The following is a 71,932-nucleotide window of genomic DNA, read 5'->3' on the forward strand; positions in this document are numbered from 1 at the left end:
GATTCAGCTTTATCACTGGTTTAGCTCATAGGTCACAGAAAGTGATGATCAGAGATATTCATTTTTTTCCCCAATATAGTTTTTATGGTTAGTTTACTTCATAGAATCATACATAAGAACATAAGAAATAGGAGCAGAAGTAGATCATATGGCCCCTCAAGTCTGCTCTGCCATTTAATATGATCATGGCTGATCCGATCATGGACTCAGGTCCACTTCCATGCCCATTCCCCATAACTCCTTATTCCCTTATCGGTTAAAAAACTGTCCATCTCTGTCTTAAATTTATTCAATTTCCCAGCTTCCACAGCTCTCTGAGGCAGTGAATTCCACGGATTTACAACCCTCTGAGGGAAGAAATTCCAGCACAGAAGGAGGCCATTCAGTCCATCGTATCTGTGCCGGTTCTCTGAAAGAGCTACCCAATTAGTCCCTCACCCCTGCTCTTTCCCCATAGCCTTGCCTTGCATTTTTTTTCCTTCTTAAGTAGAGATCCAATTTCCTTTTGAAAGTTACTATTGAATCTGCTTCCACCGCCCTCCCAGATCATAACTTGCTGAGTAAAACATTTTCACATCTCCCATCTGGCTTTGTTGCCAATTATTTTGAATCTGTTGCTGACCCTCCTGCCAGTGAAAATAGTCTCTCCTCATCTATTCTATCTAAACCCCTCATAATCTTGAATACTTCTATTAAATCTCCCCTTAACCTCTGTTCTAAGGAGAACAATCTCAGCTTCTCTAGTCTCTCCAGATAACTGAAACCCCTCTTCCCTGGTACCATTCTAGTAAATCTCCTCCGCACACACTCCAAGGCCTTGATGTCTTTTCTAAAATGTGGTGCCCAGAATTGGACGCAGTTCCTCAGCTGAGGTCTAACCAGTGATTTGTAAAGGTTTAGCATAACCTTGCTTTTCTACTCTATACCTCCATTTGTAAAGCCAATGATCCCGCATGCTTTTTGAACAGCTTTTATCAACTTGTCCTGTCGCCTTCATCAAGTTATCAAGGTCAGGAAATTTGTCAAAAGTGCTAAAATGGTTAAGCTTTATACAAAGAAACGACTCAGTAAATTAGCCGCAACACGAAGCACAGTACCAGCAGCAGCAACAAACAGAACTCAATAGAATTACACAGAAAATACAACACAGAAACAAGCTGTTTGACACCACCAGTTTGTGTTGGCACTAACATAGCATTTCAGTAAAATATCCCAAAGCGTCTCACATCGATGAAAATAACCGGACACTGTGAAGTGGAGGGAGATGAATTAAATGTAGCAGTCAAAATCAATTATCAGAGAGGTAGGTTTGGAAGGGGCGGGCGGGCGGGCGGAGGGGGTGGGGGGGGAGAGATATAGCAAGGCCACAGGGGTTTATAGAGCTCTTTCCAAAGTGGGCCCGAGAGAGCTAAAGGCTGTGCAGTCAAGAGTGAAGCCTTGAGCCCACGTTAAATCAATATTGCGGTTAATTTGCACATGTCTCAGGTTGCAGATAATTACAGATCCGGAATGAGGATTTATTCCACCAACGGGGCAGCACCATGAAGAACAGCCTTTTCTAAACCTCCGGGCACTCAATTAAAACTGGACAAATCCTGCAAATAAGAAATAAGTGCAAATAAAGCCGAGTTGCCTCTGCCTTATGGCCCAGATTGCCAAGGCTGGAGGGATGAAAACGCATGGCAGACTGCACTTTGCACACCCCCACACGAAATGAAACACCAGTTTTCTTAAAAGTTAGAGTTCACCATTAGGCTTTTCCAGTGTCCACATGAACCATATGTCCAGAAGGACCAGAATTACAACAACAACAACTGGTATTTAAATAACGCCTTTAACATAGTGAAATGTCCCAAGGCGCTTCACAGGAGTGTTATGAGATAAGAAATTTGACACCGAGCCACATAAGTAGAAATTCACACTTGGTCACAGAGGTATGTTTTAAGAAGCGTCTTGAAGGAGGAAAGAGAGGTAGAGAGGTTTAGATAGGGAGTTCCAGAGCTTGGGGCCAAGGCAGCTGAAGGCACGGCCACCAATGGTTGTGCGATTATAATCAGGGATGCTTAAGAGGCCAGAATTAGAGGAGTGCAGACAGCGCGGGGGGGTTGTGGGGCTGGAGGACATTACAGATATAGGGAGGGGCGAGGCCATGGAGGGATTTGAAAACAAGGATGAGAATTTTGAAAACAAGAAGTTGCTTAACCGGAAGCCAATGTAGGTCAGCGAGCACAGGAGTGATGGGTGAGCGGGACTTGGTGCGAGTTAGGACACAGGCAGCCGAGTTTTGGATCACCTCAAGTTTAAGTGGGTAAAATGTGGGAGACCAGCCAGGAGTGTGTTGGAATAGTCAAGTCTAGAGGTAACAAAGGCATGGATGAGGGTCAGAGTTTGAGATTAGTCAGAGATTGAGATTTATTGTCAAAATATGATGATCTGTTGACTCAAAGCATCAACGACATGTAAACAGGCTAGAATTTCTCTTTATCATATTTATTGCTCAGATTAAATGTAAGTTGACAAAGAAACTGGCTCAATTGATTTAATTTAAATAGAGCCATTGATGCTTATCAGAACTAGAGACTGGGGTTTGCACTGCCTCTTTGTACAATGAATTCTGGGAAGACAGACATCTTAAATCATCATAGCTGTCAGCTGTAACAATTTTTCTTTAATTTTAAAATTTAACACAAAACATACATGAAAGTAAGTTCGAGATAAGAATTTAACAAGCAATACAAATACAGCCTCAACTGTAACCAGTTGTACAAACAAGGAAGTAAGCTGAACCATGGTGGTCCTTGTCTAAAGAAAACAGCGAACGGGATGTACCAAAGAAAGACTTGCATTTCTATAGCGCCTTTCACGACCACCGGACGTCCCAAAGCGCTTTACAGCTAACAAAGTACTTTTTGGAGTGTAGTCACTGTTGTAATATGGGAAACGTGGCAGCCGATTTGCGCACAACAAGCTCCCACAAATAGCAATGTGATAAAGACCAGAAAAACTATTTTTGTTATGTTGATTGAGGAGATAAATATTGGCCAGAACACCAACTTGAACAGTTATGCCAGCCAATCTCCCTGAAATCTATTCTCCTATGCTGTAGTATATATATATATATTTTATTCAACTAAAACTTAATATATTTTTGGACCATAATGTTTTTTTTCCCCCCCCAAGCCATAGTTCTCTGGAAAGGTTTTATAATCACGGCTACAGAGTACCAGCTGATGCGGGTGATGCCAATCTCCCCCTTGGAAAGATGCTTTAAAACAAAAAGTGATATCTGCAAAGTCCAGATGATTATCAGGAATGTGGGTGATGCAGCCAAGGCCACTTCCCTGGCTGCACTGAGAAGGTGGCGATGGCCAATTGGTTTTGAACCACTGAATGGCTTGCTCGGCCATTTCAAAGGACATTAAGTGTCAACCACATAGTGTGGGACTGGAGTCCAGTGTAGAGGTGGCAGGTTCCCTTCCCTGAAGGATATTAGTGAACCGGTTGGATTTTTGGCACTTCCAACAGTTTTCACGGCTATTTTCCTGGTGCTAGCCCATAACTCACCAGTTTTATTGAATCAAATTGAATTTCACCACTTGCCTTTGAGGCATTTGACTTTATGACCTAATCTAGCATCCTTGTCACCACACAACCGTACCCATCTTCATAAGATGGTCAGATATCACTGAAGAAGATTTGAAGCAATTGTAGGTCTACTAAAAAGGCATAGAAAGTCCACAAACTAAAAATATCAACAACCCATTGTAAGCAGTATAATACAGAAGGAATATACTTCAATACATCACATACCCTGTCCAAAACAAACTTATTTTCCAGTTTAACTTTTACTTAATTGCTCCAAACATTTGCCCAGATATTCGATAAACTTGCAGGGACATGGTTGCATGATCGCTGGTAGCCCATTCAGTACCTCACCCAAGTGGACATGCTTCATCTGTGAGTCGACGCGGTGACCGGCAGCAAGCTGTTCAACTGTGGAGAGCATCGCAAGAAAGCTCTTTCCTTTCCTCATCTGACAGCCACATGCACACTCTTCAATAGGAGTCACTGCACAGCAATCAGAAGCAAGAACCCTGGTCGTTTATTACCCCCACTAGCTAAGGAGTGCTGAGGCCAGTTGTAGCAGCTAAACTGCTCCCCCAGCTGAGATCAGATAACTTGATACAAACTGAGAATCGAACCTGGAAGCCCCTGGTCTGTATGGCTTAGCACGACAGCAGGCTGTGCTTTTAACTATATGTCCAGAATAAAAATATATAAGATTCTGAGGGGGGGGGGGGGCTGACAGGGAAGATGCTGAGAAGCTGTTTCCCCTGGCTGGAGAGTCAAGAACTAGGGAGCATAGACTTCAGGATAAGGGATCGGCCAGTTAAGGCTGAGATGAGGAGGAATTTCTTCACTCCGAGGGTTGTGAGTCTTTGGAATTCTCTACCCCAGAGGGCTGTGGATGCTGAGTCGTTGAGTATATTCAAGGCTGAGATAGATAGATTTTGGGACGCTAGGGGAATCAAAGGATATGGAGATCTGGCGAGAAATTGGAATTGAGGTCGAAGATCAGCTATGATCCTATTGATTGGTAGAGCAGGCTCAAGGGGCCGAATGGCCTACTCCTTTTTCTAATTCTTATGTTCTATGTTCTTATGTTAAAAGTCAAGGGCAAGACGAGGACATTCAGCCCATCAAAGCTCATTACTCCACTACCCCAGTTGTCTCATCATAATATCTAACTATCTTCAACAATCTCAATTTACTTTTACTAGGCTGTTTGACAGATCCTTCCAAAGAGTTATCACTTCTTGAGTAGTAAGAAAGAGCTTGCATTTAGACAGCAACTTGCACGACCTCAGAATGTCCCAAGGCACTTCACAGCCAATTAAGTCATTTTGAAGTGTAGACACTGTTGTAATTTGGGGAAACACCACAGTAGTAAGATAAATGACCAGATCATTTGTTTTAGTGAGGTCGGTTGAGGGATAGGTGTTGGCCAGAACACCAGGAGGACTGCCTTGCCCTTCTTCAGGTAGTGCAACGGAATCTTTTACGTCCACCCGAGAGGTTAAATATCTTATCAGAAACACCGACAGTGCAGCACTCCCTCAGCACTGCACTGGAGTGTCAGCCTAGATTATGTGCTCAAGTCTCTGGAGTGGGACTCAAGCTTGACCTTTTGACTCAGCAGCAAGAATACTACCACCGAGCCATGGCTGACACAAAAATAAAGAAATCCTTTCGAATATCTTTTACATTTATTTTTCATTAATTTCTATTTATGTCTTCTGGTCCTACTCTCCCAGTTTACTTTGAAGTAATAACCTGTGTTTATTTTCTGCATACCATTTTATATGCTTAAATTAAATCCATTCTTAACCACCTACCTTCCAGACTGTGAAACTTAAGCTCTTCTAATCTTTTCTCACAGCTCATCCCCTTTGGGATACATTTCCCTCTTGAGTTGCTGCATAAGCAGTCTTGCTTCAGACCATCACTAAATTTGTAATGTAAATGTGGAGTCAGGCTCGTTCTGGCCCCTAAGTCAAGACAAACTCCTGGAGTGAGTCTGGTTGGGCTCTGACTCTGGATTTGCATGACAACTGCTTAGTGCTGGTCCAAACCGAAATTATTTCGCACCAAATGCAGCTTGAAACTTGGGATTGGTCGTGTGGCTCTCTTGTTCAATTTTTCCTATAAATTTATCCTTTTTTGGGATATAGTTTAAAAAAAAATCTGAACACAGTAAAAAAAAAGACTTACATTTATATAGCGCCTTTCAGGACCACCGGATGTCTCAAAGCGCTTTACAGCCAATGAAGTACTTTTGGAGTGTAGTCACTGTTGTAATGTAGGAAACACGGCAGCCAATTTGCACACAGCAAGCTCCCACAAACAGCATATGATAATGACCAGATAATCTGTTGATTAAGGGATAAATATTGGCCAGGACACCGGGGAAAACTCCCCTGCTCTCCTTCGAAATAGTGCCATGGGATCTTTTACGTCCACCTGAGAGGGCAGACGTGGCCTCGGTTTAGTGTCTCATCTGAAAGACGGCACCTCTGACAGTGCAGCACTCCCTCAGCACTGCACTGGAATGTCAGCCTAGATTTATGTGCTCAAGTCCCTGGATTGGGACTTGAACCCACAACCTTCTGATTCAGAGGCGAGAGATGGTGCTGCCCACTGAGCCACAGCTGACATGCTACAGTACCATACGTCTGGCCTGATCAGTGCTTTGCCAAATTAGCACAGTTTCTCTAACCTTGTATTCTACTGCTCTGACGATATATCTTAGCAATTTGTTAGCTTTTTAAATTATTTCGCCATTGTCTAGACATAGTGACATGTCTATTACCTCCATGCCCTTTTCTAAGCCTCCTGTAACCCAAGTTATTTGTATTCTGTGTGCCCAAATGCATAGCCAATTTACATCCCGTTGCAGATCTTTAGCTGCGTTCTTTGTCTCTACGGCCCTCCCTATTTGGTGTCATCAGTCAAATTTCACGAGCTAACTCTTCCAGCTTTTGATAAGCATCCATTCAGCCCTTCTGCAAAATGCCTTGCGACCTTTTTTGCTACATTAAAGGCAGAATTTCCATTTCCACTAAAATCTGAGTTATAACTGCATTTGATCCACCTGTGAGCTTCATGCTGGTTGGCAGAACAGGAACATGTTTAATAAAGTTGCACCTTTATGGCTTGAAGTCTATAGCCTGTATCAAGGTACAACAGCTACACAGCAGACTTTGCAGTAATTATGTCCTTTTTTTGGATGGACCGACTGATACGAAAGGCAGATCATTGCTCGCCTTTCAGCATTCATTAATTACACAGGAACAGGAGTAGGCCATTCAACCCTTTGAGCCTTTTTTCCCCCATACGTTCATGGGATGTGGGCGTCGCCAACAAGGCCAGCGTTTATTGCCCATCCCTAATTGCCCTTGAGACGGTGGTGGTGAGCTGCCTTATACAAATAACTGAGTGGCTTGCTAGGCCATTTCAGAGGGCAGTTAAGCGTCAACCACTTTGCTGTGGGTCTGGAGTCACCAACAGGCCAGACCAGGTAAGGACAGCAGATTTCTTTCCCTAAAGGACATTAATGAACCAGATGGGTTTTTACCACAATCCGGTAGTTTCATAGTCACCATTACTCATACTAGCTTTTATACCACCAAGCACAGGCAGAGGAAGGAGTGTGCGGCAAACCAGTCCCACCCACCCCTTCCCTCGACGAATGTCTGTCCCACCTGTGACAGGGTCTGTAGCTCTCGTATTGGACTGTTCAGCCACCAAAGAGCTCACTTCAGGAGTGGAAGCAAGTCTTCCTCGATTCCAATGGACTGCCTATGATGATGATGATGACTAACTTTTTATTCCAGATTTACCTGCCTTCGTTCTGTAACCCTTAATACCCCTTGCCTAACAAAAATCCATCAATCTGAGTTATGAAATTTTCAATTGACCCCCAGCCTCAATTGCATTTTGGGAGACAATGTTCCAAATTTCCATTAATTATTAAGTATATGAATTTTAATGTTAATACTTAATATAAATCCCCTAACACAGATTAAAAATAATTATTAAATTTGACTTTTTAATTTGGGCGGCTGTAATGTATGCATTTGTGAGTATGCTCACAGGTTTGTAGAGCTGTTCCATTGTGAGTGGCTTAGCCAGTCACGTGATGTTCACAAGACTCAATAAAACCCCAGTCAGTTGACTCTAGGTCATCCACAATGAGGTATGCAGTTGTGGATGAACTGGTAATGTGTACTGTTAATAAACCAACTAGTTCTTAAGAATTCATAGCAACACATTGCTATTAAGCAAAGAACCCACGAACCAAATACATTACAGTGGCCAAATGGTGGAACATGTTGGCAGCCCGTCCGTTCTGGCAGCGAACAGGCCATTTTAAGACCCAGGGCTTCTTTGAAATAAATATGGTGAGCTGCGTGCGCCGAAGGGGCATGGTGAGAGATTCAGGCCGTGCGGCAGCAAGATAAATCCCAGAGAAGAGGGGGCGCGGAGGTGGGGGAGACCTGGGCAGCATTATCTCAGATTATTTCTGTGGGGCCTGGAAGGGATACCCTTCCTTCTCGGGTCCCACAAACGTAATGTAAGTTTGCCTCCATGGGGCCTCTTCTGGTCTACCGCCAGAGAAACTGGTCGCAGGGAGCACAGCGCAGGCTGCGATCAGTCCTGGCCTAAAATGCCATTCGATTTGCATGTTAAAAAGGGCCTACTGCCCGAAACGGGCAAGAACTTCAGCCACTAAGCGGTAGGCCCGTGTTAAAGTGGCTGCGGGTCAATTGATGACTTTAACTGATGGTAAGTCTACTGACATAACTTTGAGACTGTTTACACCCCTGGCTAAGGCTGTTTCCAGCAGGTTAAAATCAATTCAATTAATAGGAAGACTGTCTTTTCAGTGCTCAGAGAATCTCACATAATTTGCCATGTATTGAACCATACTGTATTCATCAGGTTCAACGGGATTAATATAATAGCAAGTGCAATAAAAGTCTCCTTTAATTTGCTTTTGGGCTAGAGGAATACAAATGAGTAAATAAAAATGCAGCGATTGTAAAACACAGCATAGAGTCCTGAAAAGGATGTAATGTGGAATAACTATTGAACATCAGATCCTTTTTATCCTCCCTATCTCGGTCACCTGCTACAACCCTCAGAGATCTCTACGCTCCTCCAATGCTGGCCTCTTGCACACTCCACCATTGGCGGCTGTGCCTTTAGCTGCCTGCGCCCTAAGCTCTGGATCTCCCTCCCTAAGCCTCTCTACCTTTCTCCCTCCTTTAAGACGTTCCTTAAAACCTATTTCTGTGACCAAGGGTCACCTGTCCTAATTGCTCCTTCTGTGGCTCGGTGTCAATTTTTGTTTGATAATCGCTCCTGCGAAGCGCCCTGGGTCGTTTTACTACGTGAAAGGTGCTTTGTAAATGCCAGTTGTTGTATGCCCACTCTAGTGATCTGTACGATGTATTCTGATGTCCACTTCTTTCACAGTCCACTCCTGTTAATTAAAAGTTGTCTGTTGCTTCAAACAAAAGGGGAATTATCCAGTAGTTCAAAATAAGCAATTTTAATAAAACAGCATACAGGGGTTTGTTTGCAGTGATTTCAATTCAAATTAACTGATAATTTGAGTTAAGCAACTTTGAATTTCGAGGAGTGGACTCTTTATTTCTTCCTACTTTAACAATTTTATTTCTCATTTTCCTCCATTAAGAAGACGGGTAGCTAAAGTCAAAATCCGAGCTTGGCCTCAACTAACCATCACTTCCTGGTCTGCCACACAAGATGCTGGGCACTTTGGGACCTCTTTGTTCCTCTCTCTCTTTGAAATATCACACGAGATTGGGGCATACTCCATTTAAAAGGCCGCTTCTTTCGATGTCCAAATTAAGAGACCGATTGAGTAGAAAAATGGACAATAACGGGATCCCAAGCAATTGCGATACCTTGTGCATCACAATATATATGCACTGCCCACCCCACCAGAAACCATGTGATCTCCTGGGAGAGGCGGGGAAAAAAACTAAATCTGCAAAGTGAAAAAAAAATGTTGAATTATATTTGGAAACATTCAAATGCATATGCATACATGCACAGTGCGATTAGGAGCACTGGGAAGTATGATTAAGTACCTGCATTGTCCTGTACAGCAGTGCTAGCATGCAGGTTTGGTCCCCCCACCCCCTGACATTGAGTTTCCAATCTCAACCATTCCGTTGTAACAATGGCCTTTTAAGGTTTGGAAAATAAGAAGCTTCAGCAACGCAGCGACCCAGACAGTACAATCTGTTGTGAATGGGCATTAAGAATGGACAATGAAAAGTGAACAATTACATTGTGTGGTGGCTAGTTTAGGAATTCGCTGGGCTTTGCATTTAACATAGTGTGCCTTCACCTCTGCTAGGATTTACGTAACCACGTCTATTGCCCTCTCTCTATTGGTTTAAAGGATTCATCACCCGGCCCATGAAGAGCAGCGACTGGGTGTGATGCTCCAAGATGAGGAACAGGAATGGGCGATCGGCCATAAATTTGGACTGTGAAGAAAGAGGCATGAACCCAGAAAGAGAGACGACGGCAACTTCACTTCCTTCTTCATCCACCTTCAGTGCCACGTGTTGCTTCAGCTGTGGGAAGGAAGGGAAAAAAAAGAACATTATGAATACATCATGTGGGCGAGGATGAAGTCAGCAAGTATTCGACCTGTATTATCATCATCATCATTGTAGGCAGTCCCTCGAAATCGAGGAAGACTTGCTTCCACTCCAAAAGTGAGTTCTCAGGTGACTGAACAGTCCAATACGGGAATTACAGTCTCTGTCACAGGTGGGAAGCCTGATTCCCACCCACGCTCTTTCCGCTGCCTGCACTTGCTTTCTGCATGCTCTCGGTGATGAGACTAGAGGTGCTCAGCGCCCTCCCAGATGCTCTTCCTGTACTTAGGGCGTTTTTTGGCCAGGGATTCCCAGGTGTCGATGGGGATGTTGCAAATAATCAAGGAGGCTTTGAGGGTGTCCTTGAAACATTTCCTCGGCCTATCTGGGGCTCGCTTGCCGTGTAGGAGTTCCGAGTAGAGCACTTGCTTTGGGAGTCTTATGTCCTGCATGCAGACAATGAGGCCCACCCAACGGAGCTGGTCGAGTGTGGTCAGTGCTTCGATGCTGGCCTGATCGAGAACACTGACATTGGTGCATCTGTCCTCCCAACTCAACTCACTGGGTAGCTCAGTTGGTGCATGCCACTAACCAGTGAGCAACTGAGCTATCTGGATCAGGGAGGTCCCAGGTTCCTGAATTAGTCCTTCTGAATTAACTAAACTCAGCTGGGACAGTGGTGGAACCCCTGGGCTAGGGACGAGAAAAATTAACCAGGGTTCATCTTCATCGTCACAGAATTATACAGCATAGCAGCGGCTATTCGGCCCCTCGTGCCTGTGCCAGCTCTCTGAAAGAACTACCAACTAGTCCCACTTGTACTGTATGCACCAGTGAGCATTGTGAGTCACTCACGTGATGTTCACAAGACTCAATAAAACCCCAGTCAATTGGGTCGAGGTCATCCATGATGAGATATGCAGTTGAGAGCCTAGTGGATGAACTGGTAATGTGTGGTGTAATTGTTAAACCTTTGTTAATAAACCAACTGGTTCTTAATAGTAATGTGTTGCTATGAATTCTTAAGCAAGAACCCATGAAGCAAATACATTACACCACTCCGCTGCTCTTGCCCCATAGCCCTGAAAATGTTTCCTTTTTAAGTATATAATTGATAGATTTTTGGATATTAAGGGAATCAAGGGATATGGGAATAGTGCAGGCAAATGGAGTTGAGGTAGAAGATCAGCCACAATCTTATTGAATGATGGAGCAGGCTCGAGGAGCCAAATGGGCCTACTTCTGCTCCTATTTCTTATGTTCTTACACTTAAAAGCCTTCCCTTATTGCAGGACAAACTTACCCCTCAGTGAAATGAAGCCCCGACGATGAATACTTTGTTAGCCCCAGGGTATGACTATCAGTCGGATTCTTAAGTTGACAAATCCCCTCCCCTACTTGGTGGAATTTGCGTGCAGCGATTGTATTGTCAGAACATATGGTGAGAGCACGACTGAAATACTCACTGAACTAACGCGCAGGTTTCCCTGTTCACAAATACCAGACAAATCTGCTTCGTTGTGGAAGAGATCCATCACGCCCAGGTCTTGAAACATTTCAATTAAGTCATAGTTGCCGTGTAGAGTGAACTTTGGAATATAGACCTCTCTTGTCCTGTGAAATAGCAGACATAAATCACTCAGTCATCAAACGCTCAACTGGAATTTATGCTTTTGGGTAAAATATTTAATTTAACGAGAAAGATATGCCATAAAGTTTTAATTTGTTCCTGAACTCTCACTCATCGCACCATCTCGTTGTTTTTTAATTACTTTTTTTGGTTCTTCCATTGTTCTTTATTGTCAGTGTTCTCTGCCTCCTCCCCCATTCCAAAGGAACTGACTCCTTACAGTGGATAAACTCCATAAGCACAGGTCCCTGCCAAACCACTCCAAAAGAGGCTGATATTGATGTCTGTGTCTTGGCAAGGAGTGAGGCCGTCTATATAACCCATTCACCCATCATCCTTGTGCTCGCTGACCTACATTGGCTCCCAGTTAAGCAACACCTCGATTTTAAAATTCCCATCCTTGTTTTCAAATCCCTCCATGGCCTCGCCTCTCCCAGTCTCTGAAATCATCTCCAGCCGCACAACCCCCCGAGATCTCTGTGCTCCTCCAATTCTGGCCTCTTGAGCATCCCCGATTTTAATCGCCCCACCATTGGTGGTCGTGCCTTCAGCTGCCTGGGCCCTAAGCTCTGGAACTCCCTGCCTAAACTTCTCTGCCTCGCTTCCTCTCGTTCCTCCTTTAAGATGCTCCTTAATACCTACCTCTTTGACCAAGCTTTTGGTCATCTGCTCCAATATCTCCTTATGTGGCTCAGTGTCAAATTTTATTTGATAACGCTCCTGTGAAGTTTTACTATGATAAAGGCGCTATATACATTCAGGTTGTTGTTGTAATCTAGTCTCCACCAGACATATACACTTTCCAAGAGGGGTTGTTGGCTAGCAATTAAAAGCCGGAACCCCTGCTGATTCCCCCGCACCCCCTCCCTAACCCAGGTCAGTTGTTGCACTTCTACTGTCTGAAATCAGCTAACTCAGCACAGAACTGGAACTGAAAAACTGTTAACTAATTCTTGTTAACAAACTCCCTCAGGGATTTCTTCCTCTAATCTATAAGGGGTTGAACCCCCCAAGCACAGCATCACCCAAACAATTACATCCCGCTTTACCTCATCTTCCTTTCAACCTTGCTCGTGTTCTACATTATGGAGCTTGGGACTTCACCTAGGTTTTCCATTTTTTTTCCAAATCAGTGTATATTGTGTATAATGCCATATCTAACTACCTGTCATGGAAGCATTGGCAGAGATCGGAGAGAAGGTCAACTAACTGGTTTCTCAACCTGGAATGAGCAAGTTGCACAGGAACATCTACTGATTAGTAAAAAGCCATGGATCAGAAATGCAGTGTGTGTTAATGTCTCCACGTATTACATAGAAACATAGAAAATAGGTGCAGGAGTAGGCCATTCGGCCCTTCGAGCCTGCACCGCCATTCAATGAGTTCATGGCTGAACATGCAACTTCAGTACCCCATTCCTGCTTTCTCGCCATACCCCTTGATCTCCCTAGTAGTAAGGACTACATCTAACTCCTTTTTGAATATATTTAGTGAATTGGCCTCAACAACTTTCGATGGTAGAGAATTCCACAGGGGTTCACCATTCTCTGGGTGAAGAAGTTTCTCGGTCCTAAATGTACCCCTTATCCTTAGGCTGTGACCACTGGTTCTGGACTTCCCCAACATTGGGAACATTCTTCCTGCATCTAACCTGTCTAAACCCATCATAATTTTAAACGTTTCTATGAGATCTCCTCTCATTCATCTGAACTCCAGTGAATACAAGCCCAGTTGATCCAGTCTTTCTTGATATGTCAGTCCCGCCATCCCGGGAATCAGTCTGGTGAACCTTCGCTGCACTCCCTCACTAGCAAGAACATCCTTCCTCAAGTTATATTGTATATTTGAAACCAGGGACATTAGCAGTGGGCACAGGATCCCATGGAACCTACTCAGTTGAGCCGCTTATTTAAAAACATCTTTTAAAATAAATGTGTTCCTGGGCTGTGGGAGTCGCTGGCAAGGCCGGCATTTATTGCCCTTCCCTAGTTGCCCTTGAGAAAGTGGTGGTGAGCCGCCTTCTCCTTGTATCGCTGTAGTCCGTGTGGTGATGGTGCCCCCACGATGGTGTTGGGCAGTTCCAAGATGTTGACCCAGCGACGATGAAGGAACGGTGATATATATGTCCAAGTCAGGACTGGAGACACGGAGGTGGTTGGTCTTTCCTTTTGACCTCTGGCAAAGAAGCTTCCATGACACTGTTGCTCTTGTCTTGCTCGGTTTATCGAGGTCACGGGAAGGGTAGTGCTGTCGAAGTAACCTTGTTGAGTTGCTGTGGTGCACCCTGCACACACCACAGCCACAGTGCGGGGGCAATGGAGGGAATTCAGTGGCAGGGGCACCGATCAAGTCACAGAACCATAAAAATTTACAGCACGGAAGGAGGCCATATCAGCACTATCGTATCTGCACCGGCCGACAAAGAGCTATCCAGCCTAATCCCATTTTCCAGCTCTAGGTCCGTAGCCCTGTAGGTTATGGCACTTCAAGTGCACATCCAAGTACTTTTTAAATGTGCTGAGGGTTTCTGCCTCTACCACCCTTTCAGGCAGTGAGTTCCAGACCCCCACCACCCTCTGGGTGAAAACATTTCCCCTCAAATCCCCTCTAAACCTCCTACCAATTACTTTAAATCTCTGCCCCCCCCCCCCTCGTTGTTGACCCCTCTGCGAAGGAAAATAGGTCCATCCTAGCCACTCTATCTAAGCCCCTCTAACTTTGCAGACTTTTCAAAAGAAAATTCCCACATGTCAGCTAATCCAAAACCATTGAGACATTAGTCTCATTTGATGTCAGCAGTAGACCTGACTCCACGAGTTTTGTTGCCCAATTTGGACTGAAAGTCAGATGTGTCCAATAAATAAATCTGAGCCTTATATAGGAAATTCAAAATCATGTAGTTCAAAAATACTATTTTCAGTCTTCTATTGCGACTCGGTTTTGTATTCCTCTTTTCAGTCTCTAATTTTAATGAGATGGTGCCTACATTTCAGTTTCTTGACAGAGTCTAGCTGGTGAGTAATCCAGTCTTTGATGTTGCATGAGAAGATTTCATGAACCAGGCAGCAGAATTCAGCTATAAATAAACTAAAAGAAAAGAAAGATTTGCATTTACATAGCACCTTACTGTGTCTCTCAGAGATAGCTCAAAGTGCTTCACATCAGGAGTTACTTTGACGTGTTGTGACTGTTATATAGGCAAACGCGTCACTGGACTAATCTGTCAGCCTCTGGTGACTCCTTATTGAGAAGCAATTATGACAGGCTTAACTATTCCAGAAGTTGTTGGTTGGTTACAGAGTAAAATATCAGCACTGAAGGAATGTTGCACCAGTAGTGTAATAAGAAAATGAACATTCGTTATCATGAATGCATTTGGGGAGGGCTAACAAGGCAAGGGAATATGCAATAAATGATAGGACACTGAGAAGTGTAGAGGAACAAAGGGACCTTAGGGTGCATGTCCATAGATCCCTGAAGGTAGCTGGCCAAGTAGATAAGGTGGTTAAGAAGGCATATAGAATACTTGCCTTTATTAGCCAAGGCATAGAATACAAGAGCAGGGAGGTTATGCTTGAACTGTATAAAACACTAGTTAGGCCACAGCTAGAATACCGCGTGCAGTTCTGGTCACCATATTACAGGAAAGATGTGATTGCACTTGAGAGGGACAGAGGAGATTTACGAGGATGTTGCCAGGACTGGAGAATTTTAGCTATGAGGAAAGATTGAATAGGCTTGGGTTGTTTTCTTTGGAACAATGGAGGCTGAGGGGAGACCTAATTGAGGTGTATAAAATCATGAGGGGCCTAGATAGAGTGGATAGGATGGACCTATTTCCCTTAGCAGAGGGGTCAACAACCAGGGGGCATAGATTTAAAGTAATTGGAAGGAGGTTTAGAGGCGAATTGACGAGAATTTTTTTTTCACCCAGGGGTTAATGGCGGTCTGGAACTCACTGCCTGAAAGTGTGGTAGAGACAGAAACCCTCAGCACATTTAAGAAGCACTTGGGTGTGCACTTGAAGTGCCGTAACCTACAGGGTTACGGACCAAGAGCTGGAAAGTGGGATTAGGCTGGATAGCTCTTTGTTGGCCGGCACGGACACAATGGGCCGAATGGCCTCCTTCTGTGCTGTAAGTTTCTATGATTCTACGACCAGGTGTTTGCATTTCCTGAGGGAGTTGCATGTTCGGTCAGTAACTCACCCAATAGGTCACAAGAACCTAAATTTCTCAATGAGCATGTGATGCCCATCAAAGATTCAAAAATGTGGAGGCTACCTTTCTGCTGGGAAAGCAAGAGAATCAGTCAATTTCTGCAGCCTTAGAGAGGATGCAGAGGAGGTTTACTAGAATGGTACCAACAGCAACTTGCATTTATATAGCACCTTTAACATAGCAAAACGCCCCAAAACGTTTCACTGGAGCGTTATCAAACAAAATTTGACACCGAGACACATAAGGAGATATTAGGACAGATGACCAAAAGCTTGGTCAAAGAGGTAGGTTTTAAGGGTTGTCTTAAAGGAGGAGAGCGAGGCGGGAGGGAATTTGAGAGCTTAGGGCCTAGGCAGCTGAAGGCATGGCCGCCAATAGTGGAGTGATTGAAATCAGTGATGCACAAGAGGCGATAATTGGAGGAGCGCAGAGATCTCGGAGGGTTGCAGGGCTGGAGGAGGTTACAGAGATGGGGATGTGGGACTTTAGTTACATGGAGAGACTAGATCAACTAGGGTTGTTCTCCTTGGAGCAGAGAAGGTAATGGGGAGATTTAATAGAGGTGTTCAAAATCATGAATGGTTTTGATAGAGTAAATAAGTATAAACGGCTTCCAGTGACAGAAGGGTCGGTAACCAGAGGAGACAGATTTAAGACGATGAGCAAAAGAACTAGCGGCGAGATAAGGAGACTTTTTTTAGCGCAGTGATTTTTATGATCTGGAACGCGCTGCCTGAAAGAGAGGTGGAAGCAGATCCAATAGTAACTTTCAAAGGGGAATTGGATAAATACTTGATGGGGAAAACATTGCAGGACTATGGGTGAGGGCAGGGCAATGGGATTAATTGGGTAGCTCTTTCAAAGAGCCGGCACAGGCACGATGGACCGATCAACCCCCTGTGCTGTATCATTCTATGATTCTATTATAGGGTTCAGAGTGTCAGAAGTTCGTGGTGATCGAGTCAGATGTTTGTTGTGATGGAGCATTCCCAGCTGTTTCTAATTCACTGTGGTCTCCATAAACCTTTGCACAATTGGCAGCAAGGACACTACAGCTAATAGGAATTATCCTGGTTTTCAAATCCCTCCATGGCCCTCCCTACCTCTAATCTCCTCCAACCCTACAAACCCCTCCCCCCTCCCCCCCCCCCCCCCGCCCCCCGAGATATCTGCGCTCCTCTAATTCTGCCTTCTTGAGCATCACCAATTATAATCGCTCAACCATTGGTGGCCTAGGTCCCAAGCTCTGGAACTCCCTGCCTAAACCTCTCTGCCACTCTACCTCTCTCTCCTCCTTCAAGATGCTCCTTAAAACCTACCTTTTTGACCAAGCTTTTGGTCACCTGCGCTAATTTCTACTTATGTGACTCGTTGTCAAATTAATTATTTTTTTAATCTCATAACACGCTGTGAAGCGCCTTGGGACGTTTTACTACGTTAAAGGCGCTATACAGATACAAGTTGTCGTTGTTGTCAGACTTTAATCCCTTTTCAATGGCAGTCATGTGAAAGCGGAGGTCCGTTGGTATTATGACTTTTTCCGATGGAACTTAAGGCAGGGCGGAATACTGAGAGTGCAAGAAGTGTCTTCAGGACATGGTATTTTTTTTAAATAATTCTTTGTCTTGTACCTTGGGAAACAAGACGCTAAAGTGGAGGTGTAATATCGCCAAATCATTTAAGTTAGCCAGTTCCCCACAGTGCTGTACATCGCCTATATTTGTATGTTAATAGTTTCAGCATTTCCCTCATGTTCTTAGTATGTTAATGCATGCAAGATTTCAAACTTATTATCTCTACTCTACTCACTGCTTGATTGAGGACAGTGAAACTATTTGATCTGAACGGTGTCAGAAGCAGAGATATGCTGGAAATTTGTGGATTGCTCTATCTGACTGAAAGGTCAATTTGATTAATAACATCCCTACTGTGAAAGGGCCGGTTTGGTCTATATATATATATTTAAAAAAAAGACTTGCATTTATATAGCAACTTTTACGACCACCGGATGTCTCAAAGCGCTTTACAGCCAATGAAGTACTTTTGGAGTGTAGTCACTGTTGTAATGTGGGAAACGCGGCAGCCAATTTGCGCACAGCAAGCTCCCGCAAATAGCAATGTAATAATGACCCAGATAATCTGGTTTTAATGATGTTGAGGAATAAATATTGGCCAGGACACCTGCTCTTCTTCGAAATAGTGCCATGGGATCTTTTACGTCCACCTGAGAGGGCCTTGGTTTTAATGTCTCATCCGAAAGACGGCACCTCTTGACAGTGCAGCACTCCCTCAGCACTGCACTGGGAGTGCCAGCCTAGATTTATGTGCTCAAGTACCCACCACCTTCTGTCTCAGAGGCGAGAGTGCTGCCTACTGAGCCACAACTGACAACTATACAACGTTTCCAGGTGAAAAGGAAAACTAGATAACCTATTCCCATACTAAGGAATACTCAGAATAACTTTGTCCTTTGACTTTATTTATTTCACTCATCTCCTTGATTAATCCAATCAGATATTGTCATGTTGCAGGATGTACTGACTTTTTTTTTACACAGAAAAGTTTTGAAAATATAGTGATATTTAAAAAATTTTTAAGTAAAAGTGTATTCAAATGCTAAGTGGGAGTTGTTTTTCCCAAGGAACTAAATCAATAAGCAATTATTTAGCTCATCCAGATTATCGTAAGAAAAAGAACACTTTGTGTGCTGGAAAACCCCTTTAATCACTGTGGAAAATGGAGTGAGAGAGAGGTTTTAACTACACAGTCAGACAGCAAAAGGCAGGCATAGGGAAATGCAGGGCAGTGATCCCAAGTTAAGAAAGATGAACCAGTGATGTGAGGGAATTGTGGTACATTTGTTACTTTATGGAAAAAACAAGTTGTATTGATTGAAATAAATGAACTGTTGCTCTATGTGTTCACAGGATGTGAAATGAAGCAGTTTACCGACGCCTATCAAGCCACGTCTCACCAAGTGTTCACTTTGGAGTGATTGAAAAAATGCACATGTAATAAATACATATCCAGGCCAGATCACAAGGGGATGCTAATGTTACATCCCTGGCATAAGAACATAAGAATTAGCAGCAGAAGTAGACTGTGCAGCTCCTCGAGCCTGCTCCATCATTCAATAAAATCATGGCTGATCTTCGACCTCAACTCCACTTTCCCGCATGATCCCCATATCGCTCGACAGGATAGATGCTGAGAGATTGTTTCCTCCTGGCTGGAGAATCTAGAACTAGAGGGCACAGTCTCAGGATAAGGGGAAGGCAATTTAAGACAGAGATGGAGGAGGAATTTCTTCACTCAGGGGGTTGTGAATCTTTGGAATTCTCGGCTCCAGAGGGCTGCGGATGCTGAGTCTGCGAATATATTCAAGGCTGAGATAGATAGATTTTTGGAGTCATGGGGAATCAAGGGATACGGAGATCGGGTGGGAAAGTGGAGTTGAGGTCGATGATCAGCCATGATCTTATTGAATGGCGGAGCAGGCTCGAAGGGCCACACGGCCTACTTCTGTCCTATTTCTTATGTTCTTAAAATCAGCACAGAGTGCTGGTAAATTTCCTGCTGTCAAGCTAGGGCCACCCCATCAGTTCGGGAATTGAAAGAAATCTAGAGAAGAATGGGAAGAATCCCAACCCCCAGTGAGTGGTCTACCTTTCCAGACTCCATCAGTGAGCCAGACTGGCTGGTCAATTAACAACAGCCTTTTGGAGCACGATGAACCTGCTTGGCACAGAAATCAGATTACCAACCCTTCCACAGCGCGGTCGACTTGGTTCTGAACATCCATTGTCAGTCTTTTTATGTTGGAGACACCTGGACTCCAAAGAAACCCGCTTACATGAGGGCAGAATATCATAAATTGCTATAAAGGGTAAAAGCTATGGTTCCCCAGTGGCCCATTGTGTAGCCACACTGCATAGTAGAGTATTGAGCCATACAGAAAAGGGAGGTCCCAGGTTCAATAATACCACGTTTCATTCGTTATCTTGTCTCACAGGTAAAGATTAACCGCTTGAGCGAGGTATCAGAGGGCTGCCACGCCCCAAAGAATTAAGTGTCAGCTTGGCTCAGTAATCGTACCCTGGCCTCTTGAGGCAGAAAGGTCAAGACCCACTCAGGACTAGAGCCGATAATCTAGGGCAACACTTGAGTGCCGTACTGAGGAAGTACTTGCACCAAGTCTCGCTCACCCATCACCTCTGTGCTCGCCGACCTAAATTGGCTCCCGGTTAAGCAACGCCTTGATTTTAAAATTCTCATCCTGGTTTCCAAATCCCTCCACAACCTCACCCCTCCCTATCTCTCTAACCTCCTCCAGACCCACAACCCTAACCCCCCCCCCCGAGATATCTACGTTCCTCCAATTCTGGCCTTTTGAGCATCCCTGATTTTTTTCACTGAACCATTGGTGGCCGTGCCTTCAGTTGCCTAGGCCCTGAGCTCTGGAATTCCCTCCCTAAACCTCTCCGCCTCTCTACCTCCTGACTCCCCAAAGCCTTGCCATCATTTACAAGGCACAAGTCAGGAGTGTGATGGAATTCATTCCACTTGCATGGATCAGTGCAGCTCCAACAGCAATCAAGAAGCTTGACACCATCCAGAACAAAGTAGGCCACTCGATTGGCACCCCATCCACCACCTTAAACATTCACTCCCACCACCACCGGCGCACCGTGGCTACAGTGTGTACCATCTACAAAATGCACTGCAGCAACTCGCCAAGGCTTCTTCGGCAGCACCTCCCAAACCCGCAACCTCTACCACCTAGAAGGACAAAGGCAGCAGACGCATGGGAACACCACCACCTCCAAGTTACCCTCCAAGTCACACATCATCTTGCCTCCTACTTCGACCAAGCTTTTTGGTTACCTGTCCTAACGTTTCCTTATGTAGCTTGGTGTCAAATTTTGTTTTGTGACACTCCCGAGAAGCACCTTGGGACGTTTTACTACGTTGAAGGCACTATATAAAAACAAGCTGTTGTGGGGTATGCTGCATTTGTTGAAGTGCCATCTTTCAGATGAGACATTAAACCGAGGTCCTATCTGCGAGGAGTTCTTCCAGTGCGTAGATCAGCATGTATCCCTCAATCAATGCCACTAAGATAAGCCGTCCAATCATTTAATTTGCTGTTGATAGGGCCTCATGTTTCCGACGTAACAACAGTGACTACACTTCAGAAGTAATTCATTGGTTGTGAAGGACATCCTGAGGATAAGTAAAGCGCTATATAAATGCATGTTCACTCTTTGTCCAGGCCAATATTTATCCCTCAATCAACATAACAAAAAAACAGATTATCTGGTGATTATCACATTGCTGTGTGTGGGAGCTTGCTGTGCGCAAATTGGCCCACATTACAACAGTGACTACACTTCCAAAAGTAGTTCATTGGCTGTAAAGCACTTTGAGATGTCCAGTGGTCGTGAAAGGCGCTATATAAATCCAAGTCTTTCTTTCTTTATACTTCCACATCAGTTGCTGTCTTGGGGGAAGGGGTAAAGAAACACAGGAAGACCTATTGGGTCAATCACGTGACTGATTTTAATAGCCGAAGTGTTTCCTTCTTAGTTCAGGGAACTGAAGTAAAGAATGAAATTGCCTGTAACCATAAGATGAATTATCTCTCTCTATTGCTCATCCTTTTAAAAAAAATGTTTAATAAAATACCTGCTCCGAGCAGCTTGATGTTAGCCTATTAGATTGAGTCCTACATTAGTATCTGTACCAATTTAAAGTAGGTTGTAAATGTTAATTGGGTTTTAAATTTCAATTGACTACTCTAAATTTTAAATGGTAAAATTATAATTTTTTTATTTATACCCTGCGGGGACCTGCTGCAAACTCCTTGCGTATGAACAGTCAGGGAATTCCAGTCCCATCTTCTTGGTCCAGAAGATGCTGAGGTCAACTGCAGTGACCTTGGCTGAATTAAGCTATGGGTGTTATAGTATAGTGCAATCTTGGAGCATAGGAACAGGAGGAGGCCATTCAGCCCCTCGAGCTTGTTCCGCCATTCAATGAGATCATGGCTGATCTGTATCTTAACTCCATCGACCCCCTTGGTTCCGTAACCCCCAATAACCTTGTCTAACAAAAATCTATCAATCCCAATTTTGATATTTTCAATTGACTCCCAGCCTCAACAGCTTTTTCGGGGGGGGAAGGGAGTTCCAGATTTCCATTAACCGGTGTGTGAAGAAGTGCTTCCTGACATCACCCCTGAACGGCCTGGCTCTAATTTTAAGGTTACACCCCCTTGTTCTGGACTCCTCCCCACCAGAGGATATAGTTTCTCTCTATCCCACCCGATCAAATCCTTTAATCATCTGAAACACCTACTGCTTGAACCACATACTAACGCAATGGATAAAAGGCTTGATTCAGCTACAGTATAGTGTTCCCCACAGGGATAGACAGGATCTAATAACTAGAGGTGGAAATTTACCTCGGCAGAGGAGGTGTGGGGAAGGGAAGATCATACCAATTAAGGGTACCAATTTCCAGACAAGTCACTAAGATTGGCTGCAAAATTTAACCCAGGTATCTCACATTCCCAAATATGGACATTGTGTTCCTCCAACCCTGCTCTGGTCACCATAAACTTCCCAAACTGGAACTTTAACTTGATTATCAGAACTGCTTAATAGCTCAGTTTCCCCATCATTTGATCATCTCCGTCCTTGTGTCTCTGGGTAGGACAATCTAATTATAAATCATAAGTGTGCAGCACTGAACCTCAAGTATCACTGAGAGATTGTGAGGATAATGAGTGTGGCGATTGGAAAGCTGACAGCATCACAGTTCGCAGTGCCCTTTAAAGGTTAGGAGTGAGGCGTACAGGGGTGGATTTGTACTGCTGGCGATAACTGGAAACGTGTTGGCAGCAGCAGGTTTAGTGCTTTCAATCTGTAACTGGCGCAAGCGTAAATCCTTCCGCTGCTGGGAACTGGGTTCAAGTTGAGCTCAGACGGATGAGGTGCAAATCACTCATTGAAAGCTGCAAAACTCGGCTGCCTGTGTCCTAACTCGCACCAGGTCCCGTTCGCCCAGCACCCCCTGTGCTCGCTGACCTACAATGGCTCCTGGTTAAGCAATGCCTCAATTTCATAATTCTCCTGCTTGTTTTCAAATCTCTCCATGGCCTCGCCCCTCCCTATCTCTGTAATCCCCTCCAGCCCCACAACCCCTCCCGAGATGCCTGTGCTCCTCTAATTCTGCCCTCTTGAGCATCCCTGATTATAATTGCTCAACCATTGGTGGCCGTGCCTTCAGCTGCCTGGCCCCCAAGCTCTGGAACTCCCTGCCTAAACCTCTCCGCCTCTCTCTCCTCCTTCAAGACACTCCTTGAAACATACCTCTTTGACCAAGCTTTTGGTCACTGTGCCCTAATTTCTCCTTATGCGGCTCGGAGTCATTTTTAAAAATCTCATAATACTCCTGTGAAGCACCTTGGGACGTTGCACTACGTTGTTGTTGTTGTTGTTGCTGCAAGATGCCCAAGTGCCTGAAAATGGCCAGTTCCTAGGTGCTGTGATTTTTGATCATCAACATAGGCGGTCCCTCAAACGAGGATGACTTGCTTCCACACGAGTTCACAGATGTTTCAATGAAGGACCCAATATTCCAGTCCTGAACTCCAGTTGAAGGGATGGAAGATGCCTGTGCGTGGATTGTTTTAACGTGTGGTGACCGTTGCACACCAGCCACCACACGGGCTCGACAGAGCTCGGCCTTTATCCAGTGGCAAGGATTAACCAGGACGACTGGAGACCAGATTTAAAACGAATTTAAAACGAATCATGAATGGCTGGTAGAGACCATGAGGGTGGCTGGGTGAGAGATCCAGAAATAGAGCGGGATGGGGAAAGAGAGTGAGGTGAGGCTGGGCATGAAGTACAACAGTAAAGGGAGCTTCAACCCATATCCAGCCTATCATGTGGATAACCTAGCAAAGAAAGAAAGAACTTGCATTCATATAGCACCTTTCACAACCTAAAGAGTTTACAGCCAATGAAGTACTTCTTGAAGTGTAGTCACTGTTGTAATGTAGGAAACGCGGCAGCCAATTTTCACACAGCAAGCTCCCACAAACAGCAAATGATAATGACCAGATAATGTTATTTTTTTAAGTGACATTGGTCAAGACACCGGGGAGAACTCCCTCGCTGTTCTTCAAAATAGTGGCCGTGCGATCTTTTACGTCCACCTGAGAGAGCAGATAGGGTCTCGGTTTAAGTGCACGAAGGATGCAAAAAGTGAAATATATTCCATTCCCCGGCACTGGCATCACTTACAAGGGGGAAAAAAGGTCCCTGGAATCATCTGGAAAGCACAAGCTTGCAGATTCTCGCATGGGCACACAGATATGAAAGGCAGACTTGGATTTATATAGCGCCTTTCACGACCACCAGACGTCCCAAAGCGCTTTACAGCCAATGAAGTACTTTTGGAGTGTAGTCACTGTTGTAATGTGGGAAACGCGGCAGCCAATTTGCGCACAGCAAGCTCCCACAAACAGCAATGATCAGATAACCTGTTTTTTTTGTTATGTTGATTGAGGAAAAAATATTGGCCAGGAGACCGGGGAGAACTCCTCTGCTCTTCTTCAAAATAGTGCCATGGGATCTTTTACGTCCACCTGAGAGAGCAGCCGGGGCCTCGGTTTAACACCTCATCCAAAAGACGGCACCTTCGAGAGTGCAGCACTCCTTCAGCACTGCACTGGAGTGTCAGCCTAGATTTTTTTTTTTTAAGGGCTCAGGTCCCTGGAGTGGGACTTGAACCCACAACCTTCTGACTCAGAGGCAAGAGTGCTGAACCACTGGTTTGACAGCGATACACGAACATCCTATTTTCTCAGCTATTAACTAAATCATTTCAGAGCAACAGACAATTGATGAGATCATTTAAAGAGGGTGCACCTCGAATGCATCCCTAACGCTGCCACGCTACCTGTTGGTCATATCCTTGAACCAGTTGTCAACCATTTCCCAGCTGAGTGCCCTCTCAATGTGCCTCAGGCCAGAGGTTTTGTAGGGCACCACGACCAGCATGCTAGCGTTGGCACTGTAGGGGAGGCTGATGACGTCACACTCGTGGGCGTGGTCCGTGGTGGCAAGCATGGTCGCTCTGACGTACATCATCGGCACGTTCACCACCGCTGTCTTGCCAGTGTGGAAATGGAGCATGGCAGTCTTGCTTTTGATAAATTTATGCTCCCACGAGCCTGCAAACAGAAAGGATTTGCAGAGTAATAACAGAGTCTTGTACCATTGCACTGCGAGCTAAGATTGATGACAGCAGCAGGGATGATAGCGCTGTGGAAAATGATCGCATTAGTTACTGCAATGATCCAAATGATAGTAGAGACGTCTCCCAGCGCTTGTATTGTTCAAAAGAAATGGCTCGAGTTGACCTGACAATCACAGCAGCCTGTAAACGTTTTTGAATTGTTTTGTGATACAAAAAACCTCCCCACAATACTTGCACCTTCAGAAGTACAGTTCTTGCCTGGCTGGTGTTTCTTTTTTAAAAGAAAGGCCTGTGTGGAAAAAACATGGGCAGGGCGACCAATTGGGCAGTTCTTTCAAAAGGCTGGCACGGGCACGATGGGCCGAAAGGCCTCCTTCTGCGCTGTATCATTCTAATTTTTGCTACATTTTCTCCGATACTCTCCTGAAAGCTGGCAGCTCCCACAATGTCTCGGGGCACTAACAACTTCCAGGAGCCTGATCCTGTCCTTGCCCCATCTCTAGACACTTTGTGGTCGGCGTCACTGAACAGCAAGCAGGGGTAGGAATTCTAAGTCATAATAACATGTGCCAGCTGTGGCTCAGTGGGTCGCACTCTCGCCTCTGAGTCAGAAGGTTGTGGGTTCAAGTCCCACTTTAGAGATATAAGCACAAGAATCCAGGCTGACACTCTAGTACAGTACTTAGGGAGCCCTGCACTGTCGGAGGTGCCGTCTTTCGGATGAGACGTTAAACTGCGGCCCTGTCTGCCCTCTCAAGTGGATGTAAAAGATCCCATGGCATTATTGTGAAGAAGAGCAAAGGAGTTCTCCCTGGTGTCCTGGCCAATATTTATCCCTCAATCAACATAACCAAAACAGATTATCTGGCCATTATCACATTGCTGTTTTTGGGAGTTTGCTGTGCGCAAATTGGCTGCCGCATTTCCCACATTACAACAGTGACTACACTCCAAAAGTACTTAATTGGCTGTAAAGCACTTTGTGACGTCCGGTGGTCATGAAAAGGGCTATATAAATCCAAATCTTTTTACATAGTCTGGGGACATTGAGCAGCCAATTGTTATCTCACTATCATTAGCTAATTCAGAGCCTGGGGGCTCAGGCGTGGCTCAGTGGGCAGCACTGTCACCTCTGGGTCAGAAAGTCATGGGTTCAAGTCCCACTCCAGAGATTTAAGCACATAAATCTTGGCTGACACTCCCAGTGAGTGCAGTGCTAAGGGTGTGCTGTACTGTCGGAGGTGCCATCTTTTGGATGAGATGTTAAACCGAGGCCCTGTCTGCCTTCTCAAGTGAACGTAAAAGATTCCATGGCACTATTTCAGAAGAGCAGGGGAGTTCTCCCAGGTGTCCTCGGCCAATATTTGTCCCTCAATCAACATCACTAAAACAGATTATCTGGTCATTATCACATTGTTGTTTGTGGGAGCTTGCTGTGCACAAATGTTTCCTGCGTTACAAAAGTACTTCATTGGTTTCGAAACGCTTTGGGACATCATGAAGTTTTATGTTTCTCCTGATCTGTATGCCTCAGTCTAGCCACAGAACCATCAGGAAAGCAGGCTAAAAATACTTTTTAAAAATAAATTGTTTCAGAAATATTCTGTGGTTCTGGCACATAAATACATTTCTTATTGCAGTTGGCATGATTAATGTGCAGGAAATAATTTCTGCAAATGTTTACGTGACGGCCAATGTGGGCGAGGTCTTGTTTCGAACGTTGCTAGCATGTCAGTAGATCTGAGATAGGATGCAGAGCAGATTTGAGAGAATTCTAAGAGAGATGAGGGACTTCAATTATGTTGACAGACTGGAGAAGCTGGGGTTGTTCTCCTTAGAGCACAAAAGTTTAAGGGGCGATTGACCAGAACAGTACCAGGGATGAGGGACTTCAGTTATGTGGATTGACTGGAGAAGCTGGGATTGTTCTCCTTAGAACAGAGAAGGTTAAGGGGAGATTTAACAGAGGCGTTCAAAATTACGTATCAGGGTAAATAAGGAGAAACTGTTTCCGGTGGGGTGGCAGAGGGTCGGTAATCAGAGGACACAGATTTAAGATAATTGGCAAAAGAACCAGAGGGGGGGATAAGGAGAAATGTATTTTACGCAGCGAGTTTTTGTGATCTGGAGTGCGCTGACTGAAAGTGTGGTGTTAGCAGGTTTGATAGTAACTTTCAAAATGGAATTGAATAAATAATTGAAAAGTAAATAATATCTGCAGGGCTGTGCGGAAGGCACAGGGGAGCGGGACTAATTGGATAGCCCTTTCGAAGAGATAGCACAGACACAAAGGGCCAAGTGGCCTCTTTCTGTGCTAAATGTTTCTGTGAGGGTTTGAACATGTTCTGTAAATGTTGTGAAAAGGTTACCTCAGAGTAGCAGGCAATCTGAGAATAGCCCTGGTTTACACCCAATTAAAACAGGGGCTCCTGTACTGGGACAAATGTTTTCAAGAAATTTGCCACCCAAGGATTCTGCAAAATCTACTGCTGTTGGACATTCTGCCAGCTGTCTCCTGCCTCCTATCTCGTTGCTCTTAAATCTCGGCTTGCTTTAAAAACATTCATGCCTTGAAGTTACGCTGTGGGAATGTTAATGCTTAAAGTGATCCCGAGCAGTCCCTCTGCCTGCTTTTGTTCCAGAGGTGAAGCCTCTGTTAAAACAGCAAGCAATGGAACTGCATACCAATGTGGTCTGTGTCTATGGAAGCGAATTTCACGCAGCACGCAACGTCAAGGTATCGGAGTCTAAGAAACTACAGCCCTCTATGGGTGAAGTCGAATAATCTGATCTGGCAAAGGATCTCCTTTGAGGCCCTCCTTAGAAGAGTTGAAAAACCCCTTTTAATTTTGTGTTAAATATATTATGTTTGTGTGTGTGTATGTGATTGTTGGCAGGTGGAATGCTACAATTCTTGATATTAATACTTGCATGTGCAAGCTAAACAATTATAACAACAAATAAAAAGTAAAAGCAAGTCATGCATTTATATAGTGCTTTTCACGACCACCGGACATCTCAAAGCGCTTTTACAGCCAGTGAGGTACTTTTTGAAGTGTTGTCACTGTTGTAATATAGGAAATGCGGCAGCCAATTTGTGCACAGCAAGCTCCCACAAACAGCAATGTGATAATGACCAGATGTGTTGATATGTGTACATTTTGGCCAGGACATCAAGGAGAACTTCCCTGCTCTTCTTCGAAATAGCACCTTGGCTTTTTTATGTCCACCTGAGAGGACAGATGGGCCTCGGTTTCACGTCTCATCCAAAAGATGGCATCTCCAACAGTGCAGCACTCCCTCAGCACTGCACTGGAGTGTCAGCCTAGATGTTATGATCTCAAGTCTCTGAAGTGGGACTTGAACCCACAACCTTCTGACTCAGCGGCGAGTGTGCTTCCCACTGAGTCTCGGCTGAGACAAAGAAAACTATGCTCTTCAGTGGACTTACAGCATTATCTGAGGCCGTACTGAGCCATGCTGACCAGGAGGCCCCCGATCTGATCCCTGGTCTATGCTGAATTAGCTGCTTTCAGCCTGGGGCACCACATTTAGCCTTAGCCTCAATGCAGTGCTGAGGGTGTACTGCACTGTTGGAGGTGCCGTCATTTGGATGAGACATTAAAACGAGGCCCTGTCTACCCTCTCAGCTGGACGTAAAAGATCCCATGGCACTATTTTGAAGAAGAGCAAGGGAGTTATCCCCAGTATCCTGGCCAATATTTATCCCTCAATCAACACCACAAAAACAGATTATCTGGTCATTATCACATTGCTGTTTGTGTGCAGATTGGCTGCCGCGTTTCCCACAGTACAACGGTGACTATACTTCAAAAGTACTTCATTGGCTGTAAAGTGCTTTGAGATGTCTGGTGGTCATGAAAGGCACTATATAAATGCAAGTCTTTCTTTCTTTATAGTGCTATTGGACTCTGGAAGGGGGGAAAAAAATTGGTTCAGGATTCCTGCTGTTGATTGCTCTCTCATTATGGAAACAGTGGATGCATGTGGTAACGTGACTGGGTACCAATACCCAGGAGTATCAGCCTAAAGTTTGAACTTATGGAAGTGGACCCTTGAACCCACGACCTTCTGAGTTCAGAGGCAAGAGTGCTACCAATGGAGCATGGCTGACACATAATTAAAGTTCCAGAACTGTTGGCACTTTTATTGATTCATTCACGGGATGTGGGCATCGCTGGCAAGGCCAGCATTTATTGCCCATCCCTAACTGAAATGTTTCCCAGCAAGAGTCAATGCCTTTGGGAGAGAAGGGAATTAAATTGGAGATTAAAAAAAAAGTTTCAAAGTTGCACTTTATCCCCCACCTAGAGTATATCAGTGACAGCACATAAACATCTGTGAAGTTTGGACCCCGTCCAATAGTAATATATGATGAGAATTTTCCATGTTTCTCAGATTACACTATAAACAGATATGTTCGATGTGCCGCTGCCTTGTTCTCTACTCCCATGTCCATGTTTCTGGAAATAGAACTTTGTTTGAATTCCTCCTATTTGATGACCCCTCTAGATAACATCACACTGCGGCTGGAGGTGTCCCAGTAATGCACATTGTAGATGGTGTGTCACACAACAAGAATGTCCTTTAGACTAAGTTAAGCCAGTTCCTCTGGTGAAGGCAAAGTGAAACTGAACCAGAGACCAGTGCCACCTCAGTTAGATATCAAGCACTCCCGAGAGGTCAGGAAGAGACACTGTGAACCACAGTTCTGTATTCCGTAATGGACATTACTAAATCAGCAACAACAACTTAGCACTTTTAACGTAGTAAAGCATCTCAAAGCGCTTCACAGGAACGTAATCCGACAAAATAATTGATCTGAAGAAGGTGACGTTAGGACAGGGAATTAAAAGTTTGGTCAGAGGTAGGTTTAAAAGTCACAGCGCGCTTGACAGGAGCATAATCAGACAAAAATTGATACCGAACCAAAAAAGGAGATATTCGGAGTGGTGACTAAAAGCTTGGTCACAAAGGTAGGTTTTAAGGAGCATCTTAAAGAAGGAGAGGCGGAGAACTTTAGCGAGGGAATTCCAGAGCTTGGGGCTTAGAAAGCTGAAGACATGGCAACCAATGGTGGGGCGAAGGGAGTGGGGCACATATAGGAGATCAGAATTGCAGGAACACACAGTTCTCAGAGGGTTACAGGACTGACGGAGGTTACAGAAATACAGAGGGGTGAAACCATGAAGAGATTTAAACACAAGGATGGGAATTTTAGATTTGAAACGTTCAGGAACCGGGAACTCGGGGGTGATGGGTGAACGGGACTTGGTGCGAGTTAGGACGCGGGCAGCAGAGGTGAACTCAAATTTATGGAGGGTGGAGGATAGGAGGCCGGCCAGGAGAGCTTTGGAATAGTTGAGTCTGGAGGTGACAAAAACATGGATGAGGGTTTCAGCTGCAAATGGGCTGAGGCAGGGGTGGAGATGGGCGATGTTACGGAGGAGAGAGTGTGCGGTTTTTCTAATGACCCTACCCACCCCATTTGGATCCCCTTACACCACCCATCCATACCTGCCCAATAGTGCAGGCAGGCACTGGCCTGCTTCCAGTCTTCTGCCATTGCTGCTCAATAGCCTGAGGTAACTCGTACATTATTGTTTCTACTCTGCCCCCACCCGTCCCCTCCCCTCCCCTTCTGTTCTGTTCCGTTCCGTTTCCCTATGGGTAAAATGTCTGGCTTCTGATTGACATTTGATTCATTGCAAACACAGTCTCCTGTACTGCCATGGGGCACAGCTTGTTGGAACACTAATATACCATCACAATTCTTGGAAATGTCATACTCTACATCGTGTAACACATTTACTATGGATCCTGCAACCTTGCTGCATGAAAATGTTCCTGCCTTTTTAATAATGGGTCATAATTTGCTCTAGTTTAATGTGCTTGCAAACCAGACTGTTCGCAACCCAGGCATCATATTTGACCCTGAAATTAACTACCGGCCACATATCCATGACTAAGACCGCCTATTTCTACCTCCGTAACATCGCCCATCTCTGCCCCTGCCTCAACTCATCTGCTGCTGAAACCCTCATCCATGCCTTTGTAACCTCTAGACTTGATTATTACAATGCACTCCTGGCTGGCCTCCCACATTCTACTCTCCGTAAACTTGAGGTCATCCAAAACTCGGCTGCCCTGTGTCCTAACTCGCATCAAGTCACACTCACCAATCACCCCTGTGCTCGCTGACCTACATTGGCTCCAGGTTAAGCAGCGCCTTGATTTCAAAATTCTCATCCTGGTTTACAAATCCCTCCATGGCCTCGCCCCCCCCCCCATCTCTGCAACCTTCTGCCTCACAATCCCCCCGCCCCCCCCAAAGATATCGGCGCTCCTCAAATTTTGCCTTCTTGAGCATCCCTGATTATAAATCGCTCAGGTGGACGTAAAAGATCCCATGGCACTATTTTGAAGAAGAGCAAGGGAGTTATCCCCAGTGTCCTGGGGCCAATATTTATCCCTCCATCAACATAACAAAAACAGATTATCTGGTCATTATCACATTGCTGTTTGTGGGAGTTTGCTGTGCGCAAATTGGCTGCTGCGTTTCTCACATTGCAACAGTCTCCCTGTTAATTTTGACAACAAATTCTGGCCAATATATACCTGGACAAATGTGTCTGGATGAATAGTTAGAGTGGGGACCTGTATCCTGAAACACTGACCTTTGAAGTGAAGCGCCTGATAGATGAGCAGCACCGTCTGAGGGTCAATATCCTCCAACACATCCTCAAGTTTCCCCTTGGTGACCTTGGAGATAAACTGGTTGAACCTGGTGAGGGTCTGGGGGTCCGAGAAGTCCACCGACTCGGCGTGAGCCCCGTAGTAGTGCCTCAGCCACTCCTTGAAGGTCTTCCGGATCTTCAGCCCTTGCCGGAGGTAGACGCCGGAGAAATCCTTCAGCGTGTAGCCGAAGTCATGTTTGTAGAGCCGGTGGATGAGCTTGTGGAAGACATCGTGGAGGGCCTCGCTGCCCACGCCTGGCTTGGTGCTGACCAACTGGTCGAAGCCCAGGACTCGGGAGATCTGTTCCTGGGTCCTGTTGGCGGCTCCCACCGTGACCATGGCCATCAGACTGGAGAGCCCGAAGGGCGAGAAGACCACGTTCTTGGTCCCTGACTGGCTCCTCAGCAAGCTCCTGTAGAAACCGAAGGCAAAATCGGCGTTGACCAGGGACAGGCGCTGGACCCGAGATTTGCCCCTGAATTTCTTACGGATGGACTCGGAGTCCTTGGGAGCTGCAGACTGCTTCTTGTTGACCAACGCCTCTTCTGGAAAGCCGTCGTTGTCTTCTTCATCCTCGTAGTCTTCCAGCTCAGCGTAGTCATACTCTTCCAGCTCAGGAAAGTGAAGTTCCCTGGTTAGAGTGTTACTCTCTATGGGCGCCACATGCCCAGTGTCTAGACTAGCCCCAGCTACTGTCGTGCTGAAGAAACTCAGTGCACACAGCACAAAGCACCACCAGGAAAACATCACTGTTACTCTCGTCAAACAACTCGCCTCCCCCTCAGTTTAACAGCAAACCACCCCCTCTCCTCTGTCCTAGGCGAAAAGAAATCTGTAAATGTGTTTTTTGGGGGGGAATCTCCTTTTAAATCCAGAACAGCAGCCAGCGTTCCACTCCCCCTAGCGCGGAGCTGAACTTAAAAAGCTCCACTTCCCAAATGATCTTGGGCTTTCTGTCTTAATCACAGCTGTTACACAACACGAGGTGACCCCGCAGGCTAAATGAATCAGAGAGGTTAGAGGCAGGCGCTCAAGAATTTCCCCAAACTGTGCCAAAACAACTGAAATTAATCAAGGGCCGAGTAAGAGCCTTTCTCCGCGCTGTTTTGACAGAAAGACTTCCTCACTGTAAAGCGGCTCCAGCATTTGCTGCAGGATTGGATAAGTTGTAGGGTTTTTTTTTTCCATCACTAACCGTTTCCATGTGTAGGGTGTAGTTTACTTGGTCTAAACCAGGGAGAACAGCTGCCAAATATTTTCTGCTTCAGCATAGCTTTCACAACCTCTTTGCAACAAATTTTACTGAACAGAATTCTGTTGGCATCTTTAAAGCAACTTCATTGTAAAGCACTTTGGGGCAGCCTGAGGCCCGTGAAGAGCGCCGGATTTCTCTAAGTTTGATTCGTTCCTGACGGTGGCTCTGTGAAATTGAAATGGGCAGCGCAGCTCATGGATTCCTGTGGCTGTGTCAGAGGTGGTTCAGTTGGTACACACACTCGCCTCTTGTGTCAGAAGGTCGTGGGTTCAAGACTTGAGCACAAAAATCTAGGCTGACTCTCCCATCATCATCATCAGCACAGGCAGTCCCTCGGAAAAGAAGAAGACTTGCTTCCACTCTTAAAATGAGTCCTTAGGTGGCTGAACAGTCCAATACGAGAACCACAGTTCCTGTCACAGGTGGGACAGACAGTCATTGAAGGAAAGGGTGGGTAGGACAGGTTTGCCGCACGCTCTTTCCGCTGCCTGCGCTTGATTTCTGCATGCTCTCGGCGACGAGACTCGAGGTGCCCAGCGCCCTCCCGGATGCACTTCCTCCACTTAGGGCGGTCTTTGGACTCCCAGGTGTCGGTGGGATGTTGCACTTTATCAGGGAGGCTTTGAGGGTGTCCTTGTAACGTTTCCTCTGCCCACCTTTTGCCGTGAAGGAGTTCCGAGTAGCGCACTTGCTTTGGGAGTCTCGTGTCTGGCATGCGAACAATGTGGCCTGCCCAGCGGAGCTGATCAAGTGTGGTCAGTGCTTCAATGCTAGGGATGTTGGCCTGTTCGAGGACGCTAATGTTGATGCGTCTGTCCTCCCAGGGGATTTGTAGGATCTTGCGGAGACACCATTGGTGGTATTTCTCCAGCGACTTGAGGTGTCTCCTGTACATGGTCCATGTCTCTGAGCCATACAAGAGAGCCATACACTGACACTCCTAGTGCAGTGCTGAGGGAGTGCTGCACTGTCGGAGGTGCCGTCTTTCGGATGAGGTGTTAAACTGAGGCCCTGTCTGCTCTCGCAGGTGGACATAAAAGACCCTGTGGCAGTATTTTGAAGAAGAGCATTACAATGTCAACCTCATTCATGCCTCAAGTCCTGGTGTGTGCTTGGGTGGGAGGGGAATTTGGAGCTACTGGATCAATTCCACCATCTATCTGAGGAACGTATGCTGTTAAAGAAGTAGCATGAAAGAAGTTGCATTTCTATAGCACCTTGCTTAACTTCGGGACGTCCCAAAGCGCTTTATAGTCACTGCAGCCATTTTGCGCACAGCAAGCTCCCATAAACAGCAATGTGAGAATCATAGAAGAATCACAGAAACTTACAGCACGGAAGGAGGCCATTTCGGCCCATCGTGTCCGTGCCGGCCAACAAGAGGCTATCCAGCCTAATCCCACTTTCCAGCTCTAGGTCTGTAACCCTGTAGGTTACGACACTTCAAGTGCACATCCAAGTACTTTTTAAATGTGGTGAAGGTTTCTGCCTCTACCACCCTTTCAGGCAGTGAGTTCCAGACCCCCACAATTCTCTGCGTAAAGAAATTTCCCCTCAAATCCTCTCTAAACCTTCTACCAATTACTTGAAATTTATGCCCCCTATTTGTTGACCCCTCTGCTAAGGGAAATAGACCCTTTCTATCCACTATATCTAGGTCATCATAATTTTATACACCTCAATGAGGTCTCCCCTCAGCCTCCTCTGTCCCCAGGAAAACAAACCCAGCCTATCCAATCTGTCCTCATAGCTAAGATTCTCCACTCCCGGCAACATCCTCGTAAAGCTTCTCTGTACCCTCTCCAGTGCAATCACATCCTTCCTGCAATGCGGTGACCAGAACTGCACACAGTACTCCAGCTGTGGTCTTACCATTGTTTTATACAGTTCAAGCATAACCCACCTGCTCTTATATGCTATGCCTCGGCTAATAAAGGCAAGCATTCCATAGGCCTTCTTAACCACCTTATCCACCTGGCCTGCTATCTTCAGGGATCTGTGGACGTGCACTCCCAGATCCCTTTGTTCATCTACACTTCTCAATGTCCTACTATTTAATGTGTATTCCCTTTTGTCATGTATCCAAACATGTTTACTGCTTGTACTATTACATATGATGTGCCACCAGAGGGCACTACTATGGGAAACTTGTACACCAGCTGTATGGTCACTAAGGTGTGCCACCAGAGGGCACTGCAGTGGAAGACTTGTAGGTTACCTGTAGAGGTGTGCCAGGCCTAGTATAAAAGACAGGCCGCCATGTGTGATACTCACTCCGGAGTTACATTAAATGGACTAAGGTCACTACAGTTCAAGTACAATACATTGCCTCGTGGAGTCATTATCAGAGCATCTAAAGACATAACAATTGGCGACGAGATTACGGACTTTCACACTAAAATGGCTAACCTTGATACGTTGTAGCAATTCGTCGATGGTGATGATTGGGATGCCTTTGTGGAGATGCTCGACCATTTCTTCACAGCAAATGACCTGGCAGGCGATAATCCCGCCACACTGGCTGATAAGCACAGAGCTATCCTGCTAACCAGTTGTGGGCCCACCGTCTATGGCCTCGTTAGGGACTTGCTGGCATCAGCGAAGACAACGACCAAGACGTACGAGGAGCTTGTAACGCGGATCCAAGAACAACTCAAGCCCAAAGAGAGCATCCTCACAGCCAGACACCGGTTCTACACCCACCGACAGCCCGAAGACCAGGAAATCGCGAAATATGCTGCAGACCTCAGGAGGCTGGCGGCACCATATGATTTCGGCGACCACCTCACCGAAGCGATGCGGGATATCTTTGTCATCGGAATCGGCCACGAGGGCCTTCTTCACAGGCTACTATCTGTGGATACCACAGTCACACTGTGGAAGCCCATCACCATGAGCCAGGCATTCCATGACCTCGACCTGCGGCTCTAGGCGGATGACTCATCCTCAGGACTCAAACCCGGCAAGTACTGTACACAGAATGATGCCTTTTAGATGCTGAACTGTAGAATGTGAATCTCCTCAGGGGAGAGAGAACAGGCCCCCGAGTCCCTTAACTCAGAGTCCGCCGAGGGGGGCTAATCAAGTAGCACCATGCTGGTGTTGGGGAGGGAATCACAGAGCTCACCAGTGCTGTTTTAAGGACTATGTGTGTAAAAGTTGCAGCACAAAGGGCCACCTCCAGCGAATGTGTAAAAGAAATATGACTCACTGTGTTGATGAAGAGTCTGCAGATGGCCATGAATCCAGTGCGGATTATGAAACGATAGTCAGAGAGGCAGCTCAGCCCCATGATGAGGTGTATGGCATGTTTATCTGCACCACAGAATGTTCCCCGTTGAGGATGGAAGTCGAGATAAATGGCGTTCCAGTCTTCATGGAAGTGGACACGGGGGCGAGCCAGTCAGTGATGAATCAAGAAGCCTTTGAGATGCTATGGGACAATCAAGCTGAACGACCCAAGTTGGTCCCAGTTCAGGCAAAGCTGTGCACCTACACCAATTAACTTATCCCAGTCGTTGTTAGTGTGGATGTAAAGGTACTCCATGATGGTGCGGTGCACAAGTTACCACTGTGGATTGTTGCAGGTGATGGTCCAATGCTACTCGGAAGAAGGTGGATGGAGAAAATCCATTGGAGCTGGGAAGATTTCATCCCTCCAGCGATCGACATCCCCCGCGCTCAGAGGTTGGATCCGACACCAGAGAGCAGTCCAGCACAGTACCCAAGGCACAGACCACTCAGTACGACTGCGTGGAGATGATCCAGCTGAGACAACCCGAATGCACCTTCTGGGTTCCAGTGTCAGGACTCCGGAAGAAGAAAATCGGATCCAAAGGTGACTTCTCAGCCTCGATGGCAGAACCTGGGGAGAAGAGGAACACAGCAGTCGACATCGTGGATGGAAGAAAGATGGCGCCCAAACCACGAGGTGAAGTGCTGAAGAAAAAGGTGGCGGCGGCCAGACCACGAGGTGCAGCGCTGATGGAGCAACACGTGGTACCAAGCGTAGAAGATGGTTGGGGTAAAGATAGCAAGGTTCTCTTAAAGGAGGCCAGCAACCCACCACACTTAAAAGGACAGGTCTACATTCTCAATCAGTGTAATAGCAACAGTGAATTAGATGTAAAATGTGTAATTGATGATCAGAGTTTTATACATGTAATAAGCAAAGAAAAGTCGTGCGATTATGATTGGAGCTACAGTTTATCCACAATGAGTAATGAAACGTTGTGCGATGTAGGATTTCAACTGCATTCAGTTAACATAGCGGGCAAACACCCATCGGGAGCACGCCGGTCCAGTGAGCTACCCAATGCTGTAGCCTGCGTCCCTGGGACCAGAGTGATGCACCACGAAATGTGGCCACAAGCAGCTAAAATAGACACTCTGCAGAGCAAACAATCTCAGGAGGGCAACGGCACCGGTATCGATACCCTGCCTTTGATTGGCACCCGATGGCACCAACCACCACGAGCTTGAAAGAGCAGACTGCGCTAAGGCGCAGCCCCCAGACCCTATCGCCACCAAGGCTACATCCGGGAACGAAGGGTCACCCGCAACGGTTTTCCCAGATGGGACTGGGACCAGCCAGGATCCCAAACCAAATAACGCTCAGGCAAGTTAGTCAGCAGTTCCCTGCGCACTGCCAGACGACTGCTCCTCAGGGAGCAGCAGCGACCCGGGGCGCAAGGAAAGGACAGGGAGGTCACAGGCATCTGTGAACATGCCCGATGCTAGGTGCAACAGCAAAGGCCCCGCGAGCAGTCAATTTGAGCCAATCGGGATCCCACTGCCAGCACTGGGCACCGCGCCGTCACCAGACTACCTGGACACCATCCAGCAGTTCTGGTACTAGTTTGCCCTCACGCACCGGTGCTAACACCAGTACTGATTCCAAGTATGTATCAAGTATGGACCTGACCAGTCAAACGTACTTGTCTCACAACTGTACCACTAATGTAATGATGTAAATGCAATTTTTTTTTTCCTGGACTTGAATGTATATGAATGTAATGAGCCACCGGCATAATCTATATGTGGGGTGGGGGGTGGGGGGGAGGAGAGAATGGAGTGGTCATGGATGCACAATCAGAAACCACTAGCATCTCTACTGCCAACGAAACACCACCCACTCACCCAAGATGAAAATGACCCTCCAAAGGTCAAGCAGATAGAGCTAAGCCCAGAACACAGTCAATGCATGAAGGCAATTTGCACTATGGACTTGGGGGAGAGTGATGTTATGTATCCAAACATGTTTACTGCTTGTACTATTACATATGATGTGCCACCAGAGGCCACTACTATGGGAAACTTGTACACCAGCTGTATGGTCACTAAGGTGTGCCACCAGAGGGCACTGCAGTGGGAGACTTGTAGGTTACCTGTACAGGTGGACCTGGCCTAGTATAAAAGGCAGGCCACCATATGTGATACTTCCTCTGGAGTTACATTAAATGGACGAAGGTCACTACAGTTCAAGTACAATACATTGCCTCGTGGAGTCATTATCAGAGCATCTAAAGACATAACACCTTTCCTTGTTAGCCCTCCCCAAATGCATTACCTCACACTTCTCTGGATTAAATTCCATTTGCCACTGTTCTGCCCACCTGACCAGTTGATTGATATCTTCCTGCAGTCCGCAGCTTTCTTCTTCATTATCAACCACACAGTCTGTTGTTGTATCATCTGCAAACTTCTTAATCATACCCCCTATATTCAAGTGTAATGACCAGATCATCTGTTTTTATTAGTGATGTTAGTTGAGGGATAAATATTGGCCAGGACACCAGGGAGAACTCCCCTGCTTTTCTTTGAAATAGTGTCATGGGATCACTTCAGAGAGCAGACGGGGCCTCAGTTTAATATCTCATCCAAAAGACGACACCTCTGACAGTGCAGCACTGCCTCAGCACTGCACTGGAGTATCAGCCTAGATTACATCCCCAAATCTCTGAAGTGGGACTTGAATGCACGACCTTCGAATAACCAATAACTAACCTGTAGAAAGATTGGTGATATGTAACCACTTTATATAACCAGACAGGGTCCTTCTTAGATCGACAAATAATAAAAGTTCACGGTCGGGTCAGTCGGTGCTGTGGGCCACTCCCAGCTGTCTCCAGTGCTGCAGCCAGACCTTGAGCAAATGTTTTGGAATTTAAGTCGGAAAAATGTTTATTAATTGTGTTTCGTTAGATAGAAAAATATATTTTCTTTGTGATCTTCATGACGTGGAGTGGTGGTTGGGAGGTGGGGGGGGTGGGGTGGGGAGGAGGGGATGGAGGGGGAGGCAACAGAGCTCAGGAATAGGGGTTAGTGGTGATATTCTCCAGTGATTCTCTGTTCCATTTAAGGAAGGGCATTGCAGTGAGCTTTCCCCCGGATGGCTGAATGGGTAAATGCACCAACTGGTGTGTCACTCAGCAACGGGAGAGACCAGGTCTGATGCCCGGTCTGGGCTGAGTTAATGGTGGAGCCTTGGGAAGGGTTATGGGGCTTGCTGGCCCTGCAGTGGCTATGCTCCCACTCCCCATTGCCCTCTGGTGACTGCCCACCTACTCCCACCACATAGTGTGTGAGTGCGCACAACTGAGCATTTGTATGTAATTGTGTGTGTGTGTGTGTATTTGTAGGCGAATGTGTGCAAGTGTGAGCGTCTGTGTGGTTTTGTGTGTATATATGGCCGATTGTGGGCATGTATGCGTGAATGTTCGTGGGTGTCTATCTGTGAGCGATTTTGTGTGTACAAGTGTGAGCATTTGTGCGTGTGTATGCCTGTGTGTGTGTGAGTCTGTAAGTGTGAGTCTGTGTGTGTGTGTGTGTGTGTAGAAGTCTGTGTGTGTGTAAGTCTGTGTGTGTGAGTCTGTGTATGTGTGTATTTGCGCACATTTGTGTATGTGAGCAATTATGTGTATGTAAGTGTGAGTGTTTTGTATGTGTGTGTAATTGTGTGTGTGTATGCCTGTGTGTTTGTGTGTGAATCTTTGTGGGTATGTATTTGTGAGAAACATAGAAACATAGAAAATAGGTGCAGGAGCAGGCCATTCAGCCCTTCTAGCCTGCACCGCCATTCAATGAGTTCATGGCTGAACATGAAACTTCAGTACCCCCTTCCTGCTTTCTCGCCATAACCCTTGATCCCCCGAGTAGTAAGGACTTCATCTAACTCCCTTTTGAATATATTTAGTGAATTGGCCTCAACTACTTTCTGTGGTAGAGAATTCCACAGGTTCACCACTCTCTGGGTGAAGAAGTTTCTCCTCATCTCGGTCCTAAATGGCTTACCCCTTATCCTTCGGCTGTGACCCCTGGTTCTGGACTTCCCCAACATTGGGAACATTCTTCCTGCATCTAACCTGTCTAAACCCGTCAGAATTTTAAACGTTTCTATGAGGTCCCCTCTCATTCTTCTGAACTCCAGTGAATACAAGCCCAGTTGATCCAGTCTTTCTTGATAGGTCAGTCCCGCCATCCCGGGAATCAGTCTGGTGAACCTTCGCTGCACTCCCTCAATAGCAAGAATGTCCTTCCTCAGGTTAGGAGACCAAAACTGTACACAATACTCCAGGTGTGGCCTCACCAAGGCCCTGTACAATTGTAGCAACACCTCCCTGCCCTTGTACTCAAATCCCCTCGCTATGAAGGCCAACATGCCATTTGCTTTCTTAACCGCCTGCTGTACCTGCATGCCAACCTTCAATGACTGATGTACCATGACACCCAGGTCTCTTTGCACCTCCCCTTTTCCTAATCTGTCACCATTCAGATAATAGTCTGTCTCTCTGTTTTTACCACCAAAGTGAATAACCTCACATTTATCCACATTATACTTCATCTGCCATGCATTTGCCCACTCACCTAACCTATCCAAGTCGCTCTGCAGCCTCATAGAATCCTCCTTGCAGCTCACACTGCCACCCAACTTAGTGTCATCCGCAAATTTGGAGATACTACATTTAATCCCCTCGTCTAAATCATTAATGTACAGTGTAAACAGCTGGGGCCCCAGCACAGAACCTTGCGGTACCCCACTAGTCACTGCCTGCCATTCTGAAAAGTCCCCATTTACTCCTACTCTTTGCTTCCTGTCTGACAACCAGTTCTCAATCCATGTCAGCACACTACCCCCAATCCCATGTGCTTTAACTTTGCACATTAATCTCTTGTGTGGGACCTTGTCGAAAGCCTTCTGAAAGTCCAAATATACCACATCAACTGGTTCTCCCTTGTCCACTCTACTGGAAACATCCTCAAAAAATTCCAGAAGATTTGTCAAGCATGATTTCCCTTTCACAAATCCATGCTGACTTGGACCTATCATATCACCTCTTTCCAAATGCACTGCTATGACATCCTTAATAATTGATTCCATCATTTTACCCACTACCGATGTCAGGCTGACCGGTCTATAATTCCCTGTTATCTCTCTCCCTCCTTTTTTAAAAAGTGGGGTTACATTGGCTACCCTCCACTCCATAGGAACTGATCCAGAGTCAATGGAATGTTGGAAAATGACTGTCAATGCATCCACTATTTCCAAGGCCACCTCCTTAAGTACTCTGGGATGCAGTCCATCAGGCCCTGGGGATTTATCGGCCTTCAATCCCATCAATTTCCCCAACACAATTTTCCGACTAATAAGGATTTCCCTCAGTTCCTCCTCCTTACTAGACCCTCCGACCCCTTTTATATCCGGAAGGTTGTTTGTGTCCTCCTCAGTGAATACCGAACCAAAGTACTTGTTCAATTGGTCCGCCATTTTTTTGTACCCCGTTATGACTTCCCCTGATTCTGACTGCAGGGGACCTACGTTTGTCTTTACTAACCTTTTTCTCTTTACATATCTATGGAAACTTTTGTAATCCGTCTTAATGTTCCCTGCATGGTTTTAGAATAAGGGGCCGCCCATTTAAAACTGAGATGAGGAGGAATTTCTTCTCTCATAGGGTTGTAAATCTATGGAATTCTCTGCCCCAGAGAGCTGTGGAGGCTGAGTCATTGAATATATTTAAGGCGGAGATAGACAAATTTTTGAGCGATAAGGGAGTAAAGGGTTATGGGGAGCGGGCAGGCAAGTGGAGCTGAGTCCATGATCAGATCAGCCATGATCTTATTGAATGGCGGAGCAGGCTTGAGGGGCCAGGTGGCCTACTCCTGCTCCTGTTTCTTATGTTCTTATGTTTGTGTGTGAATGTTTGTGGATATTTATTTGTGAGAGATTATGTGTGAGTATTTGTGCGTGTATGTAATTGTGGGCATTTGCGTGCGTGTATGTAGTGTAAGCAAGCCTGTGCGTGTGTGTGTGTGTGTGTATGAGTGTTTGGTGTGGCAATGATCAGGCTTGACTGTGAAGTCCGACCTCACTCTCCGCTTAGTGTTATGGGCTCACACACCAACAACATCCGCCTGGATAAGGCCAATGCCCGCAGAACCACCTTCGTGAAACAAGGAGAGAAAATTGAGGGGAGACAAATTCCCTCCATCCCTGCTATAAATAACGGTGCACTCTAAGTTGTGCTCGATGGCAACAATAAATCTCATGGCTTGAGATCCCAGATACAAAGCAGACATCATCTCAGCCCGTCAATATGTTATATTGCCCTGTGTCGGTCTCCAGGGTGCGTGTTAGCTGCATGTTCTCCACATAGCCATTACTCTCTGTAAAACTGGGCTCAGAAGCTTAGCAGCTTAAGATGCATGGGCTGCGAGATAAGTATTATCAGTCCAGCACTCAAAGGAATATCGATTCTGCCTGATAAAATACTGCTGCATAATGAACTGTGGTGACGGTCAATTCGCTGTTTTTTCTGAAGCTGCTTGGAGCTGACTGTTAATTCAGTGGAAAAGTGATTCTTCAGATTTGTTCCCCTTCTTCTCTTGCATCTGACTCTTTTTTTCCGCCAGATGGACTTCTTGGCTGCTACTCATGGAATCTGGCAGTATAGCCGCATGAATAAGTGTATCGCCGGGTTCTCTTGGGAGCGACACTGCACCCCAGGAAGGAATTGAATCTGTTGCCGCAAATTAACAGGGGTGCTCAATCCACGATAGGGGCTTTGCCTCGAACTTGCGCGGTTCCCACCAGGAAGCGCTGGATAGCCATGGTTGACGGGAAGCCGGTAGGATTTTGTTTTACCCTCTTGCCAGCGGACACCGAGGCTAATTATAGTCCCCAAGTGCTGCAGGAGCAGAGCTGTGTCAATAGCGACAGTGCTCGAATTGGCTGCCTCAGCCAGTGACTCACTCTGTCGCCTCTGAGTCACAAAGTCATGGGTTCACAGCCCCACTCCAGAGACTTGAGCAGAAAACTTCTAGGCTGACACTCCCAGTGCAGTGCTGAGGGAGCGCCGCACTGTCGAAGGTGCCGCCTTTCAGCTGAGACGTTAAACCGAGGCCCCGTCTGCTCTCTCAGGTGGACGTAAAAGATCCCATGGCACTATTTCGAAGAAGAGCAGGGGAGTTATCCCCGGTGTCCTGGGGACAATATTTATCCCTAAAACTGATGATCTGGTTATTTATTTTATTGCTTGATTATATTCGCTCAACCATTGGTGGCTGTGCTTCCTGTTGCCTGGGCCCTAAGCTCTGGAACTCCCTGCCTAAACCTCTCCGTCTCTCTTTCCTCCTTCAAGATGCTCCTTAAAACCTACTTCTTTGACCAAGCTTTTGGTCACCAGCCCTAAATTCTCCTTATGTGGCTCGGTATCAAATTTTTTGTCTCATAATACTCCTGTGAAGCATCTTGGGACGTTTCACTACATTAAAGGCGCTATATAAATACAAGTAGTTGTTATTCTTGTTGTTGTGGGAGCTTGCTGTGCGCAAATTGGCTGCCGCGTTTCCCGCATTACAACAGTGACTATACTCCAAAAGTACTTCATTGGCTGTAAAGCGCTTTGAGACATCCGGTGGTCGTGAAAGGCACTATATAAATGCAAGTCTTTTTATTTATTAGTGGTATACATGGAGTGCAGTGATCAAAGGTATTAGAGATGTGAGTGAACGACTGTTCAGCAGCTCACACTGGAATCGCGATGTCTCATAGAGCTCTCATAATATTTTTTTGTGAGATATGCAGTTCCAATAAAAACCTGACCCTGCACTGCACAACTGAATGTGTGTGTGTAGTCCGGCATTTAAAGTGATGAGATGAAAAAGAACACGAGAGCAGTCCAACAGTTCCGGCTCTTGATTGCTTCCCCCCTGACAACAGCAACAATAACTTGTATTTATATAAGAACATAAGAAATAGGAGCAGGAGTCGGCCATTTGGCCCCTCGGGCCTACTCCGCCATTCATTAAGATCATGGCTGATCTGATCTTGGCCTCAACTCCACTTCCCTGCCCACTCCCCATAACCCTTGCCTCCCCTGTAGTTCAAAAATCTGTCCATCTCCACCTTGAATATATTCAATGACCCAGCCTCCACAGCTCTCTGGGGCAGAGAATTCCACAGATTTACGACCCTCTGAGAGAAGAAATTCTTCCTCATCTCCATTTTAAATGGGCGGCCCCTTGTTCTATATTCCTCCACGAGGGGAAACACCCTCTCTGCATCTACCCTGTCAAGCCCCCTCAGAATCTTACACGTTTCAATAAGATCACCTCTCATTCTTCTAAACTGCAATGAATATAGGCCCAACCTCCTCAACCTATCTTCAAAAGGCAACCCTTTTATCTCAGGAATCAACCTCGTGAACTTTCTCTGAACTGCCTCCAATGCAAGTATATCCTTCCTTAAATACGGAGACCAGAACTGTACGCAGTACTCCAGGTGTGGCCTCACCAATACCCCGTACAGTTGTAGCAGGACTTCTCTGCTTTTATACTCTGTCCCCCTTGCAATAAAGGCCAACATTCCATTTGCCTTCCTGATTACTTGCTGTATCTGCATACTAACTTATTGTGTTTCATGTACAAGGAGCCCCCAGGTCCCTCTGTACCGCAGCATTTTGTAGACTCTCTCCATTTAAATAATAATTTGCTTTTTTATTCTTCCTACCAAATTGGATAACCTCACATTTTTCCACATTATACTCCTATATAGCACCTTTACTGTAGTAAAACGTCCCAAGGCGCTTCACAGGAATATTATAAGACAAAAAATTTGACACCGAGCCACATAACGATAAATTAGGGCAGGTGATTAAAAGCTTGGTCAAAGAGGTAGGTTTTAAGAAGCGTCATAGAGGAGGAAAGAGAGGTAGAGAGGCGGAGAGGTTTAGGGAGGGAGTTCCAGAGCTTGGGGCCTACGCAACAGAAGGCACGGCCACTGATGGTGGAGCGATTATAATCAAGGATGCTCAAGAGGGGAGAATTAGAGGTGCGCATATATTTCGGGGAGTGGGGGGGGTTGTGGGGCTGGAGGAGATTATAGAGATAGGGAGAGGTGAGGCCATGGAGGAATTTGAAAACAAGGATGAGCATTTTTAAATTGCTTAACCGGGAGCCAATGTAGATCAGCGAGCACAGGGGGTGATGGGTGAGCGGGACTTGGTGCGAGTTAGTGCACGGGTCAGCGAGCACAGGGGGTGATGGGTGAGCGGGACTTGGTGCGAGTTAGTGCACGGGTCAGCGAGCACAGGGGGTGATGGGTGAGCGGGACTTGGTGCGAGTTCGTGCACGGGTCAGCGAGCACAGGGGGTGATGGGTGAGCGGGACTTGGTGCGAGTTAGTGCACGGGTCAGCGAGCACAGGGGGTGATGGGTGAGCGGGACTTGGTGCGAGTTAGGGCACGGGTCAGCGAGCACAGGGGGTGATGGGTGAGCGGGACTTGGTGAGAGTTAGTGCACGGGTCAGCGAGCACAGGGGGTGATGGGTGAGCGGGACTTGGTGCGAGCTAGGGCACAGGTGGGAGAGATTTGGATGAGCTCAAGTTTATGTAGGATGGAAGATGGGAGGCCAGCCAGCAGCGCATTGGAATAGTCAAGTCTAGAGGTAACAAAGGCTCCTGCTGGAATGTGTGCACGTCTAGATGTTGGATAAGAACGGGATCAGCATCAGCCATATTATCCTCCCGGCAGTCAAACAGCCTGTCACACCCAGCAGTCTAGGAGGACCACACTTAAAGATGTCTCAACAAGGGGTGAAATACTGGAAGATGCCTGTAATGTACGCACTGGTGAGCATGCTTAGAGGTTTGTAGAGCTGTTGAATTGTGAGTGGCCTAGCCAGTCACGTGACGTTCGCAAGACTCAATAAAGCCCCGGTCAGCTGGGTCTTGGTCATCCATAATGAGGTTTGCAGTTGTGAGCCTGGTGGATGAACTGGTAATGTGTCGTGTGATTGTTAAACCTCTGTTAATAAACCAACTAGTCCTTAATAGTAATGTGTTGCTATGAATTCTTAAGCAAAGAACCCATGAAGCAAATACATTACAGCAACTGGTACATGTGGAACTGTACCCCTGCCTGAGTGACTGGTACCTGTGGAACTGTAGTCAGGAGCAGAGAGGTGGGGGAGGGCTTTTTTGGATTAGAAAAAACAGTGCTGTCAGTTTGAGTCTGTGTCAGATTATGCCAAGAGTCTGACCTTTTGTGCGAGGCTGGGCTCATGTGGTGCTGTTTGAGATTGTGTGTTGGTGCAATTATCTGTGTCAACAGGAGCAGGCCATTGTCTCCAGTGGCCCTCAGCTACATCCCCATCTATTCCAACTTAAAATGCACTGTGCGAGCAGACAATGCAGGCAAGGGCGGTCCAACCAATTTTGCTTCTCTTCTGTCGATTTAGGGAAAGAGCAGGGGAGGGGGACCAATTGGAGAACTCCTTCAAAGAGCCGGCACAGGCACGATGGGCCGAATGGCCTCCTTCTGCGCTGTATGGAGAAAGAAAATACATTTAAAAATGGGAGAAGATAGTGGCATTTTTGTTTATTCTTCTTCCTCCCTCGCCTGAAGGTACAGTCTTGTGAAGAGGGTACCCCATTGGGTGTTGGCTGGCCTCTGGTATCTCGCCCGCCTGGCCATTCTTCGTGGGTGGAGAGTAGGCCATTCAGCTCCTCGAGCCTCTTCCGCCGAACGTGTGAGTGTAGGCAGTGAGTGTTGGGTAGGGAAATGTACACTAAATCTAGGGGGGTCCCACCAGTTCTGTGATCCTTTTGGGTCACAGAGTAAAGAAAGACTGAACGACTTGCATTTTACGCTTTACAGCCAATGAAGTACTTTGTGAAGTGTTGTTATTGTTGTAATGTAGGAAAATGCGGCAGCCAATTGACGCACAGCAAGCTCCCACAAACAATAATGTGACAATTACCAGATAACCTGTTGTTTTTTTTAGTGATGATGGCTGAGCGATAAATATTGGCCAAGACACCGGGGACAACTCCCCTGCTCTTCTTCGAAATAGTGCCATGGGATATTTTACATCCACCTGAGAGAGCAGACGGGGCCTCGGTTTAGCGTCTCATCTGAAAAACAGCAACTCTGACTGGGCGTGTTGGCCTAGATTTTGTACTCACGTCAGATTGGATCACCTATTGCCTTGACCCAGACCATCATCATCATCATCATCATAGGCGGTCCCTCGAACGAGGATGACTTGCTTCCACAAGAGTTCACAGGTGTTTCAATGAAGGACCCGATGTTCCAGTCCTGAACTCCAGTTGAGGGGGTGGAAGATGTGTGTGTGTGGATTTTTTTTAACCTGTAGTGACCGTTACATATCGGCTACCACACGGGCTCGACAGAGCTAGGTCTTTATCCAGTGGCAAGGGTTGAACCAGGACGACTGGAGACCTGCTCTGCTGCACGGACCCAGTGCGCGCACATATCGCAGTGTGGGCTGGGCCCGTGCTGGCCCTAGGCCCTCGGCTCCTCTGGGCCCCGTACCCTCATTCGCTGCACCTCCGCCCACAATGTTCCAGGGCCCAGCGCTCCAGCTCTATTTATAGCCCCGACCTGCGGTGGTGTTCTCACACAGGTCGGGGCGGCCCAGACCATCATCAGACTGGCCACACTAAAACTCCTCCTTTGTCTGTTTTCCTCGCCGTCTCTGGGATGTTTTTCTACATTAAAAGGCACAATACAATTCCAAGGTCCCGTTGAAGCTTGTCCTTTGGCCCCTGGAATGTACTGGAAATTCTGTTTCCTGATCAGAATGACTTATAACTCTAGCCGAGCGATTCTGATGTGAGGACATAGAGCCGGACCGTGACCCCGTTTTGTGAAGCAGATCGCGACAGGAAGACTTTGCTCACAGCAGGACTACCCACACCATCGCAGATCGTGCATAAAGTATTTATTCGGTGATTGACGGACTGGTAGAATTTTTTTGAGGCTGTCCAGTTCTTGAACCGTCCTGACATCCAGGTTCTGTTGGTGATGGAAGCTGATGAGAACGGCGTGTGGCCTCATGGATACCCCAGTGCAACGTGCAGCGAGTTCTGATCTCAGGTGTGACATTAAACGCACTTGGTCTAGTTATATATCAATATATTTATAGCAGGTCTCTCTCTCTCTCTCTCACGTTGCCCGTGGGATTCCCTGCAGTGAATCGAGAACATAGGGGTCGAAATTCGGTACCGCCGTTTTTGAGGCGGTGACACCGGCCGAGTGCTGGATTTACCGCCAGGCGGTAATCGCCACCTCAAACTGCCAAATGCAGTTTTGCCGTCCAAAGATGAGACAGCAGAGCTAAAAGTGGCGTTGCACACGCGTCCTCGGGCGCCAACGAAGCGGGAGCTCGATCAAACTTCCCGAGGGTAGGCTGCCGACAGCGAGGTGAAAAAAATTGGAAAGAAAAAGTTTCCGAAAACTTCTGACCCACACTTCGGCACAGGTGCCATTAATACAGGTTGGATCTCCTTTATCCGGCACCACCCCTCATCCGGCATGATTCTGGTGGCCGGGAGCGCATGCGCAGGACACGGCCGACCTCCACCCCGACTTTGGGGCCGCGCCGACACTCGGCCCGGCCGGGGGCACTGACCTCCTCCCCCACCCTGGGCTGACCTCCCTTTATCCGGCAAAATCCCTTATTCAGCACAGGCCAGGTCCTGAGGCTGCCGGATAAGGGAGGCTTAACCTGTACATAAGTGCTGAAAAAAATTAAAAATAACAGCTCCTGCCCCGTGAACCCCGATGTACCAACAGCTTTCCCAGGCTGTACAAACGCCTGCCGGTAAGGCCACTGCGCCTACCTAATTTTGCCACGGCGGCAGCGGCAAGGGGGCGTTGCACGCTCGATAACATCGCCATGTGGGTGGCGCTAGTGGTACCTCGACGCCGCCCCCACCGCCCAACTAAATTTCCCGTGAGCCGAGGAACTCGCTCCCCGCCGACGGTAAGTCCTTAGCTGCCCGTTAGCCACCCCTCTCCGGCGCTAATGGGTGGCGTTATCAACCGAATTTCGACCCCATAATGTATCAGTTATATACCAGATGGTGGCAGAGCATGGAGAGAGCTCTCTAGTGGCCAGAACCTGCAACTACATTGTGACAGTTGACATAGTAAAATTGAATGGGAAATGTTGACAAAGCCGTTTACGAATGGTAAATGTCAACAGAAGAGTGTAACAAACTAATCATGACCACAGGAAGTGCACAGGAGGTTGCACCCTGTACATTATATGTAGGTCTCTCTCAAAATAGGTATATACACAGCAGATGTCTGCGCCAGGCACTGGGGCCCAAGGCTGTCTGCTTTCAGGATGCTCCTGATGCTGCTCTTTAAGTGGCTACCAGGAGACACACGAGGAGAGCCAGTGATGTGGCCGCGCACACACACGCTTACTGCGTTCAGTTCTGAGCACCGCAACTCAGGAAGGAAGGATTGGCCTTGGGGAGACGGTGCAGCGCAGATTCACCAGAACGATACCGGGGGCTTAGAGGGTTAAATTACGAGGACAGGTTGCGTAAACTTGGTTTGTATTCCCTTCCGTATTGAAGATTGATATTGTACATGGGTACCGTAGCATAGTGGTCATGTGACTGGATCAGTAATCCAGAGGCCTGGACTAATGATCCAGAGACACGAGTTCAAATCCCACCACGGCAGCTGGGGAATTTAAATTCAATAAAAATAAAGCTGAAATTAAAAAGTAGTGTTAGTAATGGTGACCATGGAACTACCGGAGTATTGGAAAAACTCATCTGGTTCAGTAATGTCCTTCAGGGAAGGAAATCTGCTGCCCTTACCTGGTCTGGGCCTATATGTGACTCCAGACCCACACCAATGTGGTTGACTCTGAACTGCCCTCTGAAATGGCCCAGCAAGATACTCGGGTGTATTCAAGGTGGCTGTTCACCACCATCTTCCAGTCTTGCCAGCGACGTCCACATCCCGTGAATGAATTTTTAAAAATTGAGGGGTTTAAAATATCGAAAGGATAATAAGGTGGAGAAAGAGAGAGAGAGAGAAACGATTTCCTCCGGTGGGGAAATCTAGGGCGAGAGGGACACAATTTTAAAATTCAGGAGCGAAATCAGGAAGTACTTTTTCCACACAAAGGGAAGTGGGAAGCTGGAATTCTGTGAAAAACTGTAGATACTGGAGGTCAGTTGGAGCTTTCACCACTGAGATTGGTGTTAGGCAGGGGTACCGAGGGATGTGGGTAAAGGGATCAGCCTTGATCTAATAGAATGCTGAGCACCTCGAGTCTCATCGCCAAGAGCGTGCAGAAATCAAGCGCAGGCAGCAGGAGTGTGCGGCAAACCAGTCCCACCCACCCCTTTCCTTCAACCACTGTCTGTCCCACCTGTGACAGAGACTGTAATTCCCGTATTGGACTGTTCAGTTACCCAAGAACTTATTTTTAAGAGTGTAAGCAAGTCTTCCTTGATTTCGAGGGACTGTCTATGATGGTCAGGATAAGGCTGGATGGCCTCCTCCTGTGGCTATAAATCACCCTCCTCCCTTTCTCCCCCGACCCCCGCGACGATCTCTGCCTGACAGCACAGCTGGAATCAGGGACTCACCACGTGGGGAATTGTTAGCGAGAATCGGTGCCCTTTGGCCACGGGGACACACTTGTTTCCCCCCCCACCACACATCCTGTCCTGGATCCACGGGCCAAGGCACAAGGAGCGTGATCGCCCACACACACTGACTCTCAGCGGGAGGAGGCATCTGCGGAGGCGAGAGAATAGCAAAGGGCAGGGTGGGACGCGAGGTCAGGTAATAAATAAATAAATAATTCAATAGGCTGAATTGGGACATGGAGTGAAAATGAATGAAAGGAGAACAGAGACTGGCTTTCAGTTCTTTGATCATTGCTTGGTGAATGTGTTACTCGCTTTGAATACAATTGTTAATCAGGACGTTTTCTGATGGATACCAGGGACTACACGTCAGCACCACTAAATGGTGTTAAACCACGGACGCCATTCGTTAACACTGCCCACTTCCATGTTCTTTATAATAACCAGCTTGTTCAAATCTCGTTAAGAAGGACCGAAGTGTGGGTAAAATGTCCTGGCCAATATTCATCCCCCCACCCGACCCCAACCAACATCACTAAAAAAAAACAGATTATCTGGTCGTTTGTTGCATGTGTGTGTGGGAGCTTGCTATGCGCAAACATTGGCTGCTGTGTTTCCTACATTCCTGGGATGAGGGGATTGATCTGTGAGGAGATTGAGTAGACAAAAACCTTGTATTTATATAGCAGCTTTAACGTGTCCCAAGGCGCTTCACAGGAGTATTATGAAATTTAAAAATTTGACACCGATCCACACTAGTAGAAATTAGCGCAGGTGACCAAAAGCTTGGTCAAAGAGGTAGATTTTAAAGTTACGTCTTGGAGGAGGAAAGAGAGGCCGAGAGGTTTAGGGAGAAAGTTCTAAAGCTTGAGGCCCAGGCAGCTGAAGGCACAGCCACCAATGGTTGAGCGATTATAATCAGGGATGCTCAAGAGGGCAGAATTAGAGCAGCGCAGACATCTCGGGGGGTTGTTGGGCTGGAGGAGGTTAGAGATAGGGAGGGGCGAGGCCATGGAGGGATTTGAAAATAAGGATGAGAATTTTGAAATCGAGGCGTTGATTAACCGGGAACCAATGTGGGTCAGCGAGCACAGGGGATGATGGGTGAGCGGGACTTGCTGAGAGTTAGGACACGGGCAGCCGAGTTTTAGATCACCTCTAGTTTACGTAGGGTAGAATGTGGGAGGCCAGTCAGGAGTGTGTTGGAATAGTCAAGTCTAGAGGTAACAAAGGCATAGATGAGGCTGGAGTTTAGATGAGAATGAGGTGTGATCTCATTGAAACACACAAAATTCTTACAGGGCTTGACAGGGTAGATGCAGGGAGGATGTTTCCCATGGCTGGAGAGTCTAGAACTAGGGGTCACAGTCTCAGAATAAAGGGGTCAGCCATTTTAGAACTGAGATAAGGAGAAATTTCTTCAGTTAGAGGGTGTTGAATCTGGAATTCTCTGCCCCAGAAGGCTGTGGATGCTCAGTCTTTGAGTATATTCAAGGAGATCGATAGATTTTTGGATATTAAGGGAATCAAGGGATATGGGGTTAGGGCAGGAAAGTGGAGTTGAGGTCAAAGATCAGCCAATGATCTTATTGAATGGCGGAGCAGGCTCGAGGGGCCGAATGGCCAACTCCTGCTCCTATTTCTTACTTTATGTTCTTATATTACAACAGTGACTACACTTTGAAAAGTACTTCGTTGGTTGTAAAGCGCTTTGAGATGTGAAAGGCTCTATATCCTACCATGTCCCAATCCACGTCTGGACCAGGGTCAAGCAGAGCTGCGTCATCGCCCCAACCCTCTTCACAATCTTCCTCGTTGCCATGCTCCACCTCACAGTCGGCAAGCTCCCCGCTGGAGTGGAACTAAACTACAAAACTAGTGGAAACCTGTTCAACCTTCGCCGTCTCCAGGCCAGATCCAAGACCACCCCAACCTCTCGTCGTCGAGCGGACGATACCTGTGTCTGCGGACATACAGTGGCTGAACACCAGGACATAGTCGACATATTTACTGAGGCGTACGAAAGCATGGGCCTTACACTAAACATCAGTAAGACAAAGGTCCTCCACCAGCCTGTCCTCGCCGCACAGCATTGCCCCCCCCCAGTCATCAAGATCCACAGCGTGGCCCTGGACAACTTCCCTTATTTTGGGAGCCTCCTATCAACAAGAGCAGGCATTGACAAGATCCAACATCGCCTCCAGTGCACTAGTGCAGCCTTTGGCTGCCTGAGGAAAAGAATGTTTGAAGACCAGGCCCTCAAAACTGTCACCAAGCTCATGGTCTACAGGGCTGTAGTAATACCCGCCCTCCTGTATGGCTCAGAGACATGGACCATGTACAGTAGACATCAAGTTGCTGGAGAAATACCATCAACGATGTCTCCGCAAGATCCTACAAATCCCCTGGGAGGACAGTCGCACCAACATTAGCGCCCTCGACCAGGCCAACATCCCCAGCATTGAAGCACTGACCACACTGGATCAGCTCCACTGGGCATGCCACATAGTTCACATGCCAGACAAGAGACTCCCAAAGCAATCGCTCTACTCAGAACACCTTCTCGGCAAATGAGCCAAAGGTAGGCAGAGGAAACGCTACAAGGACACCCTCAAAGCCTCCCTGATAAAATGCAACATCCCCACTGACACCTGGGAGTCCCTAGCCCAAGACCACCCTAAATGTAGAGGAAGTGCATCCGGGAGGGTGCTGAGCACCTCGAGTCTCGTCACCAAGAGCATGCAGAAATCAAGCGCAAGCAGCGGAAGGAGCGTGCGGCAAACCTGTCCCACCCACCCCTTCCCTCAACGACTATCTGTCCCACCTATGACAGGGAGTGTGGTTCTCGTATTGGACTGTTCAGCCACCTAAGGATTCATTTTAAGAGTGGAAGCAAGTCTTCCTCGATTCCGACGGACTGCATTTGATGATGATGATAAACTGGAAGGTTCCCTTCCCTTTTAATAGGAAAGTCTGTAACTTTAACAAAAGGTCAAGTCATTCAAAATTAATTAAGTTCTTAAAATAAAACAACAGACCAAGGAATAAGGACAGATTAACTAAAATTACAATCTCAAAATGTCCACAGAGCTCTCATCCCCAGCAGGGAATTTAATCTACTTTCAAGTAACTAATTTTGATCATAGGACATGACTTGCACAAGTTGGGGCCCCATCCAGCCCCACACATAGAAAATGGAAACTCGTTTGTCCTGTAATAGGTCTGCAGCTGAAGTTAGTTAAACTCTTCACATCGACAGTATTCCAGGCTCGGAGCGAGGCTTGGAGGGGTAAAAACTAAAAATCATGGTTTAAAAACTAGGATGAAAACACTCTACCTAAATGCACGCAGCATTAGAAATAAAGTAGATGAGTTGACAGCACAAATCATTACAAATGGGGTATGATTTGGTGGCCATTACAGAAACGTGGTTGCAAGGTGGCCAGGACTGGGAATTAAACATACAGGGGTATCTGACGATTCAGAAAGATAGGCAGGAAGGGAAGGGAGGGGAGGTGGGGTAGCTCTGTTAATAAGGGATGATATCAGGGCAGTTGTGAGGGATGATATTGGCTCCAATGAACAAAATGTTGAATCATTGTGGGTGGAGATTAGAGATAGTAAGGGGAAAAAGGTCACTGGTCGGCGTAGTTTATAGGCCCCCAAATAATAACTTCATGGTGGGGCGGGCAATAATCAAGGGAATAATGGAGGCATGTGAAAAAGGAACGGTAGTAGTTATGGGGGATTTTAACCTACATATCGATTGGTCAAATCAAATCGCAGGGGGTAGCCTGGAGGAGGAATTCATAGAATGCATACAGGATTGTTTCTCAGAACAGTATGTAACAGAGCCTACAAGGGAGCAAGCCATCTTGGATCTGGTCCTGTGTAACGAGACAGGAAAAATAAACGATCTCCTCGTAAAAGATCCTCTCGGAATGAGTGATCACAATATGGTTGAATTTGTAATACAGATTGAGGATGAGGAAGTTGTGTCAGAAACGAGCGTACTATGCTTAAACAAAGGGGACTACAGTGGGATGAGGGCAGAGTTGGCTAAAGTAGACTGGAAACAAGGACTAAACGGTGGCACAATTGAGGAACAGTGGAGGACTTTTAAGGAGCTCTTTCATAATGCGCAATAAAAATATATTCCAGTGAAAAAGAAGGGCGGCAAGAGAAGAGATAACCAGCCGTGGATAACCAAGGAAATAAATGAAAATATCAAATCAAAGACCAATGCATATAAGGTGGCCAAGGTTAGTGGGAAACTAGAGGATTGGGAAAATTTTAAGCAACAGCAAAGAATGACTAAAAAAGCAATAAAGGGAAGATAGATTACGAAGGTAAACTTGCGCAAAACATAAAAACAGATAGTAAAAGCTTTTACAGATATATAAAACGGAAAAGAGTGACTAAAGTAAATGTTGGTCCCTTAGAAGATGAAAAGGGGGATTTAATAATGGGAAATGTGGAAATGGCCGAGACCTTAAACAATTATTTTGCTTCCGTCTTCACAGTGGAAGACACAAAAACCATGCCAAAAATTGCTGGTCATAGGAATGTGGGAAGGGAGGACCTTGAGATGATCACTATCACTAGGGAGGTAGTGCTGGACAGACTAATGGGACTGAAGGTAGACAAGTCCCCTGGTCCTGATGAAATGCATCCCAGGGTATTAAAAAAGAGAGGCAGAAGTTATAGCAGATGCATTTGTTATAATCTACCAAAATTCTCTGGACTCTGGGGAGGTACCAGCGGATTGGAGAGCAGCTAATGTAACGCCTCTGTTTAAAAAAGGGGGCAGGCAAAAGGCAGGTAACTATAGGCCGGTTAGTTTAACATCTGTAGTGGGAAAATGCTTGAAACTATTAAAGAAGAAATAGCGGGACATCTGGATAGGAATAGTGCAATCAAGCAGATGCAGCATGGATTCATGAAAGGGAAATCATGTTTAACTAACTTACTGGAATTCTTTGAGGATATAACGAGCATGGTGGATAGAGGTGTACCGATGGATGTGGTGTATTTAGATTTCCAAAAGGCATTCGATAAGGTGCCACACAAAAGGTTACTGCAGAAGATAAAGGTACGCGGAGTCAGAGGAAATGTATTAGCATGGATAGAGAATTGGCTGGCTAACAGAAAGCAGAGAGTCGGGATAAATGGATCCTTTTCCAGTTGGAAATCAGTGGTTAGTGGTGTGCCACAGGGATCAGTGCTGGGACCACAACTGTTTACAATATACATAGATGACCTGGAGGAGGGGACAGAGTGTAGTGCAACAAAATTTGCAGATGACACTAAGATTAGTGGGCAAGCGGGTTGTGTAGAGGACTGAGAGAGGCTACAAGGAGATTTGGATAGGTTAAGCGAATGGGCTAAGGTTTGGCAGATGGAATACAATGTCGGAAAGTGTGAGGTCATCCACCTTGGGAAAAAAAAAAACAGTAAAAGGGAATATTATTTGAATGGGGAGAAATTACAACATGCTGCAGTGCAGAGGGACCTGGGGGTCCTTGTGCATGAATCCCAAAAGGTTAGTTTGCAGGTGCAGCAGGTAATCAGGAAGGCGAATGGAATGTTGGCCTTCATTGCGAAAGGGATGGAGTACAAAAGCAGGGAGGTGTTGCTGCAACTGTATAAGGTATTGGTAAGGCCGCACCTGGAGTACTGCGTGCAGTTTTGGTCACCTTACTTCAGGAAGGATATACTGGCTTTGGAGGGGGTACAGAGACGATTCACTAGGCTGATTCGAGAAATGAGGGGGTTACCTTATGATGATAGATTGAGTAGACTGGGTCTTTACTCCTTGGAGTTCAGAAGGATGAGGGGTGATCTTATAGAAACATTTAAAATCATGAAAGGGATAGACAAGATAGAGGCAAAGAGGTTGTTTCCATTGGTGGGGGAGACTAGAACTAGGGGGCACAGTCTCAAAATACGGAGGAGCCAATTTAAAACCGAGTTGAGAAGGAATTTCTTCTCCCAGAGGGTTGTGAATCTGTGGAATTCTCTGCCCAAGGAAGCAGTTGAGGCTAGCTCATTGAATGTATTCAAATCACAGATAGATAGATTTTTAAGCAATAAGGGAATTAAGGGTTACGGGGAGAAGGGTGGGTAAGTGGAGCTGAGTCCATGGCCAGATCAGCCATGATCTTGTTGAATGGCGGAGCAGGCTCAAGGGGCTAGATGGCCTTCTCCTGTTCCTAATTCTGATGTTCTTATGGAGCCGAATACTTAGTGAACACTGCCACCTACTGGAAAAGAATAGTTTACCCATGTTTTTTCTTAAAATAAAAAAAAAGGGAAAAAAAGAACTTGCATTTATAGCGCCTTTAACAACTTCAGGATATCACAAAGTGCGTTTCAACCAAAGAAGTGCAGTCACAACCAGTGTGCAACTTGGCACCCTATTTGATCCAGAGATGAGCAACTGATCCCATATCCTCTCCATCACTAAGACCGCCCATTTCCACCTCCATAACAGTGCCCGTCTTCGCCCTTGCCTCAGCTCATCCGCTGCTGAAACCCTCTAGACTTGACTATTCCAATACTCTCCTGGCTGGCCTCCCACCTTGCACCGTCTGCAAACTTGAGCTGATCCAAAATTCTGCTGCCCTGTATCCTGACTCGCGCCGAGTTCCGTTCACCAGCGTTCCCTTTCATTTCGGATGCGTGGCCCAATGTACCGCACCGGCGCAGCTTTTCCTATTTAAAAGCCGGCGAGCCGGCTGTGCCGGGAACATGGCGTCGCTTAGAGAAAACATTCCCGCTCACCCAGCACCCCTGTGCTCGCCGACCGACACTGGCTTCTAGTCGGACAACGCCTCGAATTTAAAATTCTCATTCTGGTTTTCAAATCCCTCCATGGCCTCGCCCCTCCCCATCTTTGTAATCTCCTCCAGCCCCCCCCCACCCCGCCCCCCCCCGCAAATCACCCCACCGAGATGTCTGTGCTCCTCCAATTCTGCCCTCTTGTGCATCCCCGATTTTAATTGCTCCGCCATTGGTGGCTGTGCCTTCTGTTAGGTCTCGAGCTCTGGAATTTCTTCCCTAAACCTCTCTCTCCTCCTTTAAGATGCTCCTTAAAACCTACCTCTTTGACCAAGCTTTTGATCATCAAGCCACATAAGACATTCCGGCAGGTGTCAAATTTTGTTTGATAACGCCACGTGAAGCGCCTTGGGACATTTAATGACGTTAAAGGCACGATATAAATGCAAGGTAATACAGCAGCCAAATTGCACACAACAAACTCCCCCGAACGGCAATGAAATAAATGATTGGATAATCTATTGTTTGTGATTTTGGTTGAGGATTAAATATTAACCAGGAGGTCGTCTCTGCTCTTCTTCAGATCGTGCTACTGGATCTTTTAGGTCTACCTGAAAGACAGGTGATGTGCACAGAATTCCCACCCCATTCCAACACCTGTTGAATCATACTCTGGTTTACAAGGGTCTTGGTGCACTTCAGTCCCATGCTCCTGATCTTTGGGCACCCGGTGCGGAGGGGGAACAGGCAGGTCGGAGGGCCTCCTCGTGGGACTGCTCCTGGGTCTGGCCAAGGTGGCCATTAACCGGTCCAGGCTGCGGGCGGGCGAGGAGGTCGTTCAGCCCGACTGCCTGCCTCTCTTTCACGGCGACATTCGCGCCAAGGTGTCCCTGGAGATGGAGCAGGCGGTGTCCACCACCTTCTGCGAGAGGTGGGCGCCGGAGGGACTGGAGTGCATCATCACCCCCGGCAACCAAATTTTAATTTGATGTGACTAAAATCAGACTACCAAGATTGACGGTGATTCATTTTAAATTTTAATGGACAAGGTAAATCCTGAACAATACTTCAAGATAGAAAAGGCAGTCAGGATTAAGGTCGTAAGCAATGTTCTCCTCCCCCCCCAAAAAAGGTACATAGCAACGTCAACAGGTCCAGTGCAGGCCGCACGCCGGCTTTGATTGTGCAGTATTTACACTCACGCGGAAATTTAAAGGGATCTCGCATTAATAGAGACAGATTGCGCAGAGCAAAGCGCAGCTTACAGGGAACGTTGGTCATATTGATCGGCCCGATAAAGTTAGATCAGATACTGGAAGTATTTCGTCCAACAATGGGCGATAAGGATCTGGAATATTCTGGCTGACCAAGCGAGAGACAGAGCAGAATCTGTCCGTCTCGCTGCTTGACCGCCTGCCCTCGGACTTTCGAAGAGTTTGGATGCCGAGACGGGAGCGTTGGAATGGGGGGGGGGGGGGAGGGGGCCGAGTGAGCCTCCTCCAATCACAGCATCCCGTTCGAGTCAAGTGTCATTCATCCGGAGCGAGAGGGCACGGGAGAAAGAGCGAAAGGTCGGGGGCCCTTATTCTCACAATGCTTTGCTGCTGAACTCCTCCTCCAATTGTTGCGGCCCATTTGAGTCAAGTCTCTTTTGTCCAGAGAGAGTGAGCGAGTGGGAAGAAAAAAAAAAATGGAGCACTGTACAGGAGAAAAGTGAGCGAGCGAGTGAAGCGAGACTCACGGGTGACTTGGCTACTACGATCAGTACGATTCCAAAATCAGCTAACTCTGCCCCACATTTACTAACAAGGCTCACAAACAAGTGAGGATATAAAATCTGTGAGCCACCAGCCTAGTGAGGGGCAGCTGGCCTTCATACAAGGAATACATTATTATATTACAAGTGAATTAGTGATTAAACCTCAGTAACAATTACTATGCAACACATGGCTCAAAAATAGTATTGTTAGTTGCAATCAAATATAAAATCAGATGCATGTCAGGTAGTGACGAAAAGTTAGAGAAATTACAGCTTGGGAGGCCATTTGGACCACTGCGTCTGTGCTAGCTGTTCAAATGGCTACCTTCATCGCACTAAATGTGATGGGAGTTGGTCGTGGTTTATTGGGGTGCTCCAAATGGAAGACACACACTTTGGTCAGAGTTCCAAGACATCGGTTTCCTCCAATTTGCCCCATGAATTAGAGGCCCCTTGTACATGTCATCTCCTCACCAGGTCCCAATCACAAGCTCATCAGGAGGTCAAATGTAACGGAGTCGTGTTGATCACATGACGTAAAACTGGAAGAATAAAAGATGCAGAATGAGCATGTTGTTCTTTACCTACTGGGGTTTAAAAAAGGGACTGCAATGTATTTGTTTCACAAGTTCTTTGTTAAACCTTTGCTATTAAGAACCAGCTGGTTTATTATCACACTACACCTTACCAGTTCAGAACCACCTACCTCATCGTGGATCACCTGAACCCAACTGGCTGGAGTTTTAGAGTCTTGTGAACATCATGTGACTGGCCAAGTCACTCACAACTCAACAGCTCTACAACTATTTTCATAGAAATGTAAATCAAATACCCCTAGAACCCACAAATTAACAATTTAAACGTGAACTAAAACCTTAAATCAAAATTAAAATTTGGTTGTCGGGGGTGATGATGCACTCTAGTCCCTCCGGTGCTCACCTCTCGTAGGCGGCCACGAGCGTACCGGTGGACACCGCGTGCTCCATCTCCAGGGACACCCTGGCTCGGATGTAACCGTGGATGAGAGGCAGGCAGTCTGGCTGAACGACCCCCTCGACCGGCTGATGACCCCCTTGGCCAGGCCCAGGAGCAGTCCTATGAGGAGGCCTTCCGACCTGCCCGCTCCCCTCTGCACAGGGTGCCCAAAGATCAGGAGTGTGGGACTGAAGTGCAACCAGAATTTGAGCAGCATCCTCCTTCAAATATTAGAATGGGGGTCGCAACCTCACACATTCAACATATCCATGGAACACTGACTCTTCCAGACCGCAGAAATTGCAGATGGCCTGGGAGTCCGTAAACAAACTTAAAAGCTCCCTGCAACACCCTCCAGGCCAAGTCCCCAATAAATAGAGAGCACTCCATTGGGGATCTCTGCCTCCTCCAGATGGCAAGATGGTGCGCTATGGCATGTCCAGATGGCAGACGAGGATGGCAAAGTGGAATGTGCAAGAGCAGCCCGCACAGGAATCCCCTCCACGCAGAACTGAAAGGCAGAGGGGATTTGGCTCAAGTTGAGGCTCCCAAGGAAGGTTTCGGGGCTTGGCGCTGATGAAAAACAGCTCTACAAACCTTACAGGTGCATGCGTTACAGGAAACATTTCTTTCCCTCTCCCAGACATGTCACTTCCTGTCAGGGGACCACCCTTGGGTGCCCCACCCAAAGGGTCGCTCTTCATTGCTGAACCCAGAATAGTGGCGGTCAGCAGATTCCTTGACATCCAGGCTTGACCTCCAGGGGCAAGGACTCGCCCAGCACGGTGAGCAGGAGAGACTCAGCCCCATCCTCACCACTGTCCCAGTCGAGCCGAGACCAGGTACAAGAACACCCCTCGAGCCTGCTCTGCCGTCTTGGTATAGGGACACCGCCTCAACATCACACGCACGCGCACACCCCAATGGGACCCCTGGGGGATCCCACTGCATACTGGAGTCAGAAAAACATCTGTTCAGCACTACTCTTTGCCTCCCATCCCTTAGAAACAGAGAAAATAGGTGCAGGAGTAGGCTCTTCGAGCCTGCACCACCATTCAATATCATGACTGATCATGCAACTTCAGTACCCCATTTCCTGCTTTCTCTCCATACCCCTTGATCCCTTCAGCCATAAGCGCCACATCTAACTCCCTTTTGAATATATCAAACGAACTGGTCTCAACTTTCTGTGCGAGAATTCCACAGGTTCACAATTCTGAGTGAAGAAGTTTCTCATCAGTCCTAAATGGCTTACCCCTTATCCTGTGACCCCAGATTCTGGACTTCATCAGGAACATTCTTCCTGCATCTAATCTGTCCAATCCAGTCAGAATTCTGTATGTTTCGATGAGATCTCCTCATCCTTCTAAATTCTAGTGAATATAAGCCTAGTCGATCCAGTCTCTTCATATGTCAGACCCGTCATCCCAGGAATCAGTCCGGTGAACCTTCGCGGTACCCTCAATAGCAAGAACGTCCTTCCTCAGATTAGGAGACCAAAATATTCCAGGTGTGGCCTCACCAAGGCCCTGTACAACTGCAGTAAGACCTCCTTGCTCCTATACTCAAATCCTCTCGCTATGAAGGCCAACATGACATTTGCCTTCTTCACCACCTGCTGTACCTGCATGCCAACTTTCTGTGACTGATGTACCATGACACTCCAGTCTCTTGCACCTCCCCTTTACCAGTCTGTCACCAGATAATAATCTGCCTTGTTTTTAACCAAAGTGGATAACCTTACATTTATGTACCAAAGTTGTCACCATCCCTTTAATCCGATGCACTTTGATTTTTGAATAATTCCCGTTGAGGGGTACTTTGTCAAATGGTTTTTGAAAGTCCATATGTACACACACAATGTCTACTGCACTATCTTCATCAAACCACTCCATTATTGCCAACATGTTGGGATCGAGAACTGACTTAATCACGTGGAGGTTTAGCTCAGCGAGTGCTCTCGGAGTTCAGAAGGATGTGGGCTGAAGCACCACTTGGGAATGCTTAAATAAAGCTCCATCAAACCTGGTTAAATATTTGTGTGTTCCGGGATGTGGGCGTTGCTGGCATGACCAGCATTTATTGCCCATCCCCAATTGCCCTTAAGGTGGTGGTGAGCCGCCACCTTGAACCGCTGCAGTCCATGTGGTGAAGGTGCTCCCACAGTGCTGTTAGGGAGGGAGTTCCAGGATTTTGACCCAGCGATGATGAAGGAACAGTGATATATTTGCAAGTCAGGATGGTGTGTGACTTGGAGGGGAGCGTGCAGGTGGTGGTGTTCCCATGCGCCTGCTGCCCTCGTCCTTCTAGGTTGCAGAGGATGCGGGTTTGGGAGGTGCTGCTAAAGAAGCCTTGGTGAGATGCTGCAATGCATCTTGTAGATGGTACACACTGCAGCCACGGTGCGCCGGTGGTGGAGGGAGGGGGATGTTGAAGGTGGTGGATGGGGTGCCGATCAAGCGGCCTGCTTTGTCCTGGATGGTGTTGAGCTTCTTGTGTTGTTGGAGCTGCACTCATCCAGGCAAGAGGAGAGTATTCCATCACACTCCTGACTTGTGTCTTGTAGATGGTGCAAAGGCTTTGGGGAGTCAGGAGGAGACACACTCGCCACAGAGTACCCAGCCTCTGACCCGCTCTGGTTGCCACGGTATTTATGTGGCTGGTCCAGTTAAATTTCTGGTCAATGGTGACCCTCCAGGATGTTGATGGGGCATTCAGCAATGGTAATGCCTTTGAATATCAAGGGGTGGTGGGTGGTTAAACTCTCGCTTGTTGGAGATAGTCAGTGCCTGGCACTTGGTGCGAATGTTACTTGCCACTTATCAGCCCAAGCCTGAATGTCATCCAGGTCTTGCTGCCTGCAGGTATGGACTGCTCCATTTTCTGAGTTGCAGCAAATGGAACTGAACACTCTGCAATCAGAAGCAAACATCCCCACTTCTGACCTTATGGTGGAGGGAAGGTCATTGATGAAGCAGCTGAAGACGGTTGGGCCTAGGACACTGGCCTGAGGAACTTCCACAGCGATGTCCTGGAGCTGAGATAATTGACCAACAACCACAACTATCTTCCTGTGCGCTGGGTATGACTCCAGCCAGTGGCGAGTTTTCCCGCTGATTTCCATCGACTTCAGTTTTACTGGGGCTCCTTGATGCCACACTCTGCCAAATGCTGCCTCGATGTCAAGGGCAGTCACTCACTTCACCTCTGGAATTCAGCCCTTTTGTCAATGCTTGGACCATGGCTGTAACGAGAATTAATTAAAGAGAGAGAGCAGACCTACCTTCATCACTATGGCAACCAGCACGCCCAGTAATGCAGCGAGTCACTTCTTTGCACTTCCGCCACGTTTCCTCATCAGCCAAAGTGTCCATTTTTGCTTTGAATCCGTGGCAGGCGCGTAGCGGATACTATTCACCTTTTCCATACCCAGCGACTTCAACACGCAAGCACGGCGGTGGCTGAAAGTCTCAAAGCTAAATTTGCCGTGGTACGCCCCATTGCCACTTTTACCTGGGAACAGGGAGAAATCAGTGAGGATGTCTAGCTATCGAAATAAAAAAAAAAATGAATTAAATTTATATAGCGCCTTTCACAACCACTGGACGTTTTAAAGCGCTTTACAGCTGTTGTGTATGCAATAACTGCTAGACAGAGTACTGTTTAACTCCAAGAGGCATGACCTTGGCTCTGCTTTAGTAAGGCCCAAAGTGACATACAAAATGGCTGGCCTTTTATACTTGGGCTGCACATACATGTGCGCAGCCCAATGGCCTCCAACAGTGATGCCATCTAGTGGCTAGGGATCCAAAAAGAACACACATGACAACAACCAATGAAGTACTTTTGGTGTGTATACACTGTTGTAATGTAGGAAACACCAGCACATCTTCCGTGGTGACGCACCACCTGAAGACAAAGTATTATGATGCTGCCAAGGTGGAACACTGTCCCTTTAAGGCCACAGAGTTTAATTGTTGTTCCAAGTAAACACAGGCTCAGGTCAATAGAAGTTTAATTGTGTTTTTTTTGGTAAGGGTAAAGTGGCTAAGATTGAAGAAGTGCATGCAAGTTTATCCATATCATCAGAGGCGGTCCCTCGAACAAGGATGACTTGCTTCCACATGAGTTCATAGTCTGTGGGTCAGAGGTACCCAGCTTTGGAAACAGCCCGGGGGTCTTGCCAGTTGGCTGGATCTGGCGATGGCAGCTCTAGTACTTTTAGTTGGGCAAGCCAGAATGGGCCGAATGGCCTCCCTCCCATGCATTTATTTTGTGACCAGCTGTGTCCACAGTCGGAGCCACATCCAGGAAATGGAGTCGTCTGCTGCACCCAACACATTCCACTCCAGGGACTGGAGCACATAAATCCAGGCTGACACTCCCAGTGCAGTGCTGAGGGAGCGCCGCACTGTCAGAGGTGCCATCTTTCGGATGAGGCGTTAAACCGATGCTCCATCTGCGCTCTCAGGTGGACATACAAGATCCCATGGCACTATTTCGAAGAAGAGCAGAGGGAGTTATCCCTGGTATCCTGGCCAATATTTATCCCTCAATCAACATAACAAAAACAGATTATCTGGCCATTATCACATTGCTATTTGTGGGAGCTTGCTGTGAATAAATTGGCTGCCGCGTTTCCCACATTACAACAGTGGCTACTTTTTTTTGGCGAGGGTTGCTATTGTCGAGCCGGCAGAAAAATATGACGGCCCATGGCACAAACGGCCTCCCATTTAATGGGCGCCCCGGTGACAAATGTCTGGCGGGTTCGTGACTCACAAAGCTGGCGGTGACAATTGGCCAGTGCCATCCTCGCCACCCCATGGAGGCAATTTCCCCCACTGGGCACAAAGGAGCCGGCGTCATGTCATCGGCGTGCGTGCACTGCCCGGGGGCACGAATCATGGCGCTAATGACAACGTTTCTCCTCTCCCTTCCCTTCCCCCCCCAAAAAATCTCCAGGGCAATTTCCCCAGAGGCACCATCGACCACTTCCTCTGGGAGACAACCTCATTGCGCCCCCTGGAGGTGTTAATGTGACTGTAAAAAAAAAAGGGGCAAATTCATCCCCTTTTCTTCCCACCATCGCTCGTTCAGTCTGACCTATCCCGCAGGACGGACAAGAACCGAAATAAATGTACCACTCACCGACCCCCCCGAATGGCAGTGTGTCAACGGTGTAATGGATCATGCAGTCGTTGGCAGTTACACCACCGCTGGAAGTCTCCGCGATCATCCTCTTTATCAACTGGAAAGAGAGAGAGCGAGAGAGAGAGAGAGAAAAAAGGAGATCGAGTTAGAGCTTACGACGATCTGGTTACACCGATCCCGAGGCTGTAGATCAGCAGATGTACGGGTTTCCCCGACATGAACTCTGCCACTGCAAGGCAAGGATAAGGAAACACCCACCAAGCATTTATTGAACATCGTTGATGCAGCGAAACATCCCGAGCCAAAGTAGGACAGGGCTTTAGGGAAGGGGGGAGTTCACGAGGTTACAGACGGCTGAAGGCACGGCCGCCAATGGCGGATATGCTGTGTCACACCTCCACGCTGCCATTGGTGCAAAGCATCAGACCAAGACCAGAGAGGAGCAGGTCTCCCTGGATTTTTCAGCCAGGGTTTAGTTTTACTGCACACAATCACCAGGACATGGGCCAAATTTAAATGACGACTGCGTGGCAACGCCACCTGCAGGAACACTTTCCTGGACAGTGAGTTCCTTATCTCGGTCGTGTCGTCGCAGGGAGGCTGTAACAACAACTTGTATTTATATAGCACCTTTAACATAGTGAAACGTCCCATGGTGGCTCACAGGAGTATTATGCGATAGAAATTTGACATCAAGCCACCCAAGTAGAAATTAACACAGGTGACTAAAAGCTTGGTTTTAAAGGAGTGTCTTGAAGGAGGAAAGAGAGGTAGAGAGAGGCGGAGAGGTTTAGGCAGGGAGTTCCAGAGCTTAGGGCCCAGGCAGCTGAAGGCACGGCCACCAATGGTTGAGCGATTATAATCAGGGATGCTCAGGAGGGCAGAATTAGAGGTGTGCAGACATCTCGGGGGGTTGTGGGGCAGGAGGAGATTACAGAGATAGGGAGGGGCGAGGCCATGGAGGGATTTGAAAATTAAGGATGAGAATTTTGAAAGCGAGGCGTTGCTTAACCGGGAGCCAGTGTAGGTCAGCGAGCACAGGGGTGGTGGGTGAGCGGGACTTGGTGCGAGTTAGGACACGGGGCAGCGAGCACAGGGGTGGTGGGTGAGCGGGACCTGGTGTGAGTTAGGACACGGGGCAGCGAGCACAGGGGTGGTGGGTGAGCGGGACCTGGTGCGAGTTAGGACACGGGGCAGCGAGCACAGGGGTGGTGGGTGAGCGGGACTTGGTGCGAGTTAGGACACGGGGCAGCGAGCACAGGGGTGGTGGGTGAGCAGGACTTGGTGCTCATTAGGACACAGGCAGATGAGTTTTGGATCACCTCATGTTTGCTCGTGGTCAGGCTCTTCCTCAATAGGGAGGTGGAGAGAAGAGGGAGGAGCAGAGGCCACTAATGGACCTTCCAACAGAACAGCTTTGTGGGGAGAGATGGGGCAGGGTTATTAGCCCATCCTCTGCATTGACAGTTCCCCAGGCGCCAGATGCCAGACACCCAGGGGGTACCTCGCCCAGTCACTGGGACTCCGACAGGGCGTCACTGGGCTATTCAAGCATGGCTCAGCAGGGATCAGGGGCAAGGACCCTGAATAATTTGCTGCTCCGTAACCCAGGGCCGCTGAGGCCCAGCTACTTCAGGGGGTCGATCCTGGGGCCTTTCCCTGGTCCTTCTGAGTCGTCCAATCACAGGATCAAATGGCTTCTAAAGTTTCGTCTCCCCCGTTCCTGCACGCACCACGACAACAGTTACATCGAAAAAACGCTGAAGTACATGCTGTATTTTTAAAGTTAAGACAGAGTGGTGAGAGTGCTAAAGGTCGAGGTGACCAAGGCACGGAATTCTTTTATTTAAAAATAAATCACGGGATTGTGGACGTCGCTGGCAAGGCCGGCTTTTCTCGCCCATCACTAATTGCCCTTGAGCAGGTGGTGAGCTGCTACCTTGGCTCGCTGGGCCATGTCAGAGGGCAGTTTTGAGTCAACCACATTGCTGTAGATCTGGAGTCACATATAGGCCAGATCGGGTAAGGACGGCAGATTTCCTTCCCTAAAAAAAAAAGGACATTAGTGAACCAGATGGGTTTTTAACGACAATCCGGTAGTTTTAAGGTCATCATTACTGACACTAGCTATTCATTCCAAATTTATTTAATTAACTGAATTTAAATTCCCCAACTGCCTTGGTGGGATTTGAACGTGTGCCCCCAGATCGTTTGTGCAGACCTCTGAAATTGTAGTCCAGTAAACCAAGTCCAAAGCAGCCAGTCACAGAGGCCGCAATCCTCACCTTTTTGTTGTGGGAGAAGATGTAGAGAGCCAGAGGCTTGTCCCTCTTGTTGATGAAGCCAATGGCCTCGTCTGCACTGCCGGCCGTGACTATCGGCAGCAACGGGCCAAAGATCTCCTCCTGCATAATCCTGGAGTCGGGATCCACGTCAGTGACGATGGTGGGAGCTGAGCAAATATTAACCAGAGGCTGTGTTTAGTTAATAGACAGGACCACAGATCACAAAGATCTAAATCAGTGACACATGTGGACTGAAATCCTTCTCAGGGCCCCCACTTGTCCCCAGGCCTGGGCCAACTCCGCCTGGAGCCAACTAGCTGGTTACACCGGAGAGTGGCATGAGTCTCCACAGAGGGGGCTTCTCCCCACTCAGTGCCTCTCCACGGCAGCTTACTCAGGACTGGGAAGGCAACCGATTGGGCCATGGGGACAGGGTGTGGGAAAACCCAGCCCCTCCATTCGAATTCTTGACCTCGGCACGATGATCATGGAGAACCCACCAGGCTGAGGACGGGTAGTGACCCGTGGGGTGGGGGGGAAGGATAATGTTCAGCTACCATATTGACCAAGTGCATGATACTGTACGATGTCCAGCGTCTACTCTTCCTCCCCCACCCCATCGGTTCCTGATCCACAGCCTGTACTCCAGTCTGGGTCTCTCACCACTCCCGCCCCCGAGCCTTGGCTCTCCCTCTGCCCTGCCCCTCCAGTACTGGAGAACGACAACATTAATTCAGCCAAACTTTATTTACAACCTCGCTGCGTGGAAAGTGCAGAAAGATCCGCAAAGTAAATTCACAATTTGTCTCACTTACTTCACCAATGCTCCAGCTTGGGGCTCTGGAGAAGGGAAGGCACGTAAATAGTATTAAAAAAAGGTAGTCAGGAGGGGAGGGGTGGGGCTGATTAAGGATCAAAAAGGGACCGATGCATGGAGGTAGAGGACATGGCTGAGGTACTAAATGAGTACCAAGGCAGAGCATGCCATGGACAGTGAAGAAGGTAGTGGAGACAGTGGATAGGAGGCATTAGAAAGTCTGGCTGTACTTAATAGATAATCACCAGGAGCATTCTGGGAAGGGATGCATCCTAGGATGCTGAGGGAATGGAGGGCGGAATGGCCATAATATTCCAATCCTCCACAGACAAGGACATAGTGCCAGAGGACTGGAGAATTGTCAAGGTTACATCCTTGTTCAAAAAAAGGGTGTAAAGATAAACCCAGCAACTACAGGCCTGTCAGTTTAATCTCAGTAGTGGGGAAGCTTTTAGAAACAGTAATCAGAGACAAAACTATCAATCCACACCTATCCAAGTGTCTGTTAATTTAAGGAAAGCAAGCATGGATTTGTTAAAGGCAAATCATGTTTAACCAACTTGATCGAGTTTTTTTGGATAAGGTAACAGAGAGGGTTGATTCAGGCAATGCGGTTGATGTGGTGTACATGGATTTCCCAAAAAAGGCGTTTGACAAAGTGCCACATAATAGGCTTGCCAGCAAAGTTGAAGCCCATGGAACAAAAGGGACAGTGGCAGCATGGATACAAAATTGGCTAAGTGACAGGAAACAGTAACGGTGAACGGTTGTTTTCTAGACTGGAGGAAGGTATACAGTGGTGTTCCCCAGGGGTTGGTACTCGGACCATTGTTTTTCTTAATGACTTGGATGTGGATGTACAAGGCACAATTTCAAAATTTGCAGCTGACAAAACTTGGCAGTATAGTGAACAGTGAGGAGGAGAGTGATTATATCTTCCTGAAGTCTGACAGGCTGGTGAAATGGGTGGACACATGGCAGATTACATTTAATGCAGAAAAAAAAGTGAGGTGATATTCTTTCTACCAAAATGTGAGGAAATATAAACTAAAGGGTACAATCCTAAAGGGGGTGCATGAACAGAGACCTGGGGGTATACGTACATAAATCACTGACGGTGGCAGGGCAGGTTGAGAAAAGAGTTAAAAAAGCATACGGGATCCTGGGCCTCAACAAGAGAGAGGTCTAGAGTACAAAGTGCGGAAATTATGACTAACCTGTATAAAACACTAGTTCGGCCCCAACTGGAGTATTGCGTCCAATTCTGGGCACTGCATGTGAGGAAAGATGAAGGCCTTAGAGAGGGTGCAAAAAAGATTTGAGAGAATGATCCCAGGGATGAGGGTCTTCAGTTACATTGATAGACTGGAGATGCAGGAGTTGTTCTCCTTCAAGCAGAGCGAATGGAGAGGAGATTTGATGGGGGTGTTCAGAATCATGAAGGGTCTGGACAGAGTAGATAGAGAGAGAAACTGTCCCATTGGGGGAAGGGTCGAGAACCAGAGGACACAGATATAAGGTGCTTGCCTTTGGTTCTTTTGCCAACGCAATAAATAACTTAAAAAAAAAATAATAATCGCAGCGAGTGGTTAGGATCTGGAATGCATTGCCTGAAAGGGTGGTGGAGGCAGACTCAAGTCGGGGCTTTCAAAAGGGAATTGGATAGATACCTGAAGGAAAATAAATTTGCAAGGCTACAGGGAAAGAGGACTAGCAGATTGGGCTCGATGGGCCAAATGGCCTCCTGTGTTGTAACCATTCTAGGATATAAAGAGAATGGATACCTTCAGAGAGGTGGAAGGGACATGGGCCCTGTTTTGAAGAGTTGGGGGGGGGGGGGGGGGGGGGGAGGAGGAGAAGGAGAAGGATGATAGCGACTCGACTCAACTGGGGGCCAACAGAAGGAAAGTTATGAGGCAGTCAACTGGGGTCATCTCTGCTTGGTGAAAGAAAAGATAGACTTACATTTATGACCACTGCATGTCTCAAGGTGTTTTACAGCAATTAATTACTTTTTTGGAGTGTAGTCACTTTTGTAATGTGGCAAAAAGAATGTTGTAATGTGGGAACGTGTTGGCAAGAGACTATTGACAGAGACTGCCTCATACTGATGTTAGTGTGTTCTTAAATATTTTTTCTGTAAACCAATATCAGCACTTTGACCTGTGTGGAGATACAGTGTCTGGCCCAGTGACTGGATATGGACCAGTGTAACGGTCACTGTGTTTGGGTTAATCCACTGGCCCTCCCCGAGCCGCTACACGTACCTATGTAGAGTTCCGCTTCATCACTCTGACCGCCATACGCCACGTTCACTCCCTCCAGCAGGGACATGACTCTCTTAAAATGCCGCTGGTTGACGATGCGTCCATAGTCCGGGGATTGCTGGGGATCAGCTCCATAAAATTCCTGGAACAGAACGAGGCAAGGTCAGTCAGAGAGAAGAGAGAAGAGAGAGAGAGAGAGAGAGAGAGAGAGAGAGAGAGAGAGAGAGAGAGAGAGAGAGAGAGAGAGAGAGAGAGAGAGAGAGAGAGAGAGAGAGAGAGAGAGAGAGAGAGAGACAGACAGACAGACAGACACAGTCCAATGGATCAATAATAAGGGATTCTACACAAGAGGGCAGCAAGTGTGGGCATTATATAGTCCTTGCGGGAAGGAAACTGGCTGTCCTTACCTGGTCTGGGCCTATAGGTGACTCCAGTCACACACCAACTCTGAGCTGCCTTCGTGAAGTGGCCCAGAAAGCAACGTTCCCTATAAACTGCACACGGTCCTGCGGGGCCCGGTTCCTCTCTGAGCGCAGTCCCTTTAAGTTTCCGCGTGCGCGCGGTACGAACAACGGAGAAGCCAGTGAGTGGCCTGCGCGGGATCGTTGCCAGCGCTGTGCGGCCGCGCAGCTTGGA

General features: G+C 47.1%; 2 protein-coding genes across 2 annotated transcripts in view; both read right to left on the bottom strand.

Annotated features, from left to right (window-relative positions):
- Positions 1-2,419: 2,419 nt before the first annotated feature.
- Positions 2,420-33,018, bottom strand: LOC139226311 (heparin cofactor 2-like). The gene is made up of 4 exons (XM_070856973.1): positions 32,021-33,018; positions 25,023-25,296; positions 11,669-11,816; positions 2,420-10,175 (listed from the first exon to the last, which is right to left on the bottom strand). Exons 1-4 carry the CDS (start codon positions 32,826-32,828, stop codon positions 9,984-9,986), a joined length of 1,422 nt encoding a protein of 473 aa, XP_070713074.1. The 5' UTR covers positions 32,829-33,018; the 3' UTR covers positions 2,420-9,983.
- Positions 33,019-59,063: 26,045 nt separating this feature from the next.
- LOC139226312 (aldehyde dehydrogenase family 3 member A2-like) overlaps positions 59,064-71,932 on the bottom strand; it is a 28,424-nt gene continuing 15,555 nt past the window's right edge. Inside the window, exons 7-11 of the mRNA XM_070856974.1 lie at positions 71,297-71,438; positions 68,213-68,379; positions 65,925-66,024; positions 64,057-64,286; positions 59,064-60,340 (exon numbers count right to left, since the gene is read on the bottom strand). Of these exons, the coding sequence (XP_070713075.1) occupies positions 64,099-64,286; positions 65,925-66,024; positions 68,213-68,379; positions 71,297-71,438 (597 nt within the window). The 3' untranslated portion in view covers positions 59,064-60,340; positions 64,057-64,098. The remainder of the gene's footprint in view (positions 60,341-64,056; positions 64,287-65,924; positions 66,025-68,212; positions 68,380-71,296; positions 71,439-71,932) is intronic.

Source organism: Pristiophorus japonicus, chromosome 16 (genome assembly GCF_044704955.1).
Source record: "Pristiophorus japonicus isolate sPriJap1 chromosome 16, sPriJap1.hap1, whole genome shotgun sequence".
Classification (NCBI taxonomy): Eukaryota; Metazoa; Chordata; class Chondrichthyes; family Pristiophoridae; genus Pristiophorus; species Pristiophorus japonicus.

Bases quoted from the DNA above. Each gene is read 5' to 3' on its own strand.
- LOC139226311 (XM_070856973.1), bottom strand. From the start codon at position 32,828: ATGTTTTCCTGGTGGTGCTTTGTGCTGTGTGCACTGAGTTTCTTCAGC. The intron at 11,817-25,022 runs GTAGCGTGGCAG...GCTATTTCACAG, and splicing joins TTCAAGGATATGACCAACAG to GACAAGAGAGGTCTATATTC. The intron at 10,176-11,668 runs GTGAGTATTTCA...TCCTTCCCACAG, and splicing joins GAAACCTGCGCGTTAGTTCA to CTGAAGCAACACGTGGCACT.